A 72,089-nucleotide genomic window follows, 5' to 3' on the forward strand; every position below is an offset into this window, starting at 1 on the left:
TGAGTCCATAGCTTGAGTACTTGAATGCTTGAAATGGCTCATCTAGCTCATTATATAAGATATGAACTATATATAACTCAATGAAAATATTAGTACATAAACATCATTAATGGTTTGTAATCATCAAAAATAAGCTTGACCTTTAGATAAAAATCCTTAGGCCAACACCTTTGAAAAAAAAAAAAAAAAAAAAAAAAACAAATTGTTATATAATGCCATGATATAATGATTGGTACTATTATGGATATAATGATTGGTATAATGATTGGTATTATGATTAATTTATTTTGTTTTGATTAAATAGTTTTTGCGTTAAATATTTTTAATAGTAATCTATTTAATGTTAGAACATTAAATTAATATTTGTTAACTTTGATTAATGGATTTGAATTAAATATTTATTTAATTTAAATTGGTATGCATGATATAAGTTTACATGCTAAGGATGGAATTGAATTAATTTTAAAAGAATAAATTAATTAGATATTGCTGGATTAAATTATTTTAATCTATTGCTTAGATTTAAATTAATTTAATCAAAATATGGAGATGTACAATTTAGTTGAGATGCATTTTAATTTCTTGTAATGAAAAATTAAATGCATGATATTTAGAATTGATATTTTGTTCAAGTAAATGCAAAGAATGTGTATATGATTAATATAATGTTTATATATAAATATTATTTACATTATCTTTGGATTGGAAACTTCTCTTTGGTTATGATGTGGATTAATGCACCATTATGGAATGGGGGCATATTAGGGACGGATTAACTTAAAAGTTAAGTCCTACCTATTTTTGGATAAGGGAACGGATTAACCATAGTGTTAAGTCCTACTTATTCTTGTCAAGTCAACGGAATAGTTGGATGACATATTATTAAAATAATATTTGGATAATTTACTTTGATGGTTGGATAGGACGGATTTTATATATATATCTATACACCATGATATGAGCTTGAGTCTCAGGATCAGTGGTTAGGGTGCGTATATTGCCAGGGATATGTAGCTAGATATAGTGTAGTTGTATACCCTGGTAGGTTTAGGTACTCATGCTCACTATATGTGCGTTTTGCATGTTGCCTACTATTCAGGTTGAGACAATTCTATAGTCTAGTGAGGTTCCTTTAGTGTGTATATATCTACGTATGGACTATTTAGTTATTGTTGAATTAATTAAGATGTGTACGTGTATCGGGTCTCTGTTTGGGATGTAGTAGATTAGAACTTGTTTGTGGGCCTGACCCACCATTATTTTTCAGGTGTTCGTCAGTTCCAGTCTTAGAGATTGTTAGTGCCAAACAGAGACAGTCATTCACTCTTCCGACTCTACGTAGGATTCTTCTTCATGGTTTAATTATTAGTTTTATTTCAGTTCAGTTATTTCAGTTAGGATATTATTAAGGGTCCACAATATGGATTCCCGAGTTGTGGTTTTAATTAATTACTGGTATCAGAGGATTGGAGAACTTTAGTATGGGATTTTTAATCATTATTTAGTTTTCTTTTCAGCTTATCTATTTATTTTTAATTCATCTTGTATTCCAATGCTTGTTTAAATATTCATTGTTTGATATCTCTTGTATTATGTGCTTGGACTTGATCACCCGTGGCTCTAGAATCGAGGGGTATCACACATAGTGGTATGGCCAAGAACATAAAGTCGGATGAACAGTGATACAGTAGAAGTTTGGGTTGAAAAGATATTGGGCTGAAGGTATGCAGTAATGAGTTTGGGCTATGAGTTATTTTAAGTCTAATTGGACTGAACAGTGAACTTGGATGATGATTAGGATAACTATAATGCAATGATATGGCAAGAGATTGGGCTGAAAGAGATTGGGTTCGTGGGCCAAGAACATGGAAGTAGACTCCAAGAGAAGAAGCAAAGGCGTGTCAGATTTTACACAAGGGCGTTACTGATTAGATTGCACAAGGGCATTACTGATCAGATGGAATGGTTTTGAATTTAAATATGATAGATAAGGATTATACGTAGTATTTATCCTTTATTTGTATTTAGTTAAGAATTAGTATTTAATTAGGATTAGTTCAATTTGAATAATTTTTCAGTTGTATTATAGAGTTACAATACAATTGGAACGCATGTATTTAGGAAATTGTTTTATAGTTTATTCTATAAATAAACAAAGGGGCATGCTAAGGACGAGGTCTAGCACCCTTAGAATCAATTTATTATTTTTATTTGCTTTCTCAAGCTCTTTCCCAAAATAGCATCCTTGCTATTTCTCTCTATCCCTATCTTCTTAATTTTCGTTTCTCCCTCTTTCCCTCTAAATCTTTTCTCTTTATATTCTTTCTATATCTATTTTCCTCCCCTTTCAATTCTCTTGATAGTTACTATAATTTATCCATTGAAAAGTCCTTTTGCCCAAGGCAATTAGAACTCATTAAGGAGTATTTTTGTTCTCTTTCTCTTATAATCGCCTGAAAGTCAATTTCTCAAAGAGACTGCAAGTTAACTATCCACAATTGAACCATAGAATTGGTTCTGGCACGCTCGTTTTCCATCAATTTAAGATCGGCTCCAGCTCAGCAGATTTTAGCGTCAACAGAAATAATGTGGAAAGTGGGTGACATTAGCATCTAATAGCGAGAATAAATTTGAAGTATTCAATCAGCACTTAACTCTTGAAAGAAATTACCCATGCATTAAAACCATCCTTGCCAAATTTGCAACTTCTCTCATAGCTTCATTCCACCTCTTTATCTTGTCAAATCCCTCCTCTTTTCTTTCTTCCGTCTCTGCCTTAAATCGTTCTTCATGTTTAGCAAATTCTTCTGCAAAACTCCCTGTTTGGTTTCTTACAAGGGATGGATTCACATGATAGAAGACGAGCATAATCATATGACCGACAGCCTTCTTGTGCTCAAGGATATTCAAAAGCTCATCGAGACACCATATTGAAGATGCATAGTCTTTTGAGAAAACAATTATTGATATCCTCAACTCTTGGATTGCCCTATTTAGTTCTAGGGCGATATTCTGTCCTCTCTCCAGTGCGTTATCGTCCCTAAATGTCTGTATTCCTGCATAGAGTAGAGCTGTATAAAGGTGATCAATAAAGGTATTCCGGATGTCGCCTCTGAAACTCAAGAACGCATGATAAGAACATCGAGTCGACGAGGCTTCTTGGGCTCCTATAGCAGCCATTGTACAACGCTATAAGAGATCAATGAACGGGGATATAAGCAATCTGCACAGGCAAAATCATTATTTATATAAGATGTCAATAAAAAATATTATCTACTCAAATAAGCAAATTCAATTAAATCCCATATGCGAACCAAAGTACATAAAGAAAAAACTAAAGGAGATGCTTTAATGAATTATACATGAGTAAAGCGCTAAATGGAAACACACACAACCAAAAATTCAGCCAAAAAATGCTACAAAGTGGATTCCAAAGGTTTTAGCACAACTCAACTCAATAGAATTTCGTCTCAGTCATTTGGTATATGCTACATGAATCTGTTTCACCATTTGCTCTTTCTAGGGTTAATTATAACTTCAATAAAACTACTGCATACTATCATATCTTCCTTACTACATGAACTCGTGTTAGTTTTGTCTTTTTTTCTCTATCATTGCCATCAATGGAGAGCATTACTTTTCTTTACCAGTACAGTTGTTGGTTTTTGCTGCACATTACAAAAACCGTGCTAGTAGATTTTCTTGATTTTATCTTCAATTGATGTTATTTTCACCTTATCATGCATGTGTTCATTTCTTATTTTGTCCTTTGTCTTGACGTAAATCCATCTCAACATCCACATTTCAACAGTGCTCATTTTATGAACAATTAATTTCTTAATTAACAAACATTCTCTCCCATAAAGCATGACTACGTAATAATTGTTGTGTTGTGTTTGGGAGCACCAAATCGACCCTTTGGAACTGTAATTGGGGTCCAGGGCGTTGATTTGGTGCTCTCAAACATAGAAAATTTCCTTGCGACTTTATAGACTCAGTTGATCACACAATACACCATAAGCACTCTTCAACTTAACCACCATCATCGTTGATCTTCCCACCAATTAAGAATTGAGCCTAGGTTCTTTCGGTATTTCTTGACCTTCAATCTTTATTACATCTTCATATATGTTTTCAGTTTTACTAAATTTATATATTCAGTATCAATCAAACTTATTTACATTCCATATGATCTTCTATTTGGATATTAAAATTATTTACGTTCCATACTTGTTTTAAATTTATTCGAATTCCAGGCAGCTTAAATTTTAGAACAAGTTGGTTGTTTGATCTGAAAGAGGAAGACAGACACCGACATAGGTCAACATACCAAGAAGAAAGAAATCAGACCCAGTGGTTAGTTTTATTCAGGCTACACTTATATATATATATATATGTACGTAGTTTCAGCTTTTTTTCATGGACGCGTATTCTTACAACAACAAAACAGAAACAAGGCAATACATACAAAATAAAAATGATCAAAAATTATGTATTTCAATGGTATAAGAGTTACCTTAAATTAGCAAAATCCCCCAAGAACTGGATTGATCACCTCACTGAAAGATTGAATTTGTTATGTTGACTTTTGAAGGGAGAGGAAAGAGCAAAAAGGAGTGAGAAAGAGGAAGGGAAAAACTCAAAAGAAAAAAGGGGAGGAAAAAAAAGGTTAGATAATAGGGGAAGCTTCCCGCAAGTGGACAACCAAACAGTGGACATTGAATCCGTCCATTCTGGAAGGCACAATCTAATCAATATGCTTACCAGCTTGTTAATATGATATTCAGGGTGGGACAGGTTTATCAATGAGGTTGATCTGGTTACATTATTTTATTTTTACTCTTAGAAATATCTATATATATATATATATATATATATATATATATATATTGCTACAATTTATTTATTTTTTGTGTTTGTCAAATGTTTAGATTGAGGTTAAGATCGAATCCATAACGTGACATATAAAATAATTTGTCAAAGTCAATAAATAAATTTTTTTTATTAGATTTTAATATTTTTTTCCTCATAAATATTTTATGAGAATTAAACACCAAAAAATTTAAAAGTAAAATAATAATTTACAACCGAACAAACTTTTAGAATCTATTATGAATGGCTCTAAGTGTAATATAAACTCGTTTCAAACCGAGAGTTAAAAGGTACGGGCTGATAGTGAGGGAGAACTTGATGACTTAAAAGATCTTTTTAGGTCGAGGATCAAAGGTACAAGACTACGGGTCAATTAATCATACTTGATCTTTTTAGGTTAAAACAAACTGTTTAATTTTAACTTTTCATTTTTTTTTTTTTTTTCCCCATGTTTCCTTTTTATTATCTATAAAATTGTTAGACAATACTTTGGATCATGCTCTATCAAGACCAATGTATTTTTCAGCTATTCCCTTGTTCATCTAACATTGTGACATTAACCCTAACAAAATGAGTTTGATCCATATTTGCCTAAACATGATTGATGCTAGGTTAATTGTCACTTAATTCATAACTACATCACGACAGGGACGGAGCCAATGAAGGCCCCCCTGAGTTGGCCAGCAACCTATAATATATATGGTAATTTTTAAAAAAAATTTCATATATATGAAAAAATTTATGTAGTGCCTTTTATTTTCTCTTTTATTTTTCACATTCCTTAAATTTCTTTAGTAGAAAAAGTCAAATTTCTCTTCCTTTATTGAAACTTTTTAACTATTTCCTATTAAAGTTCTTTCATTTTTCTTTCCTTTTATATTTTAAAAATTTTCTTCTTCTTTGTCTTTTTAAATTTTATGGTTGTTATATATATGTGTATATATATATATATATATATATATATATATATATATATATATATGTGTACTCCGTATTGTTTTTTTTTTTTTTTGACAGTGTGCCCCTTCTCACTTGAAATCCTGGCTCCGTCACTGCATCACGAGACCCATGATGAAAGTGTCTCCAAGTTTGATTAAATGAAATACAAAATGAAGTATGACAAAACCATTTTATACTTGGATATTTTCTCTGATACTAAATTTGTTAGAATTTAGTCCATCAAAACATGAAGCAGCAAAATATTTTTCAGAAAATATATATATATTTTTTTTACTGGTATTTGGTTGCCCTAAAATATTTACTATTTTATGCACAGGGAGGGAGATGCACGCACGGTTGAAGTATTCTGCCTAGCCCATTAAAATAGGCACGGCCACCAATAAAAGTAGTCATAGAAGTCAAAAAAATTAGTCAAACAATTTTATGAAAATCTACTCTCAAACTATGGCTGAAAATCAGCTCCAGTTGCACAGTGCACAATTTCCTCCATTTTGGAATGAGTGGAGGACAAATGGCCACGTCACTTAAAAAAGTGGATTAAAAAAAAGTAACTGCACACTGTTGAAGTTGTATTAAATGTGTGTAATAATATTGTATATTTGTGTAATAATACGGTATAGGTTATATTTATACGGCATATTGTCCATTTAGCCCTTACTTATTGTATGGAATTGTCCATTTAGCCCCTAGCCCTTTCTTTACAGAATTTGTAAAGAATGCAAAGAAGAGAAAGAAGGAAGAAGGTCTGCGTGGGAATAAGGTGCTTTGTTGCGTGAAGAAGGTCTGTATGGGTCTGCGAAGAAGAAAGAAGGAAGAAGGTCCTGTGTTGGCCTTTTTTTAGTTGAAGAAAACCGTAACCTCTCTTGTGCGTCTGACGCTTGGGTCTGCGAAGAGAACCATCGCTACATTGAAGAAAACCCTAACCTCTCTTTCCAAATAGAAGCCGGAAGCAGCGATTGTTCTGTGATTGAACTCAAATTTTGGTTGCTAAATCTAAGCAGGTACGAATAATAATTTTCAGATTTGATTTTGAAAGGAATCGTCTTATTTCCATAAGAACTAAATGGCAGAAACAAAAATAATTAGTAAGAATATATAGACACATTTTTGGTAAGAAACCCTAACCTTTCTTTCCAAATAGAATTTGGAAGCTGCGATTGTTCTGTGAATGAACCAAAAATTTGGTTGCTAAACCTAAGCAGGTATGAATCAAAATTCTCAGATTTGATTTTGAAGGGAATCGTCTTATTTTCATAAGAAACAAATATAATTAGTAAGAATATATAAACACATTTTTGGTAAGAAACCCAGAGTGTTACAATATTAAGAAAATGTTTGGTCGTTGGGCTTGTATCGCAACGTTTTCCTAAGTTGACATCCCAAATTCTTCCTAATAAGTATCCTAAATTCCTCCTTATCCGCATTCCAATATTTTTGTAAAGTGAGTCACAACATTTTCCTAATGTACATCCTAAAATTTTCGTAATATAAATCCCAAAATATTTGTAAATTGTAACCTAACATTTTCCTCTGAAGAAAACCCTAACCTCTGTTCTGTGTCTGAGGCTTGGGTCTATGAGGAAAACCATCGCTACATTGAAGAAAACCCTAACCTCTCTTGCTCTTTCTTTGATTGAAGAAAACCGAAGCCTCTGTCTTGCCTTTTCTCTATCATTCCTTTTCGATGATTAAAGAGAACCCCATAACCGATCGCCCTAAAAATCTACAAAGTGCAGAAGTTATTTATTGTTGATTTGGAGTCCTGCTTTCATCAATAGTAAGCGGATGTTCCAAAAGTCTGAAGTTCTGTAGTTGGGTGCGTGTGAATTAGCCATTTTTAGTTTAATAATGCTGCCTAATATGTTGAGCACAGTAGATGAGGTGCCTGATGTTTGCATTCACATGTGTGCAATAACATACATACGACATTGTAAGTCATAAATGTATTTGATTTCATAATGTTTTAGTGATTAAATTGCTTATCTTCACTGCAATTGAGTTTTGAGCATAATTTGCTTTGGTCTTCCTTAGTGATGATCTTGTTTATATTTAAAATTTGTCACATGTATATGATTATAATGTTAGTGTCTATAAATTTGGTTTATGGTGATATAATTTCTATCCACTTAACTTATATTGCATAAACAATTTCGTTTTTGCGTATTTTCTGGTTGACAAATTGGGCAGAAGAGCCAGTATTCCTTGATTTGTTGATATTACCTATGTAATATGCCTTCCTAGAGAAAAAGACTATGTTTATATCATATACTCCGGATAGTTTGCTGTGTAGTAGGAGTATTAGTTTTGAAGTGGTTTGTTTTAGGGAGTAAGAAAATACAGGTTTGTCAAATAATCCACTATTTATGTTTGGCTAATATCTTTCACAATAATTGTCTTCATATTAGTGAATCAGCCTCCAAATACACAACACTTGTCTAAAATCTTGTTATTTGTACACATGTAGGTTGATGAAACTTCATGGTTTGACAGATTGTGTAATAGTGATATTAGTATTTTTTAATTTTGGATTGAAAGGAAATGTTTATGTTGGGCATGTTTCAGCAGTTTAATTTCAAAATACTAATGCATTGTGTTATATACTTGGCAGTTAACATATTGTTGGTATGTAGCTTGCAATGTACATTAATAGTCTCTGTCTGTCATATCTAATTGTGGCTTGAATTGAATTTAGGTTTGCAAATGGGTAGGTTGAAGATTGTAGCGCGTAAGAAAGGGAAAGGGAAAAGGAATATTATACCAGTTCCAAAGAAGATAAGTAACCCGAAGAGTGGTGAGGTTGGTGAGAGTTCAAGAATGTCGTCTGAGAACATTTTTGATTATGTGCCATGTGAAGAGGAGGTACATGAAGAGGAATATGAAGATAATGATGAAGAATTTGAGCCGGAGGCAAAAACTGCTACATCCTCCAAGACCAAAGAAACTATGCCGCGTCGTCCTGCTGGAGTGTTTGTTATATTCAAGTATGTATGTATTAATGTTAATTTTGCAATTGAAATTTGGTTTGAAGTCTAAAGTCATGGAAAAATAGGAACAAATTGGGAAGTTATATGAAATTTTTGGTTTTCCGTAAATAAAAGATATATGAATTTGAGAGAGTAGAACATAAAAAGTAACTTGTAATGTATATGTATTTAAATCCTTATGCTTGGTTTATTAATGGTTGATCAGAGCGGCATATATGAGGAAATACCGAGAAGATCATGGATTGACTAAAAAAATCAAGATGTCTCTAAAAAGAGAAATAGAAACTGAAGCTACGCATGCATGGAAAATAGTGAGCAGTGATGAGAAGGCCTCATATTTTGAGGAAAAAAGTAAACTTGAAATGGAGTTCCGAAGGTCTGGATGTAAAGCGGCAAATAAAAGAAGGAAAAAGGTAATGTGTTAAATCGAATTGTTTGTATTTATTTCATTTAACATAGACTTGAAAATTGAAATATAATGTTATTAGTTTTTCAATGGTATAGAAAAAGGCAGAATACAAGATTAAGGCCGATTTCCATAGAAGCTCTATTCCGAAATTTATAGAAATAGTTGCGAAACTGAACTCTGAAAAAAGGAAGGATATGGAGGATATCGGTTTTGGATTTCTGTTGGACCTCAAGTGTTCCCATTTGTCGACTCCACTCTTCAACTACTTGATAGAACAATTTGACGTTGACAAATGTGGCATAAAACTGAAGGGCAATCAGTTGTTGCCCATAAATGCGTTTGAGGTGCAAAACATTTTGGGCTTACCTGCCGGTATAGTGCCAGTGCCTACATCCCGTCAGTTTTCTATGGACTGGATAGGCGAGGGTGGATATCGAGAGTCATTGTCTGTAGGCGAATTGATGAAAAGGGTTGTAGAATGTGAAGCTGGAGATGACTTCAAAAGGGCCTTTGTATTATTCACATGTGCAACTGTACTAATCCCAAACGGTCGTTATCATGCGCATGTACAAGAATTATTGGCCCTTGATAATGTCAAAGCAATAAGTTCTTATAACTGGTGCCTGTATGTGGTGGACTATATGGTTGGTAGTTTGGGTGACGGAAAGCTGAAAAGAGAGTATGTTGGTTGCTTGTTTTTCTTGCAGGTATACAACTTTTAATTTAACTCCATTTGCAAATTGAAAGTTACGAATTTAAATTGTTTTGTATATAATATGTATTATGCCTAATCTGCTGCATTTTGTTTCATACAATATAGCTGCTTTATTTGATGAGATGTCAAGTGAAGTACCCATGCTATCCTAGTGGAGATAGAAACAGCCTAGGTTATTGGGATGATGGCCTCGTACTTGATCGATTGAAATGGGAGGAACAGATGGGAGGGTTTGGAAATGGTCAGGTAATGTAGTATTTGTTAGCTACGTTACAAATTTAAGTACTTGTATATCTTTATTTTATCATTCCAGCATCAGGTAGAATAACAATTTCACACTGTGTGTAATTTGAATTTGGAACAGTTGATCACAGCTTGAGGCACAGTAGATCTGAGCAATGTCAACATTGGCCTAACAACATGTGGTCCGTCCCAATCTCAGCCAGGCTCGTCCAACGCTACATTGGAGGTAAATAAATATTTTAATGCTGTAGATGATGATGTATGTATGAATAGACTGCCTCATAATTGTATTTGAATTAGTGTTCACTAATTACTGCATTTGTATGTAGCGTTGCATTAAAGATATGGAAAAGGAAATAAGAAAAGATGCAGAATATACAAAGACGTTGAAGAGAAAGGTTAAGGAAATAGAGACTTTAATGAAAAAGAAGTCAAGAATGGATTGTAGAGGTGATGAGCAAGAGTCTGCTGATGAGCCAAGAGATGAAGAGTATAGGGAGGACAGGAAAATAGGTGGTGAAGGGGAATCAAATGATGGGGATGTATTCGAAAGAGATGTAAGTCACGTTACTTTTACCACCAACCCTAAAATGAATGACCAACAAAGGGAAGAGGGTGATACAGTTGTCGCCATAGGTATGGAGCAGAACTTAAGTGCAGCAGCAGTTGCAGCTTCCAGTAGTTAGGCAGACATAAATGTTACAGTGCCTCAAAATCCCATGAATATTACGGACATAGGAGAGGATAAAGTCCTGGCAAAACTGAGACGAAGTAAGAAAACAGGTGGTGAGGGGGAATCAATTGATGGGGATGTATTTGAGAAAGATGCAGGCCACCTTACTCCTACCACCAACCCTAAAATGAATAACCAACAAAGGGAAGAGGGCGATACGGTTGTCGCCATGGGTATGGAGCAGGACTTAAGTGCAACAGCAGTTGCAGCTTCCAGTAGTCAGGCAGACATAAATGTTGCAGGGCCTCAAACTCCCATGAATGTTACGGACATAGGAGAGGATGAAATCCTGGCAAAACTGAGACGAAGTAAGAGGACAAAAAAGTTACCAAAATGTTACTTCTCTCCGTTTGTGTATAAGGGAGGTAAGAAGATTAAATTGGGCATGAAGCAAAAGAAATTGTTGAGTTATGCGGTATCGTGTAAGCATGATGAAGAGTAATTGCAACACAGACTTGTTAAAATCCTTTGCACTTGTATATGTGTCGTGATATATCCATCTTCATTTATTTTTAATTAATATAATGTTGCATTGGAATGAATATTTTATTTTTAATTAATCTGTGCATGGAGATAATGGTAGAAATGTATGGTGGGTCGCTTTCAAGGAAGGAGATAGCTCAATTGTTTGACCCGAATTGGGTATCTAACTTCGTGAGTGATTGTAATCGCATGCTATTTGTAATTAATATTTATTGTTATGAATATACGTAGTAAATATAAGTGTTGACTTATTCCAGGTCATACTATTCTGGGCAAATGTTTTGAACAAACAACAAGGAGATCGTATGACGAAGTACTACTTCCTAACTACAGCCATGCAGTTCCTTGTGGCAAAACAGTTGGTGAATTTGAAAAAGGTTGAAGAGCGGCGGCCAGCCTTAGAAGAAGTGTGGGAAAATTACAGAAAGTATGCGAAAATTAATGTAGACGTGCTAAAGAAGTGTGATTTGGTTTGTTTCATTTTTTCTCATTAATTTTATTTCAGTCAGTTGTATGTGCTGTCTTTTTATGTCCTTACTTCATCTTGATTCACTGTGACATAGTATTTTTTTCCTGCACTTGTCGAGAGTCACTGGTTCTTGCTCGTTGTCAATCGGTTAAATAAGTCAGTTGATTACCTATGTTCGTTGGGCCGACCATATAGACACACTATATATACCGACTACGTGGTACAACTCTATGCTTACGCATTCTATTTTTTTAATCTATGTCTTCTACTGGCATTAGTGATCAACATATGCTTTTTGAAACATCATATTGAATAGAATCGTAAATGGGATCATGTTATGTATGACAGAAAGAGTTCGTTGAGATTGCATTAGGGAAAAATTGGCCATCATACAAAACAAAGGTTTCAAAGAAAATACTAGTTCAGAATGATGGGTATGTATAGTTTAAATTTAAATATAATTATTGAATGAAAATTGTAATAAAAAGTTTCATATTTTACTATTCTATAAGTCACTGAATATATATGTAATTTATTCATTGGATGTTAGAAATGTTTGTGGATTATTTGTGATGAGGTACATTGAGTTGTGGAATGGCAATGAATTATCAACTACCTTTTATGTAAGTTGGGTTATTTATTCAAACTTTATTCCATACGTCGTAATGTGTAAACTACATAACATACTGTTGTATATTTTTGATATGATACAGGAAGAGCCTAAGCCCCTACGTTCGCAGTTCATCTTGGATCTACTCGACGATCCCAGGAATGCAAAATGAGATGACTTGTACAAGCTCGCGAACATTGAACAAATTTAAAAATGCATCTTAATGAGAGTTGGTCGGACAAGCTACCTTGTGTTAAGGCTTTGTATAATACTGCTTCATGTCTGATGACTATGGAATTGCTATTCACATCTCCAAAGATTTTGCAGCGGGTCCCAAACCTTTAAAAATGGTGTAGTTGTGGTGTATGCTGGTAAAGTCGAATTGATTAGGTGTATTGTCACTCCTATTTTGCTTTACTGGTGTAATATTTACAACATTCCTATGGCTGTGATTAATCAATTGGAAAGACTCTGTATCATTCAGGTTTCGAAATTGGAAGGACACCGTTAACATTTGTATGCTGTTGTCTGATCACCTTCACCCTGATGAAGTGCGTAAGACTTGCAGGTACTTTGTGTATCTTTAGCAATTCTTCAATCTTAATTGTCCATGTTGTTGACTTAATTCATAATCCATCACCAGTAGGGATAGAAGTGAAAGTGTCAGTAATGCAATTTTGGTCTTTCATCCATAATGGAAGTACTCGTATGTAGATGGTAGAGTAGAGAATGTGACTTTACCCTTTGTTTATTTTGACAATCCAAAATGGGTTGGTCTAATTTTGTTATGATTTGCTGATTTAATATTTGACAAAAAATGCACCAATAGTTTTTTTTTTTTTTTTTTTACGACAATTAAATTGAACTACAAATTACGCATAAGCAACCAGAGAACCGAACAGATAAATGATGAAAAAGGAAAAAATGTAGTAGCAAGTATATTCTGTATTCGTACTGTTTGACGCATGAAAGGGGTGCGGAAAATCATTATGCTAAATAAGCATAGAAATAGATGATTTGTTTTACATAAATTGGTGGTGCCTCTATACCTTTTAGTTACATGATTGATGCATGATTATAATAATGTTCGCATGTTTGGAAAATATTGATCCAAATCACATTGCAATTGTTGTCTCAGGTTTTGTAACGGGGGAATCAAACTTATTCACTTCCATATGTTATATATGATTATAATGATGTCCCTGTGGAATGGCGGTGAAGTATGAAGTACCTTACCCCTAACTTTATTTTCCAATCTAAATTAGGTTGTTGAAATTATGATACTAGTTCATGATTTGTACAAGTTAAGGTTGATAGAGAAATGGATAAAATGTTTTTACAGGTACTGTCGATGAAGGATCAACGGCTGAGGTGAGGGTTTTATACATGTTGAGAAATGAGACTGGCGAGGAAAAACAGGTGCAGCAAAGAGAGGGAATTGGGAAGGCAATGTGTACCTAAAACAAGGAAGAAAGTAGAGTATTGAGGGTTTTAGACATTCGGGATAGAATGATGTATTAGTAAAAGCAACAGTTGTTAAAAAATTCAGGAAGCAATGTTGATGTATTTGACGTTATCCATGTCCAGTTCCTCTAATTTGTGCTACTGTTTCGAATAGATAATTCCCAAAAGAATGATACGATTTTTTTGGGTTGTATGCATGAACGAACTCTGTATCTGGTTCCTAGTTTGGTAGGTTAGCATAGGTAATGAATGGATTAGATTATTTAAAATGTCTGTTAATTGCCAAATGTTGCAAATATTTGCAGTTGCCAATTATGGTAAACGATTGGATTATTTGATTTCACTTTTCAACGTGGACAACTAAGTAGGAACAGCTAAAAATGAGATACTGGACTACTAATATTGGATAAATGCACGATGTGAGGGTACAGTTATACTGATATATGTGAATTATGTGAAGTTTCAGAAATAACTCACTTATTTTCTGGAAAGGTGGAATTTGTTAGTTTCATAGTGAGAGAGAAAATATGGTAGTTTCTGACTGTGTTAAAGGGCTCTATAAAATAAACAACCACCTTACACATTGGTTAAATGTGGCGTCTTACACATTGGTTAAATGTGGCCGTGTATCTTAAGAGATATGCGTTAAATCCCAACATTTTATTGGAGATAACTCACTTATTTGCTGGAGATGAAAATAAATGACAAATCATATGTGGGTGTATATTTTACATAAAAGGATTATTGAACATACTGTTGGAGATGCGTTAAATCCCAACATTTTCGTAATTTAAAACCCAACATTTTACTACTTTAAATCCCATATTTTGCTACTTTAAATCCCAACATTTTGCTATTGTAAATTTCAATATCTTGCTATTTTAAATTCCAACAATTTGGTAATTCAAATCCCAATATTTTTCTACTTTAAATCCCAACATTTTGATAATTTAAATCCCAATATTTTGGTGCAAGAAATCCTAACACTTTGGTATTTCAAATCGCAATATTTTTCTGGGTTAAATCCCAAATTTTGCTATTTTAAATACCAACAATTTCCAACTTTAAATCCCAAATCAGTAAGCAATGTTGATGTATTTGACTTAATCCATGTCCAGTTCTTCTAATTTTGTGGTACTATTTCGAAAAGATAATTTCCAAAACAAGGATACGATTTTGGGTTGGATGCATGAACTCTGTATATGGTTCCTAGTTTGGTAGGTTAGCCTAGGTAATGAATGGATTGGATTATTTGAAATTTCTGTCATTTGGCAATTGTTGTGAAGTATTATATTATGTATTTGTGGAAATATACATGTGCCAATTATGGTAAATGATTGGAATATTTGGTTTCAGTTATCAAGGTGGATAACTAATTAGGAAAAAAGTAAACATGAGATACTGGACTACTAATATGGGATAGATGCACGATATGTTTGTACAGTTATATTGACATATGTGAGTTATTTGATGTTTCAGAAATAAGTCACTTATTTGCTGGAATGGTGGAAATTATTAGTTTAACAGTGACCTACAGTTTTGGTCCATCACATTTATATGTTAGGAATTTTTTGGAATATATACAATATGCATGTCGTATAATAACTGTAATAGTATCATTCAAAAAACAAAGTTCAGTTGGTGTAAAAATTTCAAACAAATTTCATGTCATGACTTTATATCATTCTTACTTCGCCTTTAATAGACACGTGAATGGAATGTATGCCGCTAAACATGCATTTAATATCACTCTGATAGAGTGCTGGAGATGAAAATAAATTACAAAACATATGTGCCGGTGTATATGTGGTGGTGTATATTTTAGTGTTGGAGATGCTCTAAATCCCATCATTTTCCTAGTTTAAATCCAACATTTTTCGATATTCAAATTCGAATATTTTGGTATTTAAAATCCCAACATTTTTCTACCTTTAATCCAACAATTTCCTTCTTAAATTCTAAAATTTTCCTACTTAAAATCCCAACTTTTTCCTATTTTATATCCCAACATTTTATTGTGTAAATTTACAATAATTTTTTATTTTGTATCCCAAAATTTTGGTTTGAACATCATAACAGTTTCCTAAATGAATCCCAAATTTTCTTAAAATTATTCCCAATATTTTCCTAATTAATATATCAACATTTTCCTAGTGTAAATCGTAACATGTTCCTATAATAAATCGCAACAATTTTCTATTATAAATCCCAATATTTTCCTAATTTATATCTCAATAATTTTGTGCTAGAAGTCCAAAAATTTGCTACAGTCAATCCTAACTTTCTCATCACTACAAAAACACCTTACCATTGTAATGCGGATATGAAATTTGCAGTGTTTAAAGAAACATTTGGTCCATAACCACAAAGAGGGATCAGACATTACAACTGAAACTTACGTACGAAGTAAAACAGATATAGTTAACACAAAGCATAAGATAGTCATAAGTAGGGTTGACATTGCCAGCCGTCCTTCCTTACGTTCCGTCGTCGCTTGTGGCGTCAGAGGAGTTCAGAACTTTCATGATCTGGTCGTCAGACTCTTCATTCCACAGCGCTTTAACACTCTTAATGCGCCGATCCACCTTCCTCACCATACTCCACAGGCGACTCAGGTCACTCCCGAAATTATCCATGCGCATAATAAGGTATTGCAGGATAAAGGGAGGATCTGCAACAGAGGGTGCTTGTCACAGAGAAATGGGACTAAAGGTTAGGTAATTGGAGCTGGCTGTGCATCTTCTATGGTTTGGTAACATACCATTGGTTGGCCTAGAGGAAGACATTTTCTTGTGGATGCTTCTATCCAAGCCTCATGACATATATTTATAGCAGAAGTGGTGGCGTTGTGGGTGGGAGTGGTTGTTGAAGGCATTTGTGATTCTAATCCATAGTTCAATTAATATTCAACTACCCTACACATTTATTATTCTATTGGGATTCTATTTACATATTATATTCATTTTATGTACATATGTGTTGTGATTGTATGTACTATTGTATTGGGATTTTCTGTACGTATTTATTACGATTTAATGTACGAATTTCTTGAGGTATTATGTACGTACGTGTGTGGATGTTTGATTGGTTCATTTTTTTTTCTTCAAGTAACATAATGAAACTTGTGCAACGGTGAGTGTTAAAATTGGAGTGAATTTTTATACAATAATATGCTATTGTCCACTTACAATTGCTGACATAAATGATTCAACATGTCTTTCATCCATGTAGGTAAAACAATGTAGGAACGTTTTCTGCATATTACTTTATTTTTGTCCTATCTTGTAATGTTTTGTAGTAAAAAATAATTTTTTTTAAAAAAGACGAAAAATAAGGTATTTTAGAATATCTCTTATTGTACAAAACTCAAACCCAGGACAAAAGGTAAACATTTGCCAACACCTAAGCCAAGAGCCCATTATTAGTCTTAGTGTTTGATTGGTACATTTTTTAAGCTTTCAGTAGCTTGAGTTACATTAATATTTCTGATCCATGAATTAATATTCAACTACCCCCACTACACATTTATTATTGTGTTGGGATTATATTTACATATTATATTGATTGATGTCTTTGATTCATGTAGGTAAAACAATGTAGGAATGTTTTGTATATATTACTTTATTGTTGTCCAACAGTCCCTCAAAAAAAACTTATTACATGTATTTTAAAATACCTCTTTTCCGACATTGCCACTCATTCATACTGATACTCGAACCCAGGACAAAGGGTCAACATTTGCCAACGCTTAAGCCAAGAGTCCATTGTTGGTCTCAGTGTTCCATTGGTACATGTTTTTTTTCTACTTTAAGTAGCTTGGGTTACATTAATATTTCTGAACAAATAGTCTATCCAATTTGACAGTGATTCTCTTATGTCTTTCTTGCTTCCAAAACATGGTCATACCCAAAATAAGACATACATTTTGTAATGTTCGAACAGTGGATTTACAAAATATGGTGATACTCAATATGTGGAACATGTTACAAGCATGCACACAATGAATACAAGGTCAATTATATGACAGCTAAAGGTAACAAGGGCAGCCAAAGTAGGCCATAAACTTTGTACAAGATGTCCAAAAGATTACAAGGATACACACAATCAATGATAAGTCAATTGCATCACAAGTTTCTTCTCAATATGAAAGAGTCGATGCTGAATTGGATGATTCATCCCCAACGTCATTGTCATTCCAGATGTTGGCATCACATGTGCTTGCCTAGGTGTCTGCAATTAACCACAATGACAACAAATGTAATCCAAATAATTTTTGTAAACTGTTTTCTATCAGCACATTTATAATGAGAACAATGACAAAAACATTAGTGGAGAAGAAATAAATGATTACCTCATCACCTCCCAAACGATGAGCACTTGATTCATCGTATGAAGAGGGCGTACTGAACAGTTGAGATGACAACATGGCTGGATCGCCAATATCAGCCTGAAACATTTATGTTGTTGACAATACATATTAAGGTGGGATGAACAGAGGCCTTAGGCAACCCCCATAATTCACTGCTACATGATTTTAACCATACCATTGATCAGCTTTGTTTATCTGATATTCCAGTGGATAATGGATAATTTACTTGGGGTACTAAAAGGTTTAGTCAGACGAGAGTTTATGCAACACTGGATCAAGGTCTTAAGAACCAGGATTGGGATAATGTATTTCCAAGTTCACATATTATTCTTATTCCACAACATTCATTTCAGATCATAGGGGACTTAAACTGAACATTCCTTTGCACATTGGTGAAGGTCCAAAGCCTTTCGGATTTTTGTTGGTTTGGAATACACAGGCAATGGTTCGCAACATTATCTCTGATTTATAGTCATGGGTGGGAATCCAATCCAGAAGCTACTGTAGTATTTTACATTGGTTAAAAGGGCTGTAAAAATTTGGAATTTTTGTAAAGTTTGAGTCTGTTTTATTTTAGGTTATTGGTATTAGGAAGTTTCTTGAGTAAGTGCAATTGAGGTTAACCGAGAATCTTATAAATGATGTTTTCATTGATGAGTAGGATATTAGACAACAATTTGAATGTGCTAGCTCTAATGAAGCAATTCTTCTGTCTCACAAGACAAGAATTACATGGATGAAGGACCAGGACAGGTGTAGAAGGTTTTTGCATTAGCAAATTAAAGAGTACACGGCTAGAACTAATATTACTGTCATTCAGGATGCGGCAGAGACTTTTATACATGATATGGGCATATGAAAGATAATGAGGAACTTTATTTTGGGGCATGATGAAGATATTATGCAGATACGAGAAATTTAAAACGGACAAAGCTTGCTACTCCTACAGAAGAAGGTGGTTTGGGGGTGACAACAGTTTTGGATATTGATTTACCTGAAAACTGTGTATTAGCTTCAGATTATTTGCTGTTCAAAGATAGGATTTCGGTGGTTGGGTATAAACATTGTTCATGTTACCTAAGAAATGCATCCTTTTGGCAAGTCATGCCAAAGGTTTCAGATTCTTCTATATGGAAGAGTATAGTTGCCATTTGGGGGACTTCATGAAGATCAACTGTAAGTATGTTATTGGAAAAAGGAACTGACATCAACATTTTTCTTCATCCTTGGTGTGATAGTAAAATTATGTCAATTTTTTTTTTTCCACATACAGTTTTCGATCAAAAGTTTTGGGGATTTTATTGTTGCAAGTCAATGGAAAATGGATAATATTCCAATTGATCTACATCAGTGTTTTGCATTAGGTTTCAGTGTGACTTTTTCTGATGTTGCCTAGTCTGGGCAGAGTTTGGTGTGGGATATGTCCCATGTGACCTTTGTAATATATTGTTTAGATGTAAAAAAAATTGGTCCATTTTGAAAAAACAAAGAAAATAATGCATCTTAATTTGTCAAAGTACTTACATGGTTAGTTGATGAAGTACATGGTTCACAAATATTAAGCTGTCTGTTGTGGAATACAGCTGGTGGTGTTACATAAGATTCTTCATTGAGAAATTCGATGGGAATTTCTGCACCCTAAAATATTTCATATAAACACTGTCAATGCACTTTTCAACATCATCAACATGTTAACCAACAATCATGAATGAATAGTAAATGCTTATATATAATATAGTTGCAATAATACTCACATTCACTAACACGTATGACGGGGTTGACGGACTATCGCTACCACCGGTGTCCCCCAAAACAACGGTTTCATTTGATATCTCAAACAAAAAAAAAAAAAAATGTTAGTTTCTTCCACTCACGAGTGTTTTATGACGAAGGATATAGTGTTATGCACTTGAATTTATTTTGTTCGCATGTTCAAATAGTTAAACAATGAAATATCAGTACGTGCGATAGTAACATATACCTGGCTTGTTGCTTTCGTTGACTTCCTCCTTTTCTCACTATTTAACTCTATAGCTGGTTTCATCCTCTTAAATCGTCATTTAGAGGTATCTTTAACTTTCAGGGACATGGGAATTGTTCACTGTTGCTTTTCACCCTTTTTTTTCCATTACTCTTTGCAATTTTCTCTGCAAACCTACAACCACAGGTTATTTGTACTGTTCTTTTCTAGTCCAGTGCTTTTTCTAATAGATCATTATATCCTTCGGGGTCATGCGATGCAATGGAAGATATTTCAGTCAGTATACGGCAAAGCGTCCTATGCCGTCGCCTAATCTCAAGTTGAGGATCCGGAGTCACGTCAGTGGAAACAATTTCCTCCAACCTGCCATCTCTAATATTTTTAGTCCACCTATTTATTATATATCGCGAAGGCAACTCATTCACAAACATGCAGTCTTTAAGGATTTTTAGACTGTGCCTGCACAAATACCCCTCTCTTTGAAATTTACAACCCGAGCACGACAATTCATCTTCAAATGTCCTGCTCATACGATGTTGCACCCCATCCTCACCAGTAACTTTATAAACACAGTGTCCATTGTTATCCAAGTCAGTGCAACTAATAACAGCCTGACTCGCAAGAGCAGCTAAAAACTCCTCCTAGAAAAGCTGATATCTTGCCTTGGTGTACACCTTCCCCGCTTGACGTAATATGTGGCACTTTGTTTTTAGTTCCGGTTACCTCTCCACCAAGCCATACTCGGCTTCATACTCCTTGTACCGCTTGTCGGACAACAATCTGTCAAAGTGTGTAAAGAATTCTGGTAGAATAAGTTGTCTGGAAAGGTAATACTTCAATTGACCATTGAAGCTTTCACTCAATTGCGTGCTACTCATTCCTGCAGACCAGTCGTGTTTGACAAATGCTAGTGCCCATTTATGTCTTAAATCTAACAAAGTGGAAAGCCACTTATTACCAGCAACACCATACTCTGCAATCATTAAATTCCATTCCCTGATAAAATCATCCTCCTCCTCAATTTGGAACATTAATTTTGAGATAACCTTCTTTACTCCTTCAACGCGTTTAAACAGAAACAGTAGGTTCTTCTGCGCATTATTCATTAAGTGCCAAACACATAAATGATGCTTCGTCACCGGCATGACCTACACGATTAATTAACTTAATACCCGTGTTGCAAACATACAAATCCAAAAAAATACAACCGATTGAAATAATGCAATTGTTTCAGCATGAAACAATACAAGAATGGAGATGCATGAAAGTTATTCACCTGCTTTAATGCCTTTGCCATTACAGCATCTTGATCCGTAATAATCGTCTTTGGCGCTTTTCTGCTCATCACTTTCAAGAACGTTTCAAATAACCAGACAAACGAATCCGCTATCTCATCATACATTAAGGCTGCTCCAAACACAGCTATCTCCCGGTAATGATTCATACCCAAGAAAATTGCAAATGGTCTGTTGCCGTGTACCACTTTGTACGTTGTGTCGAAACTGATAACATCTCCAAACTGCCATAATCAATGATCATTTTACAATCTGACCAGAATATGTTTGTAATCATTTGCTCAGTATCCAGTTGCAAGGAATAAAAAAACGAAGGATCTTCACAACCATGCGTCTCAAAATAATCCACTAGCCATGCCGCCTCTCCATAAAGAAGCTCCTTTTGTCTTCGCGTCCTTAGATAATTTTTAAGATCCACTTTCAAGTACCCAACTGATTCTTTGCCATCAAACTGCCTTCCCATCAACTCATATGCATTACAAGCTGAAACTTTTGAATCCGAAGCCAACTCAACATCAATGGCCTGGACTGAGGAAATTCGTCGCTGTGACGGCATCATGTGGCTCCATTCAGCAATTATGAATGGATGGTTATGACTTTCTACAAATTTAGAAACTACGTACTCTGCCTTTGTCTTGTCATATGTAATAACCATTCGTGCACCGCAACTGGTTCGTGTTTCAGCCCGGGGAGTCTTTCTAAATACATCTCGTTTGTTAGTCCCCTTCACACCTTCCTTACTACAAACAAACGCCCTTGATGTAATTCTTCTATTAACTTTATTGCCATACTACTTCCGGATGCTAAAACCAATTCGACCACCATATGCATTGTAAAAATCATATGCCTCTTCCTCACTATCAAACTCCATTTTATACCTTAGTTTTCATTTCATCACTTCCGGTTCTACAACAGCAACGTTTTCTCCGTTTGTTGTGTCTTGAATATTATTTAATTCACCTTCCATCTGAACGGCTCAAATACAAAACCTTTTCTCACAAATGCACAAAATATTGAATTAACAAAAAATAATTTTACTTCTACATCCCAAGTATGTTTCATCTCAACGGCTCAAATACAAAATCTTTTCACATGTATGACCAATTAAATTTGACATATATCTCATTCATTTCTTTGCATGTATCAATCAAGTATATCCCAGACAAACGAGGATAAAAATCCTCTATGCCACAACAGAACATATATATCCAACGAATTGATAATTTCACATACACTTTATGAAAATGTTAGAATAAATATTATGCAAAATTTGGGGATTTATATTAGCAAACAGTTGGGATTCATATTACGAAATAGTTGGGACTCAACTTAGGCAAAGTTTGGGATTCACCTTTTGAAAAAGTTGGGATATATATTACGAAAACTTTGGGATTGACATTACGAAAATGTTGGGATACAATTTACAAATATTTTGGGATTTATGTAACGAAAATATTACGATGTACCTAGGAAATTGTAGTAGGAAATTGTAGTAACTTACTTTACAAAAATATTAGAATGTAGATAAGGAAGAATTTGGGATGCTTATTAGGACAAAGTTGTGATGCAAATTAGGAAAACGTTGCGATGCAAGCCCAACGACCAAACATTTCCTTAACATTGTAACACTCTGAAACACTCTTTTTCGGCCTGTACCCTACAAATCGTCTCATTTGTTTTTCCTCACAAACAAACATTAAAACCCCTAATACAAAACATAGAGTATTGATTGTTGAACATGGAAATTCTTCAACATTCCAAGTAAGATAAATAATATCAAATAATAAAGACAGCAACAGATCAAAAATGAAAAATAGAAAGCATAGAAGAAAACCCACAATAAAAAAGCGGATCAATTCAAATTCACCAATAATTTTCTATTTCCGGGTTTCTTACCAAAAATGTGCCTATATATTCTTCCTAATTATATTTCTTTCTGCCATTAAGTTCTTATGGAAATAAGACGATTTCCTTCAAAATCAAATCTCAAAATTATTAATCGTACCTACTTAGGGTTGGAAATAACCCGATCTCCTGCTTTGATTTCGAAATACACTCCTGTTTAGCTATGCTTCGTTTTTGGAAGGAAATCAAACTCTGCAATTTTATTGGGACTGACAGAAGCGCTACTTCTATTTCGAAACAATTTCTACCATCCAAATTTTGGATTGATTCACACAACAATCACGGCTTCCGGCTTTTATTTGGAAAGAAATAAATTTCTAAAATGGCTTCATTCATATTCATGGACAGAAGAAGGCTGCTAGTGGCAGGATTTTATTTCTATTTCAAAACAATTGCTGAAATGAGGGAGGGAAGACGAAGATGAAATAAGGGTTGGTATAGATGAACAGTATATACACACATATATATACACGAAAATTTTGTATTAGGAAAATATATATTTTTACCAAACATGGTCAACACTGTTCATTGACCCAAAATGGAGAAAATGGGACACTGTGGGACCGGAGGTGATCTTGGTCCCTCAAACTATGACACAAAGCTGAACAACAACTACTATTAGGTTTTTACAAAAATATATGTTCATCCATATAAATCGTGAGTAACAATTCAGCCAAAGTCCAAGAACCATTGAATTACAACAAGAACATATCAATTCCACAAAGTACATCAAAATTCCTCAAAATTAATTCATATAAGCACTTCCTCAAACACTTTATACACAAAACTAAATGGTCTCCCAATTATATAATTTTCAGCCACTCCCAATTGTTCTCCAATGATCATAGAAACCTGCAAAAATGGTAGAGTGAGACACAACGTCCCAGTATAAATAGTTCTAACAAGTGTTCCTACGGGATTTCATACACGAGAGGGACATGCTTTACAAGAATGAAAAACATATGGAATTTCAAGTACACATGTAGGAGCAATTTTCCAACAAACAAATCGGAGGCTTACAACAATTATATAGATGGATGACAATATGAGTCAAGAATTAGATAATTTTTTCCAACACAAAATCAAGAATCAAGATTCAGCGCATGAACAACAAGAAGAACAAGAACAATTTTAGGGCAATTTATGTACAAAGTAAAGCATGGAGATTTACGTTGTGTTTGGAATCCCAGGATTTCATAGGAATTGGATTTCAAAAAGAATTTGATTTGTTCGGAACCATGGGATTTTAAAAAGAAAAGGGAATTGATGGGATTTCAAAGGAAATATCGTAAAGAAATCCAGGGAAAATTGAAGGAATTTGAAGAGATTTGGTAACTAACTATTAACTTACCAAAATTATCCTCCCTACAAACTGCTTTAACGTCTCCTGTTATACAAATTACTTCTCTTTCACATATTTGAGTGTCTTATCCAAAATGGTACAAAATTTATTTATTTTTAAATTCTCTTTTACAAATTCCAATTTATTCCAAAATAGCAAATATAATCTTATTTTAATTATAATCCAATTCTTTTTCCAATTCTGATTTCAACTCCTCCTCCCATTTACAAACTCCGCTTCTCCTCACTCTCCCCATCTGGTCTCTCTATATCTCTCAAAACATAGGACAAACAAAGACTAAAGTGGTGTGTATGTGCCCCTTATATATATAAGGTGCAAGTGGATACATGCAATAGTGGAACACGAGTCCCTGGTAAGGAATGCCAATTAGCTTAAGTCTTCTGTGAATGTGAGGATTCAGAAGCTTGAGAAATCACCTATGCTTTGACTTGAATTGAATGAAATAATCGAACGAAGAGAGAAAATGAGCTGAAAGAGATGAATGGGAAATAGAGAGCAAAAATGAAGCAGAGTGAAGTAGGGACTTCTTGATGTGTCCTCCCATGCGTGACCCTTGCGGGTATTTATAAGGCTCATGGTTCAGGGATGTGACAGCTGTCATCCACCACTTGCAACAATTCCAGGCAAATTACAAATATACCTTTGAAGGGTCGCATATTACTTGTATCTGCGAGGGGCGTCTATGGCACGCGGGTGCTGGATCCATGCGACCATTAGTCGCGTTCCTATACTGTGCAATCTAACGAACAACTCTCTCAATCCTCTATTCCACAATCAACCCATTTTCCCGTTTGGGACTATAACGCTACATGTCTCGATGCGACACCATAGTCACCTAAGCCATATCACTGCGCCCAAGTAGATATAGCTTCCGGAACTAGATAGTGTTCTTTAACCAGTTCTATCTGCTAACCCTTGGTGATAGCGTCGCAAGTAGCTTTCTCATGTTTTAGCAGCATAACTTAGTCCAACACCCTCTAGGTCTATGCTACAGTAAAGGACAGAGTTTTGGTTTAAGTGACATTTCGGATTACTCCTTGTCTTTCAATCTATGTGATTGTTTGGTCAAAGTATTCTTCAAAACGCCCTTTTGCTGTAACCGCATAATCGCTGCCTCAATGTGTCGTTACCTAAGATACACCCAAAGTTTCTTTATAAGTTTTTCAATGTGTCGTTACCGTCATAAGATGCACCCAAAGTTCCTTTATAAGTTTATTCCTTCCTTAGAAATAACTTGACTAAAAATTTCCAAGATACATCCGCAAGGAGAGTGCCCCATTTCCTCATCCCATAATATAAAAAATATCTCCAAAATATCCTACAACAGTCGTGTGGTCCCACTTTTAATTTGGTGTATTTTTGAAGTTCGTAGATCTATAGAATCCGCACAGGTGAGGTCCTCCTGCTCATCTTCGCGGATGACTCTCATCCACAATCTTTCTTTATATACAAATTCATCTTCATTTGATTCCTATAACATTAAATAAATACCAAAAAAGTTCGTCTTACCAAGTCTTATCTATTTACCTTTTTCAAGTAAGTCATCATCCATTTACCCTTACTTATACACAAATATCATTTATTCACCCTTACTTATACACATATATTATCTATTCACCCTTACTTATACACATATATCATCTACTGATATGAGTCCTATTTGATGGCACTAATGTAATGACCAAAAAGTCAAAATCTCTAAGTACAGTTAAAATCATGCCATTAATCAAGATTAAAGCTTATTCTAAGAATCCGGGATATGACACCAAACTCTTACAAATTCTCCATTTCTTTTCCTTTCATGTTTTTTTTTCTATCTAACCAAACTAAAAGCCTTGAGTGATTGGAGGCTTGTGTAATGCTATGCACCACTAAGTTGTTGTTTCGTAACCTAATTCAGTACTTTGTTTTGAATGAATTAAGTCCAATTAGGTGTGTTTGATAATGCAATTTAACACTTTAAAAAGATAAGCATCATTTAAAATAGAATAAAATTTTAAGTGATAGTGACTTCACTTATTGCTAAAATGTTAAATACATATAATTCAAAAAGATATATAAAAATAATAATAAATAGAATTCTTAATTTTTAATTACCACCTAAAAATTTCAGCACTTCAAAATCCAACTCTTAAAATTTAGTACCAAATTTTAGTTTTATCGAACACCACCTTAAAAGTGATTACAGAACAAAGATAGTGATTTTAGACAACTTATTGAGCTTTAGAAAAGAGTGAGTTGTTCAAGAAATTTAGCTGACCGAAACTTGTAGGAAGCTCTGCAACCTTTTAGATTGGACAAAATCTATAAAGGAGCGGCATGGTTTAAGTTTTCTTTAATATTTTTTGTGATTATGACATGTGCAAGGACTTTTACAACAAATGACACAAAGATTCGAGGTGTATAATTTTTTTTTTTGGAGTATATATGCGTATAAAATAGGACATCAACATAAACATAAAAGCAAAAACAAATTTGATAGAGAGTTGTTACTGTTAGTTCATCCTCTGTAAATTGTAATGCGTGTAATAATAAGTACCTGTCACACCTGTAGACGCAGCGGAGCCACACCTTCAGAGTCACCGAATAATAAGTCATACCACCAACTTGATGATAAGTCATTACATCGTCCACCAAAGCCACGCATAATGATGCCAAGCCTATGATGGCAGAGGAAGTAGGCACCTGCGCTTACCTGATACACTAACAAATCTCTGTTATTAATATTTTCACAAGAAGGGTAGGTGTGGTATGGGGGGTTACCCTTCTCTTCTTCCTCAAACACAACATGGATCCCAAACTGCTTTAGCTTATGACACTTCTTCAAAGACACTGAAATATTCACTTCATCAGCAGCTTCCAATTGATTCCCAAAACTCCAATTACTTAACCATACCATCTCATTGCCGTCATCTGGAACGCCCATCAATGTTGGGCTATATATCCACTTCAGATCCCTTGTCCTATTACTCACTTCAATCATGCATAACTCATCCCAATAGCCAGTTTGTGCATAGACAACACATACATTCAAGCCTTGGATCTTGAAATTAGGAAATGAAGGTACCTTAAAACATATTACATTTTCCATGCTCTTTATGCTGAACCAGCCTGGAACTTCACTACCAGGGAGAAAAGTGCTAAATATACCGAATTCATACAGTCCCTACAGCATCAAAATCATAATATTTAACTCTTACCAATATGAGTGTGTGTGTGTGTGTGTGTGAGAGAGAGAGAGAGAGAGAGAGATAGAACTCACCGGAAGGGGAACTTTTCTTTTTGTTGACGTAATGCTATCGCACAGGTACACTTCAATATTTCTCATGATTTCCAAGTTGGACAAGCCCAAATTGTTGATCAATACTTCATCAAAGTTTTCAATGGGTTCAAACTTGAACAATCTATAAATCTCAGTTAGTTTGTCAGAGTCATTTAAATACAACTCCAGTAAATTGAACAGGTTTGGTAGATTTGTTATCATTTCCAATGACCTGCATCCGCTTAAATACAACCACCTTACACTCATTGGAAGCTCTGGAAGTAACTGAAGTATTGTGCAGTTTTCTAGATAGAGTCCCTCGAGCATACTGAGACACTTGATGCTCTCCGAAAGTAACTTCAGTGCTTTGCAGTTATGTATTCTGAGTTCCTGTAGCTTAGTTGACACTTAACGCTCTCTGGAAGGCTACAGATTGGATTTTCACTTAGATCCAACTTCTGCAACAGGTTTAGGCTGCCGAGATTGTTTGCAATAGCATCATCTGATAGGTTCCAACCAGAAAGACTCAAGATTGATAATGAGTGTGGTAAAGAACATAATGAAAAGCTGATCGATTGTGGACTTCTTCTTGGTCCCAATAGCAAATCCCAGAAGTGTGAAGGCCATGACCTTACCCCAAAATTCATGGATGGTGATTGATTTATGGCAATCCAGTCTGCATAGAGCAGTTTCAAAGAGTTCATATTGCCCAGCTCTGGATCCAACTTCCCGAGCTTTAAACATTGAGATAGAATGAGAATTTCAAGAGATTTTAGCTGGCCAATTGTGGACGGCAGCTTCTGAAGATTTTTGCAACCTTTTAGATTCAACAGAACTAGTCTCCCCAATTCGCTAATTGATTCATGAATCTCAATCAAATTTATGCAATTTTTAAGAATCAATCTTTCAAGATTGGGGACTTGTGAGAAGTCAGGCGTATTGGTAAGACCATGAGAATGACTGAGATTGAGGATTTTCAACGATCTGAGCAACTGTTTACAAAAATAGAAAGTATTAGTTTATATGAATATTCACAACAATCACCAATGAAAAGACAATATTAAAAAATTTAGTATGAGACCTTGTTTCCCTTCCAAACTTGTTTCAAGCTACTATTGCGCATGTCAAGGGCAACAAGACTCTCTAGAGGAAAGCCACTGGGTATAGATTCTAAAGGGAACCCACGCCAACACAACCATCTCAACTCCCTAGGGAATTCTTCATATTCTCCTGTGAGCCTTGTATTATTCAGTTGAAGTAGTCTTAATCTGCGCATCCTTGAAAATGCATCAGTTCGCAAATGTACTTCATCTGATGTGGAATGCGATCTTGTTGAGGCAGAATTTTTAGGGAGCCAATAGAAGAAGCCTCGCCAATGCTGCTTCAATGCACTGCTTTCAGCAAGTAATGTTGATTTGTTAAGAAAATCTTCTGAACCAAAGAATTCCCTAGTGGACCTTTCTTCCTTCGACACATTCAAGTTGAGGATGAGGCCTTCAATGGAATCTGTTCCCTGATAAGAGGACTTGAAAAGTAAGCACACCAAGTAAAAAATATATAAATACACATCACGAGAAACATATTTCTTACAGTTTTTTCATTTAATACACTGAAGACGTCCTTATGATGCCATAATCTGCTACGTTTCCCACGGTCCTTGGGTGATTCTTGGCATATTATTTCTCTCCCCATGTCCCGAAGCAACCGATGCATTGTCAGCTTGTTATTTTCATCGATAGTTATGAGACATCTATCAATGAGATTGTGAATCCCAACTTTTGTGTAGAAACCACACCCATCTAGTATTGTAATTGTGAATTCTTTATCCTTTCTAAAAAAGAAACAAGCAGTGTCAAGGAATAAATTTATGTCATGGTCATCTTGAAAAGAATCAAAACTTATTGTAAGTTTTTTTAGGATCTGACTGTCAGGAATAGCTTCCAATTTCTTTAATGCACTTTCCCACACATCTGCAGGTCTGCCACATAGAGAAGATCCCAACACTTGAAGAGCTAAAGGAAGCCCTCCACAGTAGTGTACAACCCGTTTTGAGTGCTCCAAATAACTTTCAAATGGGGTGGTCTTGTCCAAAGGTATGCCAACAGAAGAGCTGAAGCGATTCACCATCGTTTAATTCCATAACTTTGTACATCTTAAACAGTTCGTGTGCTTTCAGCAATTTCTCATGTCTAGTTGTTATAATAATTTTACTTCCCGGATAAAACCAATCTCGCATAATGAGTATTGCATTTAACTGGTCTGATTGATCGACATCATCAAGAACAACTAAAACTTTTTTACAGCAAATAGCATTTCTGATCTTGATTATTCCTTCATCAACACTGCTAATTTTTTCTTTTCTCCCCTTTAGAATATCTGAAAGAAGTCGTTTTTGTATACTAACCAAACCATTGGGTTGTTCTGATATTTCTCTAATATTTGCAAGGAAGCTACTAGCTTCAAACCTGTCGAAGTTTAGATTATACACGGTTTTGACGATGGTTGTCTTCCCAATTCCACCCATTCCACATATTGTCACTATGCCAACATTCGTCGACCCATCTTGAATCCATGTATTAATGTCTTTTACACGAGAATCTATTCCAATTGGGTATGGACCAACATTCAAAACCGTGCGATTCAACTTGTTCCCAATCTCTTTAACAATTTTTTGAATAAAACTTGCCTCTTGCCTACAAATTGCAATGCAAATGGATAAAGTACATTTAAAAGGTCATCAATTAAAATGAAAAACATGGTGTCAATTTTGGCCATTACGACTCCTATACAAGCATATAGACTGCTGAATATTATGATAATCACAAATTGACATAATTATATAGGTTATGCTATGTTAAAGATATATGAAAGAAAGAATATAGAAAAAAAAAAAAAAAGAAAAAAAAAAAGAACATTCACAAAATTCAGACTCCAAATCAAATAAGCAAGTTCATGAAAAGGAATTCATGTTGTTCACAATCCTAATGATATTCCATTCTTTAAAATTCATCTACTTATTTTCAGAATTTTTGCAACTACTGACTTTATTGTTTTGAAGTGCTTTTATATGATTTTATACACCTTAAATTTTGAGTTAATGAAGCACTTTTAACTCGTACCTAGTTATGCTTCTTTGTATCTTAATTCCAGATATATTTGGAGAAAAAAATAATTTTCCAGGTATTTATAATTCATTTTAGCCTTTCATATTCGATCCATCCTTTCTTTTTCCTCCTTTTTCATGCCGCCTTCCAAATAGTAATCTTCTTATGATCAAATCTCTATATCAGTGGTATAATACATTCGATAAACTGAGATTCTTATTATTGTAGGCAGTCTCATACAATAAGTTTTTATACTCAACATCCAGTATTTGGAAACCACTATACCGCAAATTCTAAAATAGGACAGTGATATAACATCGCATTCATAAATTTATATATCATATACATATTGGATGGCATGTCTTTTGCATTTACTTGAACTCTTAAACTATTCTAACAATTTTTGTATGGTGTCAAACTTTCATATTTTATCAATTCTTTGGCTAAAGTTATATATATATATATTTATATAAAAAAAAATTTGATAAATAAAATATAGATAGTATTAGTAGTATTCCAATAAATTTCAATCCATTTAAAACATTAGCATTAAGAAATAATGTGGTGAGTGGTTAACATTAGCATCTAATGTCATCGATAATTTGAAAATATTCAATCAACAGTACCAACACTTCAAGAAAATTACCCATCTATTAAAACCATCCCTGCCATATCTGCAATTTCACTCAGAGCTGCCTTCCACCTCTTTATCTTGTCCAACCCCTGCTCTTTTCTTTCTTCGGTCTCTGCCTTAAATTGCTCTTCGTGTCTAGCAAATGCTTCAGCAAAACTCCCAGTCTGTTTTCGTACATGGGAGGGATCCACATGATAGAAGACAGGCAGAATCATATGACCAAAGCTCAAGAATATTCAAGAGTTCATCAAGACACCATCTTGAAGATGCATAGTCTTTTGAGAAGACAATTATTGATATCCTTGACTCTTGGATTGCCTTATCAAGTTCTATGGCGATATTCTGTCCTCTCTCCAGTTCATCATCACCCCTAAATGTACGTATTCCTGCATATAGTAGAGCTGTATAAAGGTGGTCGGTAAAGGTAATCCGGGTGTCTTCACCTCTAAAACTCAAGAACAGCTGATAAGAACATTGACTTGAGGAGGCTTCTTGGGCTCCTATAGCAGCCATTGAACAACGTTCCAAGAGATATGAACAAGGGATATATGTAATCAGTAGAGGCGCAACCAGTATTTGTGTGCGGTGTCAAAAAAAAAATAAATATTATGTATTCAAATAAGCAAAGTCAATTAAATCCCATATGCCAACCAAAGTACATTAGGAAAATTCTAAAGGATATTCTTTAATGAATTATACATGAGGCAATGGTTAAATGGAACCACAAAATGCTTCAAAGTGGCTTCACAAAGGTTTTAGCACAACTCAACTCAACAAAATTTCATCTCAAATTAATTGGCGTATGCTACATGAATCTTATTGCACCATTTGCTCTTTCTAGGGTTAATTATAACTTCAATGAAACTACACACTATCATAACTTCTTTACTACATAAACTGATGTTAGTTTTGTCTTCTATTCTCTATCATTGCCATCACGAGGAACATTACTTTTCCTCACTAGCACAGCTGTTGGTTTTGCTGCACGTTACCAATTGATTTTTTTTTTTTTTCTTTCTAATTTTGTCCTTTTTCTTGACATACATCCATCTCAATATACACATTTCAATAGTGCTCATTCTATGAACATTTTATTTCTTAAAACTGACAAGCATTCTGTCCTATAAAGCATTAGTTAGGCAATAACTGTTATGTTGTGTTGGTGAAACTGTGAACTAAATTACCTCATATTCCAATTCCATTGAGCCAATTCGGTGCTCCCAAACATAGCTTTAATTTTTTTTTATTTCATTGTTATAGACAATACACCATAAGCAGTGATGGACCCAGAAAATTTGGTGAGGGGGGGCGAATTTTTAATTTGTGAGTACAAAATTATATGATGGGTTTATTTTTGTAATTTTAGTAGGGTTTTTTTCATAAATTTTAAAAAAAATTAAGTATAAAATGAAAAAAAAAAAAATCAGTGGGGCAAATTATAATTATAGTGAGGCATCTTCATAAATTATCAAAATTTGAAGTATAAAATGCTAAAAAAAAAAAAGAATCCAGTGGGGGCGAATTGTAATTTTAGGGGGGGCATTTTCATAAATTTTAAAAACATTAGGGTATAAAATGAAAATATTAAAAATTCAGGGGGGGGCATCTGCCCCCCCTAGTCCCCTGCTGGGTCCGCCCCTGACCATAAGCACTCTTCAACTTAACCAACATACTCTTTGATATTCCTACTAGGTAAAAAAAATTCTTTTGGTATTTCTTGACCTTCGATCTCGATTACATCTCCATATATATTTTCAGTTTTACTATATTTATATATTCAGTTTTAATCATACTTAGTTTAAATTTGTGCATGGCTAATTCCTACTAGCTAAAACTTTTAGAACAAATTCAGTGCTTGATCTGACCGAGAAAGATAGATATTCCAAGACGTCAACATGGGTCAATACATCAAGAACAAAAAAACCAAATCTAGTGGCTAATTTTATTCAGGCTACATGCAACAACAAATTAAACAGAAAGAGAAAATACAAAATAAAAATTGATTAACGATGCATGTAATAAACTTGAAATATTGAGCAATAGGTGTTCAATCGTAAAAGGGTTACCTGTAATTAGCAAAATCCCCCAAGATATGGATTCGATCACTCCACGAAAAGATTGAAGAGGGGGGAGAGAATCAAAAAATGGGGAGCGAGAAAGAAGGGAAAATGTCAAATGATACAGGGGGTGGAGAGGAAAGGAAAGGAAAGGAAAGGAAAGAAGCATTGGTGGGATTCACAGAGGAAGTGGGCAACCAAACATTGATTTTTCAACTCAACCTCAGGGTTGTCTTTTGACCCAACCACAGAGGCCCGGCAAGTAGGACATTTTTCTTTGTCCCCGGACAAAATGAAGAATTGTAATGAGCGTGTGAATTAAATGGGCGTGGATCCTCTGCAGTAATATATCCTGCCGTAATCACGCGGTAGTAAAAAGGGCGTTTTTACGGCGGCGTTTTGGATAAGGTAACAGTAGTATATTCACTTTCCTTATTTTAATACGGTAACGGTAAATTTTGGGGCAAATAGTTAATTAACAGAATTAAATTACTAATCTAATAAATAGTATTGATTTACAAATTGATGTGATGTTCGAGACTTTCTATTCACATTGCGGTGCAAATTTGAGTCTCTCTCTGTGCAAATTCTTTACGAAACAGAGCAATAGTTATATTCCTATATATATATATATATATTTTCTGGCGAGGTCGACTATTGCCGGACGTTATTTGGAAATTCTAGATTCAGGTAGTTAGTTGTTGAATTTTGATTTATATACTCATTTTTAATTCAAGAAATTGTGTTATGAATGTGATTCTTCGAACTTTCAAAATCTCAGTTTACTTTTTAATTCGATTTCACTATATTTGAACATGGTTTTAAAATATAGTTTATTTATAAGATCTGCTACAAAATTGATGATTAATATTGTCATCTTAATAGATTATTACACCTAAATATTTATGGTTTAGTGTAAAATCGGTTTGTAATCTATTTGATACTTTAAATTTGCAAAATTTCCAAATTACTCTTCAATTGGACTAATCAAGAGTTGATACCTAATATTAAGGTTTGAAAATATTGTTTCCTTATGTAATGTGTCATGAAACACAACCTTCTATTCTCGTATAAAAAGTATTCTAGATTCGAGTTTAGGTTTTAATCTTATTTTTGTAATCAAAATTGTAATAAATTCTATTTTTTCCTCATATTCAATACTGTTATACATCATTACAATAGGATAATTAACATAATAAAAGTGATTCACGTTTATTTCACCTTCGCATAGTAATAATGAATTTTCTGATACGCCAACACGATTCCGTCATTCGTCAGCGCACAAATATTCAAGTGGCATTGCCAGATCTTCATAGACCAACAATTTTTAAACTTAGAAATAATTAACACTTTCTTTCAAAAAAAATTTCCTAAATTTATGAATTGTGTAGTTTGTTAATTTAAAATACAAAAGAATAAATTCATTGATAACTCTGGTTAAATACATATTTTCAAATTATTTTGTATAAATAAATCACAAATGAAGACATAAATTATAAAAAATAAAAACATATTTTTATTTTATAGTCCATTAGCACACTTTCATCAATGTTTGTCACTTATATTTCAATTAATAATAATAAAACAATACAATACAGAGTGCTTGATATGCTAACCATAGTTTCTTATACTAGGGCTTTTTCATTTAATACACATGTTTGTAATTGTATGTTAGAATTATTTTTTAATGGAGTGATTTTGAATACAATCCTCTATTGTCTCTAATTAATCTATAAAATACAAATAATATTTTTTTAAAAATAATAATATTATACAATTTCGGACATGCACGCCAACTTGATTCCATCATTCCAAACGGCATCGCGAGATATTCATTGAAGCAATAATTTTTAAACATAGAAATAATTAGCTATTCCTTCTAGTTTTTTCTAAAATTATGAAATGTATATTTTCTGAACTTTAAGTACAAAAGAATAAATTTATTGATAACTTCTTTTAAATACAATTTTAGAAATTATTTTTAATAAATAAATCACAAATGAAGGCATAAATTGAAATAAATAAAAACAATTTTTTCTTTTTTTTAATCCACCAGCACACTTCCTTCATTGAACATCGTCCGATTTTTCAATGTCATCGCACTATCTTCATTCATTAGAATTTTTCTAATTACAAGAAAATTATTTATTTCTAATATTTACAAGTGATATGGAAAAATAAACCTAACCTATCTTGACCTAACGATAGAGGCAACTAAGTGTTGACCAGCCGCCAGACCTCGTCGATCGAACGATGATATTTCCATTGGATAAGAATGATAATATCTAGTTATCAAGGATAATGGAAGATAAGATGACGTGGTTCAATAGGGTAAGGATAACCTTGGCACAATTTGAAAGTCAAAGGGGTAAATTATATCCCCAACAAATCTGTCAACAAATGGATCTCCTCTGATCTCGCAAACGAACTGAGAGAGAGCGGCTATAAGAATGAGATCCTACCAGTCAATCAAGTATGATAAAAGAAAGATTATTAAATCCTTGCCTTTTTTTTAGACCTCCGGTGATTGACTTGATCGTTGGAGAGCTCTTGGTAGGCACCACACCGGTGCCGTCAAGATTCATTGATCTTCCACTATTTTTTTTACAAGAAAACGGTGTCGTACCAAATCGCGTGGATTTCTTCCCCAACAGTTGGCGCCGTCTGTGGGGAACGACGATTACCTTAAATTAATAAATTACTAGGTTGGGTATATGCACTTGCGGTTCGGTATGGTAACTGGAAAAGAAACATCGTTGCAGGGATCCAGTCAAAGAGAAAGGACCAGGAACGGCTTGTAGCGTTAGAACTACAGGTTCAAACTCTGAATCAGGGTATGGACCAGTTGATCCAGTAAAATGTAGTGATCCTGTGACATCTTATCCCAACAAACCACCACCTCGACAAGAATTGTCCAACCCATATCCTCCCAATCTGAATGATGGGGGAGAAAACGAGGAGGACCGAGAAAACAATCCTCGTCATAAGTTCGAGGCAGAACAAAGCCAAGTCGGGAACCAACACAGAGAACCTCCTCCTCCACCCTCGCGAAATCCCCAGCCTCAAACAAGCATAACCTTCTGTGTTGAGGAAAAGACAGAGAAAGTTACATATTTTGACTTGCAGATTGAGGATCTCAAGGAGAAAATGGAAGATGTAATGCAGGCTATGAAAGGGAAAGGTCATGCCGCCATAGATAATATAGTGCAAATGACTAACTTGTTGTTCAGCCCTGCCGTTATAAAATGCCCCCTGCCTAGAAAATTCAGGATGCCCTTGTTTGAAAGCTTCGATGGTACCAAATATTCATTTGATCACCTAGAGACCTTTCAAGCTCTTATGCATTTACACGCCATGCTAGATGTAGTCATGTGCCTAGCTTTTCCCACAACACTTAAGGGATCGGCAAGAGTTTGGTTCAACAAGCTGAACTGAGTAAGCAGTTTGTGAGCCACTTCATTTTAGGTCAGAGGCATAAGAGGCCGGCCACCTACCTGCTTACTGTGAAACAACAGAAATGAGAGTCGATTTGGGAATACATCACCCGATTCAACACAGAAATGTTGCAGGTAGAAGAGGTGGATGATAAGGTGGCTTTGACCGCTTTCATATGAGGACTCCAAACCTCCATATTCTTGTTTTCCTTATCAAAAGAACCTCCCACCAGCATGGCAGAGTTGTTGATCAGAGCGTAGAAACACATGAACGCTGAAAATGCCATAAATGCACGGAAGGGAAAGGAAAAAGAGGATAAGAAGAGGTCAGTCCCTCTCGCCAGGGATGAAAAAGATACCAAATATAAGAGATTATTCTTTAGCCAAAGCGATAGAACATATCGTGAGAAGGACTCAGATAAGTATACCGACTACACTCCGCTGAATATGTCAATTGTCCATATTTTCTTACAGATCCAAGACGATGCGTCATTGAAATGGCCACAGAGGATGAAGTCTGATCCAGCGAAAAGATCTCGAGATAAGTATTGCAGGTTCCATCGGGATCATGGGCACACTACGGATGATTGTTTTGACCTTAAGAATCAAATTGAGAATCTGATTCAAATGAGTTACTTACAAAAGTTCGTTGCCAATGAAGGGACAAACCCTAATAAGCGCATTCTGGGGCAGCAATCAATTGGGGAAATCAGTATCATCTCTAGATAAGTAGACCTGGGAGAATCCAACTCGACTCAGAAGGCTAGCGTGATAAAAATTGTCTCATAGCTGGAATTAGCCTTATCAAGTCATTCAAAATAAAGACTGGGGGCATCTCAGTTAATCATTTTAAATAGAGGATAGCTCTTTTATGTGTTATTTTGTTTTCCAATAAAGTCACCATCACCAATGAGATAGATGACCCTCATTTTTTAGGCAATAAAATATTGTGTTTTCAGTTACCTACTTATGTGATAATTAATGCTTTACAGAAAGCTAACAAAAAACCAAGCTCCTTTACTTAATGGATTAAGCGAGTAAAGCTCATGAAAAAGAACGAGCTGAGTGAAACTCGTAAAAAATAATTCCTTTACTAAAGGGACGAGTTGAGTGAATCTCGTAAAACCAAATTCTCTTACTAAAGGGACGAGCTAAGTGAAGCTCGTAAAACCTAATTTCCTTACTAAATGGATGAGTTGAGTGAAACTCTTAAAAATTAATTCTCTTACTAAAGGAACGAGCTGAGTGAAGCTCGTAAAAACAAATTCCTTTATTAAAGGGACGACGAGCTGAGTGAAGCTCGTAAAATTTGTTCCCTTGCAAAAGGGATGGGCTAATTAAAATCAATAAAGTTTACAAATAGTATTTTGGATTTTCAAAAGAAAAATCCAGTTTTACGTCACTAAGAGTCATTGACCATGGGTTTGAACACATGCCCTTCTAAAACAGAATCTTGATTTGGTATCTGTATTAATTCCACCATTGGGAATAGTACTTAAGGGAAGATCGCCCAATGCAAGAGTACCCAAGGGAAAATTACCCAAGGAAGAGTGCCCAAGGGTACCAAAAAAAAAAAAAAACGTACCCGCGGGAATAGTACCCAAGGGAAGATTACGCAATGGAAGAGTACCCAAGGGAAGAGTACCCAAGGAAACATTATCCAAGGGAAGAGTGCCTAAAGGTACCCAAAAAAACAAAAAAACCGCGGGAACAGTACCCGAAGGTGAATAAATAAATTTTACATTCCCAAATCTAGACGAACAAGCTTGGGAATGGGGAACAACTGATAGGAAAAATAAACATAACCTATCTTAACCTAACAATAGAGGCAACTAGGTGTTGACCAGCCGCCAGATCTCTTCGACTTTCAAATGATGATATTTCTATTACATAAGAATGATAATATCTCGTTATCAAGGATAAGGGAAGATAAGATAACGTGGTTCAACAGGGTAAGGATAACCTTGTCACAATTTGAAAGTCAAAGGGGTAAATCATATCACCAACAAATCATATTCCTAACAAATCTGGCAACAAACGGATCTCCTCTGATCTCGCAAACAAACTGAGGGAGAACGGCTATAACAATGAGATCCTACCAGTCAATCAAGTATGACAAAAAATGATTATTAAATTCATGCATTTCTTTTATATCTCCGGTGATTGACTTGATCGTCGAAGAGCTCTTGACAGGCACCACACCGGTGTTGTCAAGATTCATCGATCTTCTACTCTCTTCTTTGCAGGAAAACAGTGCCCGTACCAGACCGCGTGAATTTATTCCCCAACAAAAAGAAATTAAGATTATCTATTCTCTTTATTTAAAGAAAAATATTAGAGGACCCATATTTATACACCACATTATAATATTTCACTTATATTTTAATTATTAATAATTAAACAACACAATGAAACTTTATGAGATAGTACTTGCATAAGCTAACCCAATTTTCTTATACAAGGATTTCTTCATTTAATACACATGTTTGTAATTGTATGTTATATGAATTTTTTTTTTTTATTTTTATTTTTTTTAACGGGGTGGTTTTTGAATACCAACCTCTACGGCCTCTAATGAATCTATAAAGTACAAATAGTAATTTTTTAAAAATAATAATATTGAAATTTCGAACATGCCAACGCTATTCCATCATTTGTCATCGCTCATATATTCAATTGGCATCGCGAGATGTTCATGGAGCAACAATTTTTAAACATAGAAATATTCTTTCTTTCTAGTTTTTCCTAAAATTACGAAATGTGTATTTTATTAATTTAAAGTACAAAAAAATAAATTGATTGATAACTTCGTTAGTCAGGATTTCTTCTAATTACACAAAATATTATTTATTTCAAATTCTTACAAGAAATTAAGATTATATATTATCTTTATTTAAATAAAATTCTTAGATGACCCATATTTAGACACCACGTTATGATTTGTCACTTATATTTTAATTATTAATAATAAAACAACACAATGTAGCTTTTGAAATAATGTTTGTATATGCTAACCCTAGTTTTTTATACTAGAGTTTCTTCATTTAATCACATGTTTGTAATTGTAAGTTATTTGAATTATTTTTTAGTGGTGATCATGATATGATGAAGTTTAATTACCTTGGTGGAGTTGGAAGAGACAGTGTCCGGTGTCCCTGAGGTTGAAGTTAAATGTTGAAATTTATAAAATCAAATATACAAATGGTGATCGAGTTTTAATAACCTGTGACAAGGACTTGCAAGATTGTACGAGTCCATCCAATTCATTAATACGATCAAAATTGATATAGTTGTTTGATCCTAACTATGTGTTGATATCAATTTATGATATAGTTGTTTGGCCTTGACTTCTCATTGGAATTGAATCCACTGAACCTCAAATGATTCATTTATTTCTCTTGATGTTTTAGTAAAGCACTATTTTCAACTTCGTTTTTTAAAATGTTGTTTGGAGCTGAATTGTATAGAGTTAAATTCTTCTGAGTTTTTAGGTGGTGCCCAAATGAATTAAGAAATCTAATAATAATAAAAATTAAAATAAAAAATTATAACAACAAATTATATGATGGATTTTTTTTTGTTTGGAAGCTACAATGATGACTACGTAAGTTCTGTTGGAATCCTAGATTAGATTAATAAATGAATGAATTAATGTAATAAAGTTTTGACACCAAGTTCAACTTGATGTTAAATTGTTAATTTGTGACGAATTAATAATTTCAGTTTCTCTTTCTATTTTAATTGAAATTCGTTCCTGTTTTTAAGAACACTTTCACACACTGGCTGATTTATACTCTCTCTAAAAGAGACTCAAATTGACAAGATCTGAACCAAGTCAAATGGTTATGGCACGCCCGCACCTAGCCAAATTTGGATCGGAAGATTTTGCCGATTTAAAGGGTCAAGAGTGTGTATAAATAATGCAAATGATTACTTTAAAAGATAAAAGTCATTTAAAATAAGATAAAATTTTAAGTAACGGGAATACTTAAAATAAAAAAAGATATAACAAAATCTTAATTTTTAATTACATTGGAAAAATTCTATTCAAATAAAGTTTAGAGTGACCTATTGCCGTGAATTGGAGATAGCGCAGACACGTACCGAGGTAATCTTCTGCTCGTGCCCAGAAAAAATGATGATGGCAGAGGAAGTAGGCACGCGCCCTCACCTGACACACTGACAAATCAACAGTTTGATAGGAAGGAAAGGTGTGGCATGGGGTACCCTTCTCTTCTTCCTCAAACACAACATGGATTCCAAACTCCTTTAGCTTAAAACGCCGACAGCTTCCATATTTTAGCGCACCGAAAAACACTTGAACATTCAATTCATCACCAGCTTCCACTAATTGATTCACAAAACTCCAATGGCTTAACCATACTATCTCGTTCCCTTCATCTGGAACGCCCATGAATGTTGGGCAATATATACACTTCAGATCCTTTGTCCTATTACTCAATTCAATCATGCACAACTTAGTCCAAACATTATCCTCCGGATTACCAGAATGTCCATCAGTTTGTGCATAAACAACACATACATTCAAGCCTTGGATCTTGAAATTAGCATTTGAAGGTACCTTAAAACATATTGAAGATTCCTTGCTCTTAATGCTGAACCAGCCAGGAACTTCATTACCAGGCAGAAAAGTGCTAAATATACCCAATTCATACAGTCCCTACAGCATGTAAACCACAATTTTTAACTCATTTGATGAGTGTGTGTGTGTGTGAGAGAGAGGGAGAGAGACAACTCACCTGGAGGGGAACTTTTCTTTCAGTTACCGTCATAATGTTGAACAAAGAAACTTCAATATTTCTCAGGAATTCCAAGTTGGTCAAACCCAAATTGCTGATCATCACTACATCAAAGTTTCCAATGGGTTCTAACTTGAACAACCCCTGAACCTCACTTAGTTTGTCACAAAACCATGTCAACAAATGCAGTGAATTCAACAGGTTTGGTAGATTTGTTATCACTTCCAATGACCTGCACTTGAGTAACTCCAACGACCTTAAACTCATTGGAAGCTCCGGAAGCAACTGGAGTTTTGGGCAGTCGTTTAGCTTGAGCCTGTGGAGCATAGTGAGACACTTGATGCTCTCTGGTATGCTACAGATTAGATTTCTACTTAGATCCAAGTTCTGCAACAGGGATAGGCAGCCAAGATCCTTTGGAATAGCATCATCTGATAGGTTGCAGCCAGCAAGACTCAAGACTGATAATGAGTGTGGTAAAGAACACAATGAAAAGCTGATCGATTCTGGTCTTCTTCTTGGTCCCAATAGACAATCCCTGAAGTGTGACGGCCATGATCTTACCCCAGTAGTCATGGAGGGTGATTGATTTGTGCCAACTCTGTCTGCAAGGAGCATTTTCAAACACTCCATCTTGCCCAGCTCTTCTGGCAACTTCTCGAGCTTTAAACAACGAGATAGAATGAGTACTTCAAGACATTTTAGCCCGCCAATTTTCGATGGAAGCTTCCGAAGATTTTTGCAACCTTTTAGATTCAACAGAACTAGTCTCCCTAAATCCCCAATTGATCCATGAATCTCAATCAAATTTATGCAATTTTTAAGAATCAACCTTTCAAGATTGGGGGCTTGTGAGAAGTCAGGCGTATTGGTAAGACCATGGGAATGACTGAGATTGAGGATTTTCAACAATCTGAGCAACTGTTTAAAAAGGTAGAAAATATTAGTATAACACACTTGACAAACCAAGCATTTTATCAATGCACCACGCAACAGCCCATTTGAAAATTAATTTATATGAATATTTATATTAATCACCAATGAAAATAAGAGGAGGAAAAAAGTTAGTATGAGACCTTGTTTCCATTCCAAACATGTCTCAAGCTACTATTGCGCATGTCAAGGGCAACAAGACTCTCCAGAGGAAAGCCACTGGGTATAGATTCTAAAGGGAACCCACGCCAACACAACCATCTTAACTTCCTAGGGAATTCTTCATAGTCTCCAGTGAGCCTCGTATTATTCAGCTGGAGTATTCTTAATCTGTGCATCCTTGAAAATGCATCAGTTTGCAAATCTACTTCATCTGATGTGGAATGCGATCTTGTTGAGGCAGAATTTATGGGGAGCCAAGAGAAGAACCCTAGACGACGCCGCTTCAATGAATTGTTCTCCAATAATAATGCTGATTTGTCAAGAAAGTCTTCTGAATAGTGTCTTTTTGCATTATCTAAACCAACGAATTCCTCGGTGGACCTATCTTCCCCAGACACATTCAAGTTAAGGATGAGACCTTCAATGGAATCTGTTCCCTGGTAAGATACTTAAAAAAGTAAGCATAACAACTAAAAAGTATTCAAGTAGACATCATGAGAAGCATATTTCTTACAGTTTTTTCATTTAATACACTAAATGCGTCCTTGTGATGCCACAATCTGCTGCGTTTCCCAGGTTCCTTCGGTGATTCTTGGCGTATGATTTCTCTCCCCATGTCCCGAAGCAACTGATGCATTGCCAGCTTCTTGTTGTCATCGATAGTTATGAGACATCTATCGATGAGATTCTGTATCCCAGCTTTTGTGTAGAAATCACACTCATCTAGTATTGTAATTGTGAAATCTTTATCCTTTCTAACAAAGAAACAAGCAATGTCAAGAAATAAATTTCTGTCATGATCATCTTGTAGAGAATCAAAGCTTATTTTAAGTTTCTTTAGGATCTGAGTGTTAGGAATAGCTTCCAATTTCTTTAATGTACTTTCCCACACATCTACAGGTCTACCAGACAGAGAAGAACCCAACGTTTGAAGAGCTAAAGGAAGCCCTCCACAGTACTTTACGACCATTTTTGACTTCTCAGAGTAAGCTTCAATGGGATGATCTGGTCCAAAGGCATGCCAACAGAAGAGTTGAAACGATTCATCATCGTTTAATTCCTTAACTTTGAAAATCTTATCAAGTTCATGTGCCTTCAGCAATTGCTCATGTCTGGTTGTTATGATAATTTTACTTCCTGGACAAAACCAATCTCGCATAATGAGTATTGCATTTAATTGGTTCAATTGATCCACATCATCAAGAACAACCAGAACTCTTTTACAGCATATAGCTTCTCTAATCTTAATGATTCCTTCATCAGCACTACTAATTTTTACTTTTCTCCCCTTTACAATATCTGAAAGAAGTCGTTTTTGTAAGCAAACCAATCCATTGGGTTGTTCTGATATTTCTCTAATATCTATAACGAAGCTGCTACCTTCAAATTTGTCAAAGTTAAGGTTATACGCAGTTTTGGCGATGGTTGTCTTCCCGATTCCCCCCATACCATAGATTGCCGCTATGCCAACATCCTTCGATTCATATTGTATCCACAAATTAATGTCTTTTACACGAGAATCTATTCCAATTGGGGATGGACCAACACTCAAGATCGTGCGCTTCAATTTTTTCCCAATCTCCTTAACAATTTTTTGAATAAAACTTGACTCTTGCCTACAAAGTGCAATGGAAATGGAAAAAGTACATTTAAAATGTCAACTGTTAAAATGAAACAACAAATGATGCTTATGAAAATAAAATACAACAAATTACATGGTGTTCAATTTTGGCCATTATGTTGACTCATACAAGCATTCACACTAGATAGAATAACACGCATTATACTATGTTAAAGATATGACAAAAAGCGAACAATAGAAAATACAAGAACATTCACAAAATTCAGATTCCAAGTCATATAAGCAAGTTCACGAAAAGGGATTCATGTTGTTCACAATTTTAATGATATTTCCATTCTTTAGGCTTCATCTACTTATTTCCAAAATTTTTGTAACTACTGACTATTCTTTAGGAGTGTTATTATGTGATTTTAAACACCTTAAAGTTGATTTACTTTAACCTTCAAACGCCTTGAGTTGTAAATAAAAATGATTAAAAATGTTCGTTTTAGTCCTTTCATGTTCGATGCATCTTTTCTTTTTCCTTCTTTTTTCAAGCCTTTTGAATTGATATCTTCTTATCATCAAATCTCTATATAAGTGGTATACCACATTCGATAAACTCAGATTCTTAGTAAAATTTAAACATCCAGTATTTGGAAACCACTATACCACAAATTCTGAAATAGGACAGTAATATAACATTGCATTTATATATCATGGAATTCTAACAAGTCTTTTGCATCTACTTGAAGTCTTGAACTATTCTATCAATTTTTGTGTGGGGTCAAACTTTCATATTTTATCAATACTTTGGCTAAAAGTATGTACGTAAAAAATAAAAAATAAAAATAAAAAAATAAAATAAAAAATAAAAAATAAAAAATTTTGATAAATAATATATAGATAGTATTAATAGTGTTTCAATACATTTCAACTAGTTTAAAACATTAGCATTTAGAAATAATGTGGAGAGTGGATAACATTAGCATCTAATGGCATGAATAATTTGAAAGTATAAATCAACATTATTAACACTTTAAGGAAATTACCCTTCTCTTAAAACCATCCCTGCCATATCCGCAACTTCTTTTAGAGCTGTTTTCCACCTCTTTATCTTGTCCAACCCCACCTCTTCTCTTTCTTCTATCTCTGCCTTAAATCGCTCTTCGTGTATAGCAAATGCCTCTGCAAAACTCCCTGTTTGGTTTCTTACATGGGATGGATCCACATGGTAGAATACGGGCAGAATTACATGGCCAACAGTCTTCTTGAGCTCAAGGATATTCAAAAGCTCATCAAGACACCATCTTGAAGATGCATAGTCTTTTGAGAAGACTATTATTGAAATCCTCGACTCTTGGATTGCCTTATTTAGTTCTACGGCAATATTCTTTCCTCTCTCCAATCCATCATCATCCCTAAATGTGCGTATTCCTGCATGTAGTAGAGCTGTATAAAGGTGATCAGTAAAGGTATTCCGGGTGTCGTCACCCCTAAAACTCAAGAATACGTGATAAGAATATCGGCTTGAGGAGGCTTCTTGGGCTCCCATAGCACCCGATGAACAACACTCTAGGAGATCAATGGACAAGGGATATATGTTATCTGTACAGGCACAACCAGCATTTGTGTACTGTGTCAATAAAAAAAATAAACCAGCAATATTAAGTCAAATAAGTGAAGTCAATTAAATCCCATATGCGAACCAAAATACATAAGCAAAATGGTAAAGGACATCCTTTAATGAACTATACATCAGGCAAGGGTTAAATGGAATACACACAACCAAAAATCCAGACACAAAATGCTTCAAAGTAGCTTCACAAAGGTTTTAGAACAACTCAACTCAACAAAATTTCATCTCAATTATTTACCATATGCTGCTACATGTAAAATATTTCACCACTTGCTCTTTCTAGGGTTAATTATAACTTCAATGAAACTACTCACTCTTATAACTTCCTTACTACATGAACTCGTGTTAGTTTTGTCTTCTTTTCTCTATCATTGCCATTGACAAAAAAGAAATTATTCCTCACAAGCATAACTGTAGGTTTTTGCTGCACATTACCAAAGCCATGTTAGTAGACTCTAATTTTATCTCCTATTGATGTGATTTTTATTTCTACTTTTGTCCTTCTTTGTCTTGACATACTTTCATCTCCGCAGAAACATTTTAATAGTGCTCGTATTTGGACAATTTATTTCTTAAAACTGACTAACATTCTCTTCCAAAAGCATGGCTTGGCAATAACTGTTATGTTGTGTTTGTGAAGCTTTGAACTAAACTTCCTATAATTCCAATTTGATACTCCCAAATATAGCTTTAAAAATTTTCCATTCATTGTTTTAGACTCAGTTGATTCCACAATACACCATAAGCACTCTTCAACTTAACCAACATCATCTTCGATCTTCCCACCAATTAAAGGATCGACCTCAAGTCAAAAAAATATTTATTTTGTTATTTCTTGACCTTCGATCTTTATTACATCTCTATATATGTTTTCAGTTTTACTAAATTAAAAAATTCAAATTTAATCATACTTATTTACATTCCATACTAATTTTAAATTTATGCATGGCTAATTCCAACTAGCTTAAACTTTTACAACAAATTGGATCCTTGAACTGTCAGAGAAAGACAGAAATACCAGACCCAGTGGCTAGTTTTAATCAGGCTACAGATCTATTTGCAGTTTCAGCTTTTTTCATAGATGCATACACTTATTAACAACAAATTAAGCAGAAACAGAACAAAGGGTGTTCAATTGTAAAAGGGTTACCTGTAATAAGCAAAATCCCCCAAGAACTGGAAGATTGAACTTGTTATGCTCAATGATGAAGACGGAGGAGAGAAGCAAAAAGGAGAAGCGAGAAAGAGAGAAGGGAAAGTGGTCAAATGATAAAAGGGGTGGAAAGAACCATTGGTGGGATCCACAGAGGAAGCTTCCCAGCAAGTGTGAAACTAAACATTCATAATATGATATTCCAATATGATATTCCCGGTGGGACACTTCTTGACCGAGTTAATTACGTTGGTCTTATCGCATAATGAGCTGTGGTTGAAAACTGTATAATCTAAATTTTGTTTTAAATTTTTCATTATTTATGACACGTCAAATGTTCTATGGAAAAACTATTTAATTTTACCAATTTTTTATTTTATTTTTAAATCTGGACTAGTGAGAGTTATTCGTTTATTTATGGTAAATCACAAATTCATTTACTGACCTATTATTTCTTTTCTCTTTATTTTGTTTAAACTAAAGTGTCAGTTTCATGTTGATTTTGTTTATTCATCAATTTTTATTTTTATTTTTATTTTATATATATATATATATATATGGACCATTAAGGTTTTTTTTTTTTTTTTTTTTTCCTTGGTAAGACCAATAAGTTAAGAAAGGTAACATCACTAATGTGATGTAATATCTTTAACTAAAGTGTAAGACCCTATTACTCTTATATTTTTATGAAATAATAAAAAATAAATTTTAATAGACAAAAATACCCTTATTTCCTTCCCTTTCTCTTTCCACCCACCTCTCATTGCCGCCATTTCATGTACCCAAGGAAATAACTTATACAAGAGGAAAAAACAAAAGTGAGAGAATTACAAATGTGTCTTACCACAACAAATTCATGTACAAGAACATTTTGCACATACTATGAATTGTCTTTTGTTTTTACCTTTTTAATTGTGCTTATCAGTTTCTTCTTTGGTTTATTATTTCTCTAATAGTAAGTCAGTAAAAGGAATTTGTTGCTAAAATATATATATACATAAAGCGAATGCAAACTTATGCAAATGCAACAAATTCATTAAGAATTTTATAACTTGTTGTTTCATTAATGTGAAAGAGACTACACTTTAATCTGATAGTTAAATTAGACAGAATGAAGAACATATGCAGAATATATGCCGAATATACCGCATTCATACATTTTTTGTGATATATAAATCATATGTATGACAATGACTAGTAAAGCCTTTCCATATACCCCTATTTCTTTTTGGTACTAATAAGCTACGATTGTAATACACTTTTTTTTTTTTAATCAATTGTATATATTTCTTTCAGGGCAATCAACCCAACCATAAAATGTGAAACCAGTACATTGGGGCCCTCTCAAATTTTTTATTTGAAAAATCTTGTTTGTAAGTCTCTTAATAATTATTAATGTTGAGTTTACGTGACTCCTCATAAATTCATTATTAAAAGAGGTATGAGATAAAATATACCTCTGTTATATATATATATATATATATTAGCAGTGAAACTATTGCTTTAAAGCTAGAGTACCATTTTCATATTTTTTTTTTCTGAGAGAAACCGACACTGGGTCGAAGACACACGTAGTCTCTCTTTCGCTTCTTTTATCTTTTTATTATTTTTTTTATTTTTTTTCTTGAATGTGGATTTTTATTGGTATAAACAAAATGAGTACAATGGGAATAATCCTAAGGCTCAGTTTGGTAGAGTAGAAATAGGAGGAAAAGAAAAGAAACGTTATGGAGAGTGATAAAAAAATGTGTTTGGTATTGAAAGTTGGAAGGAAAGGAAAGATAAATGGAGGGTTTTGGAGGGATAGAAATAGACTTAAGAGTAACTTTTGTAATCCTCCCAAAAAATGGGAGGAAATAGAAGGAAATGGGAGGAGAGAGCAGGAGAGACTAATGTAATACCAAATTTACCCTTGATTTAGGGCGCTAAAATTCACTGCAACCTTTGCGTTGAGAAGAGGAACGATGGCCGGATCAGTTCCGGGTCTGGTGCTAGAGGGGCAAAAGTTGATGTTGAGGGCAGAATTGCAGTCGCCAAAGAAGAAGGGGCACGTGTGCGCATGAAAGACGTGTTAAATTTACTCGCATGTGCTCGTGAAGGCGAGTGGGCGGCGAAGTTCAGTCTGGCGATGAATCAAACATGGCAGATAGGTACATGGATGGAGCTAATTTCAATTTTGTGGTTGACCAGACCTCCTCACCACTCATAGAAGTCGTCAGACCTAACTACTTCACTGTTGGTTCTGAAATATATAAGTTTTGAACTTCTGATTCTTGTAGATTTTGTAGTTTGCAGTTGCAGAGAGAGAGAGAGAAAAAGAGAGAGGGCAAGTTCAGAGTTGAGAACGAGAATAGAAATGGAGGCGAAGGCTGAAATTATTTGCCCTAAAAATATATTTGTTTTTCTGGTGGCCTATCATCCATGGGCCTATAAATTTTGAGGCCCATAAATTTATTTTTTTAAATATAAAAGGGTAAAATAGTAAATTTACGAAAATACTTTCCTTCCCTTTCTTTTCCCAAACATAATTATTATCCTTCCCTTTCTTTTCCTTCATTAATCAATCAAACAAGATAAGAGGTTAAAATTATCTTTCCCTTCCCTTTCATTCCCTTCCCTCATAACTAATGTTATCATTTCTTTTCATTGTCGCCGTATCAAACATAGCCTAAGGCTTAAAAGACAGAATGTCACAGAAACAAAAGGAACAGCCTTAAGTTTTAAAAGACATAAAATGGACAAAAGATAGCTCAACCAACTAAAATGATCTATAAAAAAGAGTGTAGGTCTGCAATACATACTCCCATAGAATCACAACTCTAAAAACAAACATCAGTGGTAATCTGATGACCTAACTTCCTCTGCCCTTCATTGTGATACCCCTCGATTCTAGAGTCACGGGAGATCAAGTCCGAGCACAGAACCAAGGAGTACCAAACAATTAAAGTATTTTAAACGAACACAGATTACAAAAATGATTTAAGAAATAAAAGAATAAGCGAAAAGAAACTATAAAAGAAATCCTCAATATAAAAACCTTAAAATATTAATAACTTAAAATCCTACAATCCAAAATCTCCAATCTTTTAACAACTCGGGAATCCATCTCTAGTGGACCCCTAATATAAAAATCCCAAACTGAATTAAAGTAAAACTGAAGATAAAATCCAAGTCGAACATCTAGAAAGAGATCCTACATCGTCGGAAGAATGAGTGACCGTCTCTGCTCAGCATGAACAAGCTCAAGCATGGAACTGACGTACACCTGAAAAATAGGAGTGGGTCAGGCCCACGAACAAGTTCTATCCTACTGCAATCCAAGCAGAGACCCGATATGCATGTACATACTAAATAGTTCAACAATAGCTAATAGTCCATACATAAATATATATCCACACTACTGGACTCTCGCTAGACTATGAAGAGGGTCTCAACCTGAATAGAATGCATCACACAAATCGCACCTGAGTGGGTATGAGTACTGATCGGTTGGTCAATTAAACATCAACCTTCGCAATAGCACGAATCATTGTAAAATAGGGCTATTGGTCGGGTAAGTCGAACCACTGGGACTGCGCTAGTCTAAGGCAACCTAAATGTCTAGAATCATTCTTAGAATGATAAGGGGTAATAAGGGTTTGTTTGTTTGTCACTAAACTAGAAATGTAAATATACATAAACTAGTAGATTGCAAGGAATGTAAAGAGGTGAAATGCAAGTAGAGAATACTAGGGAGATGAATCCACACTACACCCTAAGTACATGCTAGATTAGGTCTAAATTTGGGGATAAATAGCATACATGCAATGGTCAAGAAATATGAAGCAACTCCGTTGCTTAATAATCATCAAGAAGTTCACTTAATCAAAACAAGAATGATCCATCAAAAGCTACCATAGTTGAACTACTTAAACTAAGGTGGAGAATCAAATACACTATCTCAAGCAAAAGACCATCAAGCTTTCAATCAAATGGTGAAGCACATGAAGGTAGGAATCAAGTATAACCCATCAAAGGAGGTACCTAAGCAATGGAATATCAAGTTTCAAAATCAACATGCCTTGAAAAACATTCATAGTCTATATTTTCATTGTCACTATGAAAATAAAAGCAATAAGATTGATCCAAGAATCATCAAAGATATGACAATGAACTTACATCAACCATTTACACATTAAAATTCATTACAAGAAGGAATATACTCTAAGACTATAAAACTACCATACATTATACATTATAGTCCCCAAAAGTATAGCCTAATCTAGAACATGATCAAAAGAGGAGGCTTCATCACCTCCCTAGAGAAGATTTAGTTACCCATAGGAGCAATGGAAGAAGGAAGAAGCTTGAAGACCTCCTCCATTTTCGTGCTCCCTTCTTCAAGCTTGAAGAACTCTATCCCCTTGCTCTCTTCTCTCTCCTTTAATCTTGTAGAATGAAGCTTAATGTATTGTGTGGCTTCCCTCTCTTATCTTCTAGAGATAAGGCTCTAGAAACCCCCACCAACCAACATCTCCAACCAACCATTAAAGAGGGAAATTAGAATTGAGGAAGCCAAGATGCAAGTGGCTGAAAATGGGCCATTTCCGGATGCAATTCTGCCCTAATTTCGAGCACTCGAAATAAGGGCTCGAGCACTCGAAATTGGAGCAGAATGCTCCATTCTTGCCTTGCTCCGCCCAGACCTACTTCGGTTAAACAGCCATAACTTTGCGCTCCGAACTCCGAATGATGAACCGTTTGAATATTTGGAGAGCTAATTCAGAGCTTTAAATACTTCATGTTTTGGTGGAGATCCAATTCTCAAGTATGGTTGGTCGAAAATGAAGATCAAGGCAGAATTTCATTGTTGCCAGGCAGTTCTGCGCACCTCTGGTAACAAGGCCATAACTCTCTGCTCCGAGCTCCGAATGACAAACCATTTGAAGATTTAGAAAGCTAACTCAGAGCTCTAAATATGCCATTTTATAATGGAAATCCAGATCTCGAGCTTTCTGGGTCAAAAGTGGCAATCAAAATCGAGCTTCACTGCTGCCAGAATTTCAGAATTGGCTCTCCTCTTTTGTAGACATGTTATTCCACCCAAAAAGCCCTCTCTCTCCTCCAAGAAACATCCCCAACCAACTCATAAAGAGAGCATACAAAGTTAGCAAACTTCTGAGCACAAGTGGCTGATCTCATGAAGCAATCTGCCCTAATTTCGAGCACTCGAAATAAGGCCTCGAGCACTCGAAAATTGGCCAGAATGCGCTATGCTTGGTTTGCTCCGCCCGGACCTACTTTGGTAAAACAGCCATAACTTTGTGCTCTAAACTCCGAATGATAAAATGTTTAAAGATTTGGAGAGCTGATTCAGAGCTTTAAAAACTTCATGTTTTGATGAAGACCCAAATCTCAAGTCTGGTTGGTCGAAAATGGGGAGAAAGGCAGTACTTCAGTGCTGCCAGGCAATTCTGCGTACCTTTGATAAGAAGATCATAACTCTCTGCTCCAAACTCCGAATGACAAACCGCTTGAAGATTTGGAAAGCTGATTCAGAGCTCTAAATCTTTTATGTTATGATGGAAGTCCAGTTCTTGAGTTTGCTAGGTCAAAAATGGCGACAAGGTTCAGGATCCACTGCTGCCAGAAATTCAGCCTTGTGCCTTTTGATGGCCAAAACTCCACAAAGCCTTGATTTTGCTCCTTTTTTGGCAAATGGACCTGAAAATATATACATACACACAAATGAAGATAATCTACTTAAATAATCAAACGATGGACTTAACTAATGCAATTTAGGGCGCTTGAATATACAATATTCGGCGCTTATCAAGTACCTAAGCGTAAACAGGGTATACCTCAATCCCCACAGTCAGCTACACATCCAACTGCATATACACATCCTAACCGTTGACTTTGGGACTCAAGCTCATGTCACGGTACCATAAAAATATATTTAAACTCCAATTCCATCCATCCACAAGAAATCCATTAAGTCGTTCGGCGTAGTCCACCGCACCGACTTACATACATATAAGGAGGATTTATTTAATAACCCGTACCCTCATTCCAAATAGGTAGGACTTAGCAACTGGTGCTGTCCAAACCTAGTATGTCACCGTCCTTTACCAGTACATACAATCCATTCCATCCAACAGTTGATACCAAACATAAATAATGCACATAGCAATTGAGCCGTAATAAGCATAAATAGAGATATAGACTAACATGTTTGCTCCAGTAATTGATAACCCAAAATCATAAGACATATCAATTAATACCATGATGAATATAAAATAAATATATAGGTTATCATATTCATCCCATATCTCCATTATAAATTATCATATTTCTGAATATGCTGATAATTCATCATTCTCGTCCACGAGTCCATGACAAGTACAATAAACTTAACTATATTAATTATCATGCTTGTCACTATTAATAGCATCATAATAATCCATTTTCCATCCACAAAGAATATAAATTAAGTTCAGTAAAATTATAATTTCTTGCATTATAATGAATAACTTCCGTCGATGCTTACTAATGTTTAAGCTATAAACACATATTGGTTTATTAAACTTTAATCCACTCTCACAAGTGTTAATTAGACTTAGAACATCTCAAAACACCCAAGTATAGCTTCCTACAGCTTCTGAAAAATCCAAAATCCGAGTTCCGTAGCCAAATTGGTCGCAGAATACGCAAAACTGGAAGCCCGTGAAAGAGCCTGCTCTTTCAAATGAAAGAGCCTGTTCTTTTAACCGAAAGAGCCTACTCTTTCTTTGCTTAGAGCCTGCTCTTTGGTTGCAAAGAGCCTGCTCTTTGCTTCTATGAGCCGTCTCTTTGCAAACTTAAAGCGTTTCTTCTCTGTTCTTCATACTTAGAGTTCTTAAGTGTCTAAATTAGATTCCAATGTGCTTCAAGAAATATTTTAATTCCCTATTCAATCAACACTATCCCTTAAACAGGAAGTACACAGAGAATTCACCAAATTCATACATCTCTGTAAAACACACAGAAATACTTCCACAGACTTTTAACATTTAATGCTCTGAGTTCAATTCTGTATTATTTTGTTCTTGGAGACTTTAATCCTACTCTAAACCATTGCTAAACCATCCATTACAGTCATAGTTCTACTTAGAAAAACTTAGAAAATCAACCCCCAAGAAGCCACTTCACTGAAAACTGAAGACACCACAAACAGACGTAGTAAAAACTGGAAAATAAAAGTAGAGCCGGCTCCCCAAATATTGGAGCCGCCTCCAATAACCTTGGAGCCGGCTCCTAGACCATTGGAGCAGCCTCCCATGCAAGGAGAGCCGGCTCCAATCCAATAGGAGCCGGCTCTCTCCCTCCTCTTTTTCGTGTTCTTTTCTTCGGCGTCGTCTACACCTCCGGCCTTTCACTGCTTAGGTTCCCAGAACTGGTAACTGAGTACCAGTATACTACCAACCCTTGTTTAAGTCCTTAATACAATACTAAGATGGATTTAAACCAAGAACAATGCAAGCAACAAGTTTATACGATATAACAGATATAAACCACATATTGTCACAGTTAAAAGTTGAACCATAAAACAGAATACGTTTTCCTTTTAAAAACATGTAATTTATCCTGGAACTATCGAGTATGCAAAGAACACAAAGCCTAAGGGAGAGAGTAAGGACAAAAATTGCCTTTGAGACCTTTGTTTAAAAATCTCTACGTCATCTTCTAAGCTTTCCGGCGATTCCTACTGCAAAAGTTCCTCTGTTCCTCCTCTACCTCCACAGACGTATACTTGGTTTTGTTATTTTTTTCCTAAAACCCTAACCAAACATCTCACATATATTTATAGGATTTTACTAAACCCTAGCTTAATGCAAGACCCAACTGTAATCCTAACCGGCCCATCCAACTTACTTAGATTCCTACGACGGCTATAACATGACTTTTTTTACAACACAACCCTAATTAAAACAACAATTAAATGAAAATAATTAACACTTAAATTCAAATAATTAACCATTATATTAAATTAGATTAAATCACCTAAATAGTTAAGTTAAAACAATTAAAGCATTTAATCCTTATTAAAATGACTAATTTAACCCACTTAAAGGAAAACTACAATTAAATCTATTAAATAACTAAATGCAATTAAACCACATCAATGAACAATTAAATTAAAATAAGACATACACATAAAACAAAATAAACTCACATTGAAATATAAACAAATTTTCAATTAAAACAAATCAATTCATAGTTAAATAAATAAAAATATAATGTAAACAATAAAATAAATTCCAAACCTATCCTTTTAAATTAGGGCTATTACATTCATATAATCTTGAATTTTACTCTTGAGAGGTTACAATGGAAGAAATCTGTAATTCAAGCCCAAAACTGATCTAGCCAATGAGCAAGATAAGGATAGATAGATGGTCCCTATTATCCTCTACTGTGAAACAGTCCAGGCATACCGAAGCCAAAGAAATGAACTGCAGTAGTTCCAAAGAGAGATCCAAACAATATTCTAGAAGGAAGACTACGAGACCAGACGATTGTGAAGAGGTCTAGAATGAACACCTCTGAGTTCTTTTTGCCTTTGATAAAGGACTTCGGGATGGTTAACTGGCTAAGAAGAACTGTAAAATTACTTATGAAAGTAAAGGAATTATCTAATCATATTGAAAGTGCATTGCAATGAAAAGTAAAATTGTATTGAAATACATGTTTGATTTGTCATTGAGCAGACCTCTTAAGTTACAATATTATGTCCTATTTATAGAATTTAGTAATGGTAGCTTGCATGTAGCCACTTGCTTCCTAAGCTGCCATGTGTCCCATGACTTTGCATGTAACTGCTTGCTTCCTTGGTCGCTATGTGTCCTAAGACTTTTCGCTAGAATGTCGTAGTATCTTTCCATTGGAACCGCTCACTTTTTAGGCTGCCATGTATCCCATGACATTGCATGTAACCGCTTGTAACCGCTCACTTCCTAGGATGTGTCATATGACTTTGTATGTAACCACTTGTAACCGCTCGCTTCCTTGGCTGCCATGTGTCCTAAGACTTTCCACTGGAACATTGTAGTACCTTTCCATTGGAATCTACCAGTTTCCTAGGTTGCCATGTGTCCCATGACTCTAAAGATGCAAGCTGAAACCGGCTAACAGCTAGCCCCATTCACCACCACAAAAGAGAGTAGGGTTTTGGCAGCAGAAAAATTTCAGATAACATAGTAGATGAGAATGGGGCTGCGATTTATATTGTCCATTAACTTGAAAAAAAAAAAAAAAAGTTTGTCTTATGAATAGAGAAGGTTGTTTCACCAGAGAATTTTCCTGTCATCAACATAGTTTCTGCCAACTACTCTAAAATTAAGTTTAAGTTGCTAAAGCGGGTGTAACTTTAATATTTAGATCCCCTAACACTACTCTAGTTATAGCCTTTCAAGCAAGTTTTGGCTATAACTAGAAGAAAAAAAAAATTGCTATAACATTTTGACTCACTCCCCTCTCCCTAATTTAACTTCATTTTTCCCTCTTTCTATATTCTCCCTTCTATCTCTTCTCTTTCTAACTCCACCTAAAATCTTAAATGCACATTTAGACTACAACAATGTTGGACAAATAACTGACAAAGCTTTTGGAAACAAAAAACTACTTTTCCATTGAGCTCACATATATATATATATATATATATATATATATATATATATATATATATATATTCTCTTATCTTTTTTGGATAACCTAGCTTTGAATTGGACAGGAAAGAAAGATATACAATATACATGGTGTATGGGCAACCCCAGATTGACATTAGATGCATCATTGTATATGTTGCAACTCCGAAATAAAATAATTAACCTTTGGCTTGGGGAATGCAGACCCCACACACATCAACCACCAAAAACAAAGTCACATAGCCTTCTATATCAGCTATGTTCTCTGTGGCTTCCCTGGAAAAGTGACCGATCAAAAATTCTAGAACGTCTCTCATTCCAGATACAGTAAACCATGGTTGCAAGATCCCATGCTCTTCATGCTAAACCAGCCTGGAACTTCACTACCAGGGAGTATTGTGATGTGCTAAATATATCCAGTTCATACAGTCCCTACATCATTAAAATCATAATTTTTTTTCTCTTACCAATATGAGAGAAAGAGAGAGCTCACCTGAAGGGGAACTTTCCTTTCAGTTAACGCCATGTTATTTAACAGAGACACTTCAATATTTCTCAAGAATTCCAAGTTGGACAAGCCCAAATTGCTGATCATTACTTTATCAAAGTTTCCAATGGGTTCTAACTCAAACATTTTCTGAACCTCAGTTAGTTTGTCATAGAAACCTAGCAACAAAAACAGTGAATTCAACAGGTTTGGTAGACTTGTTATCATTTCCATTGACCTGCACTCAAGTAATTCCAATGACCTTAAACTCATTGGAAGCTCTGGAAGTAACTGGAGTTTTGGGCAGTCGTTTAGATCGAGTCCGTGGAGCATAGTTAGACACTTGATGCATAGTTAGGAAACTTCAGTAAAGAATTGTACAAGAGTGTGTGAACTGAGTTTCGATTCATTTATTACCACTGAGTAATATGCACTGAATTGAGTTAACGAGTCTTATTACAGAATGAGATCAGGTTGATTGTTGAAACTGTAGGCCCATTTGACATGTTTTTGCTTTGTACTTTTACGTAGTGTTTCTTTTTTAATACTATTTTAAAAAAAAATTTGTAACATAAATTTACAGCAAGATTTTTTAAAGCAAAAATACAAAAGTTTGTTTAGTTAAAAATGTTTCAAGTTCAAAAATTTAAATGGCTAGTTAAAAATATCATTTTTAAAAAAAAAAATAAATAAATTGAATAGTGTTTTTGTTACAGTGTGAAAGCAATCAAAAGTATCATTTTTATGCTTTCAGTTTAGGCCTCTGTTTTTTGAAAGCGCTTCAATACTATTCAAGTAATAGCAAACCTTTTTAAACATGTTTAGTACTTTTGCTTCATTACAATACAAACAAAAGCAAAACAAATATATAGCAAAAGCATTAACTGACATGTAATGTTTCCGATTTTTATCATTTTTCGTTTTCTGGGATTTTCTTGATTTTTTGGGATTAATCCCGTTTTGTCTCGTTTTACGTGCTGAACACCGTGGGGTGTGTCGGGTGTGTTTGAGTGTTGACTGGGACATTTCCTTGAGTTCAAGATTATTGGAAATGCATTGAGTGTCATTTTGGCATTTTTTCCTTTTTTTTTTTTTTTTTTTTTTTTTTTTTTTGCTGGGAGGTCCCAGGTGGGACCCGCTACCAAGGTTATTGTGCACGGGAAATGTGTCACGTGTCCATTGCATTTCATGCATTATAAATTTGTGCATATTTCTTAGTTATATGTTTATTAGTGGTTATTATTTGGTTGGTATATTTACATTTATTTTATAAAAAAAATAAGGTGAGAAATTTTTTATGTGGTGGGACCAACATGTTATTCATTTTAATGGTCAAGAGGCCATTTTGGCTGATCATTCTCTTTCCTTTCTCTCTTACGTGGCCTGCCTCTCTCATTCGCCTTTCTTTTTTCTTTTTCTTTTTTTTTTATTCTTTTTTTTTAATTTTCTCCATAAGTTTAAACTTTGATCTAGAGTTTTCCTTGAGAATTTGATCTTCCCACTTAATGCAAAGTTGAAGAGTGCATTGTGTAACGACCCACTTCATCACATAGTATGATATTATCCGCTTTGGGCCTGAACCCGCACGGTTTTGTTCTTGGGCTTCACCCCAAAAGGCCTCATACCAATTGGAGGTGACACACTTACATATAAGCACTTCACCTTTCCTCTACCCAGGCGATGTGGGATTGTGCACCCGTAGCTCGCCAGTGTGGTAGCCTGACAGTGTCTCTCGCACCCGCCCACGGCACACCCGAAGCCCAAGAACAAAACCGTGCGGGTTCAGGCCCAAAGCGGACAATATCATACTATGTGATGGAGTAGGTCGTTACAAATGGTATCAGAGCCAGACCCAGCCGGAAGTGTGCCGACGGGGACGTCGGGCCTCTAAGGGGGGTGGATTGTGATGACCTTATGGGCGGGTGTACCGTGGGCGGGTGCAAGAGACACTGTCAGGCTACCACACTGGCGAGTTACGGGTGCACAAGTCCCACATCGCCTGGGTAGAGGAAAAGTGAAGTGCTTATATGTAAGTGCATCATCTCCAATTGGTATGAGGCCTTTTGGGGTGAAGCCCAAGAACAAAATCGTGCGGGTTCAGGCCCAAAGCGGACAATATCATACTACGTGATGGAGTGGGTCGGTACACGTTGAGACCTTCGTTTAGATCGGAGCAAACCTTTGTTTGGCCACCAATTGATATTTCGAATTTTGGGTGAATTTGGGATTTTTTTTTTCCAATTTGAGGTAGGGATGCTCTAATCTACAATTTCTTAGATTTCTTATGACTTTTTCTCTCTAATTTGGCTCTAAGCATGCTTAATTTTAGTTGTCTTATCTTTAGTTGTTGAGACTATATGAGTTCAAGATGATGAATGTGTTCTATGTGTTAATTGAGACCATGTACACGACTATTTTCATTGTGGTGAAGAAGCATGCTTAGTATTGATATGTTATATGTCTTATGATTTTCAATTGCTATGGACATTGATACTGTAGTTGTAAAAATACATGTTTAGAAATCCTTATCAAAATGTGATGATGATGCAGATGGAATGTGTGGAACTTTATTGTTGAGTTGGTATTAGAAGCATAAAGCATTCATGCATTCATTGGGGAAAGAAAAAGGGAAAATGTTTTGAAAAATAAATGAAATTGCCTTGGGGAAAAAGCTTTTCGAAAAATGTTTGCGAAAACTGGACGCGTAGGAGTTACCTAGTGGTTCGTAGCATTAGTGTGGTCTAGAGGGAACTAGGGAGAGCCCCTTGTGTGGTTGAGCTACCTAGGCTGGGTACAACGCCTTGGAGTTGCCATGTGGTCGTGGATAGTTAGTCAATCTTTCTCTCGTGACGTCATGGAGTCGTTATAGGTCGGATTGCACTAACAATTTGGAAAGGTGAAACGGTATTGATTCGGAAATAGGGAACGATATTGCATGGCATGGCATGGCATTTCATTGGCATATATTGCATACTTGGTAGTCAGATGACTTGTATACGTACTTGTTGAAGCTATTCTTGGTTTACTTATTTCCCGAGTTATGATCCAATTCACTTATACTGTAATGTTTTCGATTTTTTCGATTTTTCATTTTTTGAAATTTTTCTGAATTTTGAGGGTATCTTCGTCTTACCTCGTTTTAAGTGCTGGACACCATGGGGTGTGCTGGGTGTGTCAAAGTGTTGATTGGGACATTTCTTTGAGTTCAGGACTCTTGAAAATGCATCGGTTGCTATTTCAGTATTTTTTTATTTTCGAGTCGGAAGGTCCCGGGTGGGACCCGCTACTAGAGTTGTAGTACACGAGGGTTGTGTCATGGGTCCATTGCATTTCATGCATTGTTATTTTGGACAATTTCATTGTGGTGTATTAAATTATGTGGTTAGAATTTAAATTATATATATATACACATACTTTTTTAATAAAGGAAAGGTTAGATTTTTTTTGTTTTAGTGGTGGGACCCACCACTAAATCTTTTTGTGGCCAAGAGGTCATTTGTGGCCTCATTCTCCCCCTCATTCCCGGCATTTTTTTTCTCTCTCTCTCTCTATTTCTCTTATTCCACTTTCCTTTTTTCTTTTCACACAAGTTCAAGGCTTGATTAAGCCTAGCCCTTTGGAAATTTGATAGTACTCCCTTAGGTAAAGTTGGAGAGCTCATCAAGGCCGTCATTTTTATTAGAGCCAAGCACCATTTAGCCAACCCTTGGATTTTCGAATTTTGGGCATAATTTGGCGCTTTTTGCATTCTTTGAGATAGGGGTTTCTAATATACAACTTCTTTGATTTTTGTGAGTTATTTCATCATAAATTGTTGTATAATATGCTTAAATTGTGTACATTCCTTGCAATTTGGCGTATATGTTGTATACGAGGTGTGTGACTATGTGGTAGTTGATATATATTATGGAAAAGCATGCTTAAATGATGATATTACTTGCCTATGATGTTTAAAGTGCTAGATGTTGTGATATGGAAGCATGATGTTTATTTTCTAGAAATTGCTACAAGATATGTTATGTTGTTAATGTTTGACTTGTGAAGCATGAAATCCTCAATTGGCATGGCCTTCAAATGTGTGAGACATTCATGTATAGCATTGGGCAAGGAAATGGGGAAAGTGTTGTTTTTAAAAACAAATGAAATTGTTTTTGGAAAAAGTTTTCTAAAAGTGTTTGTGAAAATCGGACGCCTAAGAGGCGCCTAGTAATCCGTGGTGTTAGCGTGGTCTAAAGGGAACTAGGGAGAAACTATAGCTTGGTTGAGCTAACTAGGCTGGATACGACGCCTTGGAGTTGTCTTGTGGTCATGGAAAGTTAGCCAATCCTCCTATCGTGACGCATTGAAATTGCCTTGAGTCTGATTACACTAACGGTTTGGAAGATGAAATGGTATTGTTTCAAAAATGGGGAGCGACATTACATGGCGCATTTCATTGACATACATTGCACACTTGGTGGTTGGCCGACTTATGTATGTATTTGTTGATATTATTATTGCTTTTACTTGTTTTCTCCGAGATATGATCTCGTTCTCTTGTATCCTATTTATTGTATGGATTCACGAGATCACAAGAGGTGTATCTTAGACTCCTCCTACTGAGTTTATGATCACCCCTTTATTATTAACATTTTTCAGGAAATAGAGGTTGCCTTAAAATTTCTGATGGATGTTTGATGACTTCTATAGGAGCTTTGGGATATTCTATGTGTATCATTTTTACTTGTCTTGATTTATGTAAAATTTTGTATATTTGTCCATGTAAGATTTATGTTATAAATTGTAATTGATGTATAAGGAAGCCATGAGGCCATTTTGAATTAAATTGAATATTGTTCGTACCTTTTCTTTACAAGCATTATTGGGAATTTTCATGTTCAAGCCTTATATCAGGTTTATATGAAGTTTTGAGATGAGTTTAAAGCTTAATTTTTGGCTATGGTAGATGCCAATGAGGTCTCCAAGGTCTTATGCACTTGCAGTGACCAAATTTCAGACCTCCCTGGTGGAGAGCCGGCTCTCCCGAGAGTTGACTCCTTTTGTTCTAATAGCCAAATTTCATCAAAAACATAGTGTGGAGCCTGCTCCTTTGGAGTGAGTGGAGCCGGCTCCATCCAAAATGGGATCCAGCTCCCTTTTTTTTTTTTTTTTTTTTTTTTTTTAATTCTAACTTTGGATGGCTATAACTTTCTCGTTTTAAACCTAAATAGGTTCATTCTTGAGTCAAATTTCAAGTATTTTCAGTCAGCTTTCCAATGAAATTAATTTCACTAAAAAATGAAATCGTAGAAAGAGTTATGACCTTTTTAGTGTGGACTACTCTGGGATTCTTTGAAAACGAAGGGCGCAATTATGTGGAATCCTCATTCTTAGGTCCAGGACTTACGTCATGGGTTCAAATGACCCTTATGACTTATGTTAACCTATTTAGACTCATTTAGAATTATAAAATTAATTTTCATACCCTAGTTGACCGTTTTACCCTCGGGTGTTTTCGGGTTCGAGTAAGGACCCGGATAGCGATTCAGACACACGGGTTCGGGTTGTTACATGTACTTTATTCCTAATGTGGATTCACAGGGTCGTAAGAGGTGTGTCTCAGACACTTCCTATTGAGCGGTTGGCTCACCCCATTTTTTTATTAACATTTTTCAAGACATGGAAAGGAAGTGGCGGATGATGATCCTCCACAAGTTTGACGAGACTTGAAGTCGTTTTGTTGTCTTTTGTATATTGAACCCATTCTTTAGTAAAGCTTCATCTTGAGCATATATTCATTTTGTAAAGTATGATTTTGTAATGTAATTAAGAAATCTCGACAGTGCTTTGATGTTTATGAACTTGTTGTAATGATCATTTGTAACCTTGGGAAGAATGGGTTAATGAATAATTATATTGAGATATTATTGGTGTACATGATTGTGGGATGTAGTGTATGATTGTCGTGAATTCGGGATAGGTTGTATAGCAAGGTTGGCTCACAACGAGCCTAGTTTTTTATGTTCCAGCTGCAGCTAGCAGCACTTTAGGGCCTCTCGATCGGTTGACAAAGAGTATCAGCCGACCGACAGTGTATTTTTGGGCTAGATAGAGAGTTGGGGTTGTGAGTTGGGTTGTTTCGGTCGGCCAAAAAACCTTGTCAGCCTACCAAACCCCTCCCTCCAGCCGGCCGACAATGGATGTTCGATCGGCCGAGAGACCATTTCTCAAGAGTCTCGAGAGGTTGCAGTTTTGAACACCGTTTCAGCTAACTGACCCTATAGGTCAGCCGGCCGATCCTGTGGCGTCAGCCGGCCGACATAAGGCTGCCAGCTGGCTGAAGCCACCCCTTTTCACTTACAATTTGTGTTTCTCCTGTGACTTTGAATGTTGGGGTATTATGGACCCTTGGGGTGAGGCATAAGGATAGTATTGACATAAGAAATGATGGCGATGCCCTTAGTTAACCTCGGATTCGGGTAAGGACCCGATTAGCGATTTGAACCTTCTGGTTCGGGTCGCTACATGACATACCATAATCCAAATTTTTGTTTTTTAAAATCTGAACAACTTAGAGTTATTTGTCTATTAATGATAAATTACAAAATATAGTGATTTTCTCTTTATTTTGATTAAATTTGACAAAATTGAAGTATCAATTTTATTCCTTTTTTCCCTTCTCGTAAGGCATTAAGTTAAGAGGCCAATGTGATGACGTGATATCTCTCCTTTTTTTTTTTTCTTTTTTTCTTTCTCCTTTTTTTCATTGTCATTGTTTTTATTTTTTGTCTTTTTTCTTTACTTTTTTTTTTTTGGCAGGACAACGAAAAATCAACAATAAATGAATTGCACGAACCCTAATTGGCGAGTTCTCTTCATGAGCTCTGTTACTAAGTCTTTATTCTTATCTTCTTACATCATGTTTGAATTATTATTTCTCTACTTTTCAGTATCTTGTTTGAATTATTATTTCTCAAATAGTAATTTTTTTATTATTATTATTTTTTTTATAGTAAATCAGTAAAAGAATTTGTTGCCCAAAAAAAAATTTACTATACAAAGCAAATGCAAAACTTATCTAACGATAAGTATTTTATTTATTTATTATTATTATTATATATATTTTTTTTGCAAATGTATCAAATTCATTAAGGATTTTGTGGGTTGTTGATTAACTAACAGTGAAAGAGAGATAGAAGGTGACACATTTATAAATTAATCTCATAGTTGAATTAGCATGGAGAGAATAAAGAATATATGCCAAATATACTACATTCATTCATTTTCGGTATAAGCCAATTTAACAAGTCAGATCTAAACCTTTCGCATCCATCCCAACTCAACAGTGTGAAGCTCACAAAGTTATTAATCTCAAAAAGTTTGGTGTACTTGCTACCACTAAGCACAAGTATAAATCAAAGTACCCTACATTAAACTATTTTAAGATCTCACTAGGGACAACTAAAACATACGAAACTATACAAATAAACAAGACATAATTTACATGATTTAACACACCGGTAAAAAATAATTGTATTGTTTATGTTTTATTTATTTATATATATGTAATTATGGTGTGTATATAATTATGTGTGTGAGTGGTGTAAAATGTATGCAAAAGAAAAAGGTGGGACCCACCACATCACCTTAAGGCCTTAAGACCACATTTGGTCTCTATCCTCTCTTCTCCCGCTGGTTCTCTCTCTCACGCCCTTTTCTGCTTTTTTCTTTTCTTTTCCAATCAAAATTTTAGAGCTTAATTGCTCTCTTAATACTTAGTAATTTTGGATGCCATTTGTGGCAAATTGAAGTCCACGACGAGATCTTCAAATCTATACTAGCAATTTCAGCTTTTGGTCATTCTAGGAAGTCCGAAAATTGAGACCCATTTTGAGGGTTTGAGGTGAAAATTAGGGGTTTTGCATAAAAGTGAGGTAGGGGTTCCTAATCCACGAGATTCTTGCTCCCTTGTGAATTATTCTCTGTTAATTATAGTTAAACATGCTTAATTTGAGATGAATGCCTCTAAAATGATTTGGTTTTGTATATGGAATTCATGATTATGTGTATATGTGGATTTGTGTTAAAAGCATACTTAAATATTGATTTTCCATGTTTATCGTGAAGTTCATGAATTATATATATATATATATATATATATATATATATATATATATATATATGCTGACTTGTGTTACAAGCATACTTAAATGATGATTTTTATATGCCTATCATGCTAGATCTCAATTGTATGAAAGCATGTTGTAGTTTTACTTGAAAATTTTGTGAATCATGTTATATTAATTAAGTTGAGTTAGTTATGGAATGATGAACTTGGACATGGCATGATGCATCCATGCACTACCATTGGGCATGAAATGGGATTAATGTGATTTGAAATGAAAAAAGGGAAATTTTGGGAAGAAGTTTTGATTAAAAGGGTTTTGAGAAAACCCGGTCGCCGCGGGGTTACCATAGGGACGGTGTGTTAATATAGCCAGAGGGAATTAGGGAGATTGCCCTAGCGTGGTTGAGCTAGCTGGGCCCAAAATGACGCCGCAGGGGTACCAAGGGTCAGGGACACTAGCCAATCCTTCTCTCGTGTCGCTGCGGGGTCACCAAAGGGCGGGTTATATTAACAGTTTGAAAGTGACGGATTTGAATGTTGAAAATGGGGAGTGACATCGGCATGCATTGCATTTCATATCATCATATTGTGTATGCTGAGATTGGATTTAATGTTGTACTTTCCCAACATAGTATGACCCCGATTCCTATTATCTTGTTCCTTATTTAGATTCACGGGGACACAAGAGTTGTGTCTTAGGCACTACCTACTGAACAATTTTGCTCACCCCTTTTTATTTAACATTTTTTTTCAGGAAACGGGAAAGAAGTGGCGGATGACGTTCCACCACAGGCCTAAATTGGATTAGAAGATTGTTTTTGCTATTTTTGTATTTAAGTCCCATATTTTTTTGTAAAATCTTAGTTTGTTATATTTGGTATAGAGATTTGTGAACTTTTGTTATTGTAATGATATTTATGGGCTGTAATTTTATTATAAATGGTTTAAATGTTGTAAGACATGGACTTTAGATCTTAACTATGTATTGTTAGGACTGTAATCACGATATTTAGATTAAAGGGTATATGAATGCTCCACCGTGAGATGAACTATGTTGAGGCCTGATGAATGGATGAAAGGGATGCTGGAATGTATTATTTGCATTTTTTTGCAGTTAAGCAGGTTGTCGTAGGACCCTTTTTAGCGGAGGTCATGCCGAATTTTTTATTTATTTATTAATGGTATCAGTTTAGGGTCGTTACAAATTTGGTATCAGAGCCTTGGTTTGAAAACCATTAGGACGACGGGTAGAGGTCAACCTAGGGTTGTCTGGGAAGTCATTTGCATTGTTAATTCCTTATTTGCAAAAGTGTTTCGCTACGTGAAAAGGCATGCTTAACTGTTTACTTGTTTACGTGCTTATATGCTTATATGCTTATATTAATGTGTTCATTGCATAGTATTGTACGCTAAGTGTTAGTATAACATTCTTTTATGTTGAGTTGTTCACGGTTGGACCTTAGTGTTATCGTTATTGAACTATTTTCTATGTTTTATAGAATGATGTCACGATGTGAGGAACCCAGAGAAGTTGGCCCTAGGCCAACAAGGGGTGATGTTGGCAAGAGCTCTAGCTCCAGTCCGGTGGAACCAGCTGATGAGGACACATTTCTCAGGGATTTGATTACCCCAAGAGTTGTTCCTACAAGGAGGGATAATGTGGAAGCACCCGTTGAAGAGGGTGAAAGTGCGGTGGAACTAGCATTGAATCACTTGTTGCAGAAGGCCTTGAGGGCCACCACTGCTACTCATCCGCAGCTGGTACCTCAACCAGTACCACATCCTATAGCCCAAGTTGAGGAGACGCCGGCACAAGCGTCTCAAGTTGATTTCTGGATTTTCTAAGTTGATGCCAATGATGTTCGAGGGCGGTGCAGATCCCATGGTAGCGGATGACTATATGGATCAAGTGAAAACTCAATTGACCTCTATGGATGTGGCGGATGGTCACTTGAAAATCATCCTAGCCACTTACAAGTTTACAAAGGATGCCAAGTTTTGGTGGAAATCGGTCACCAATCAGTATAAGATTGAAGAGATGAGTTGGGATATGTTCAAGGAGCTATTTTATGAGAAGTATTTCCCTGCTCCCAAGAGGTGGGAGTTAAAGGTTCAGTTTATTGGCCTTATCCAAGGCAATATGTCAGTGACAGAGTACGAGAATAAGTTCACTTCTCTTTCCTGCTTTGCTCCAGAAATGGTGAGAGATGATGTTGATAAGATTCGAAAGTTTATTTCTGGTCTTGATTACAAAATGAGGCCGTTGTTAACGGCACAGGGCATCAGGGTTTATTCTGAGGCAGTGGAAAGAGCATTGATGCTAGAGGCGGAGGCCAAAGATAAAGATGCAAAAAAGGAACAGTGGAAGCAAAAGAGGAATGCAGGGTCATTTTCAGAGGGACCTTCAGGGAAGAGGAATATGGGTGGTTCATCTCAGTTTCAGGGGCAGCCATCTGCACGATCTGCTCCTACCACTCCTATGCCAGCTGGGTCAGATAAAAGTGCAGTTGTTTATTATCAGTGTCAGCAGTTTAGACATTACAAGTCCAGATGTCCTATGAACTCGACCACAGTTTCAGCGCCATCGAGAGCTTGTTATGGGTGTGGCTAGCAAGGCCATTTGATTTGAGACTGTCCGAGTCAGGGAGCAGGCACTTCTAGTGGCAGAGGGTCACGACAGAGACCGTCACAGTCGGCTACAGTTCAGTCAGGTTTCAGACCACCGTCACCACCATAGTCTGCCATGTCTTTTTAGGGTTCACGACCAGCTATGAGGGATACTCCTACTATGTCAGTGCAGTAGTCAGGTATTCAGATTAGTAGTTCTTAGGCACAGGCACCGCAGGGACGTGCCTTTACACTTGCACCGACTCATGAATCTTCTGGTCCATCAGTTCTCCGAGGTATATTTCCAGTATTTGGTTCTTGGCCCGTATTTTGTTTGACTCTGGTGCATCTCATTCCTTCATTTCATCATCATTTGCACTTGCATCGGGGTTAGAGGTCAGTTTCATAGATAGGGCGTTGTGTCTTGATATGCCAGTTAGGATTTCAGTGTCCTTGAGCCGCGTTGTGCAAGATTGTTCCATCATGATAGCTGGGTGGACCTTTGTGTTTGACCTTATCCTCCTGGAGATGACTAATTTTAATGTCATTCTTGTGATGGATTGGTTAGCTTCATTTCATGCTACAATCGATTGTTACAGAGGAAGGGTTACAGTTTGCACTCCCAAGGGAGACTATTTCTTTTTCATGGGAGATCGGAGTGATTCCCACATTCATCGTTTTATGGAATTCGTGGACGGAGTCGTGGTGATTACTTCTTGGCCAGCCTTATAGTCGAATAAGATGATGTTGTGAAAGAGGATTATCCTACAGTTGGTCGTGATTTTCTGGATATGTTTCCGGAGGATTTGACAGAGTTGCCTCCACACCGAGAAGTGGAGTTCATTATTGATTTGATGCCCAGTACCGCGCCGATTTCTATGGCACCGTATCGAATGACACCAGTTGAATTGGAAGAATTGAAGAGGCAGCTTGATAATTTGAGGAAGAAAGGTTTTATCTGACTGAGTGTGTCACCATGGGGCGCACCGGTCTTGTTTGCGAAGAAGAAAGATGGTTCTTTGAGATTGTGTATGGATTACCGAAAGTTGAATCGTGCCACCATCAAGAATAAGTATCATTTGCCAAGGATAGATGATTTGTTTGATCAGTTGAGAGGAGCCAGTTGTTTTTCGAAGATTGACTTGAGGTCAGGCTACTATTAGTTACGGGTTAGGGATGAGGATATCCCGAAAACAGCGTTCCGTACACGGTATGGACACTATGAGTTCCTTGTTATGCCTTTTGGCTTGACTAATGCGCCAGCGGTATTCATGGACTTGATGAACCGCGTCTTTCACGATTACTTGGACCAGTTTGTGGTAGTTTTTGTGAATGACATTCTTGTGTACTCAAGGACTCGGGAGGAGCATAAGGTCCATTTAAGTGTTGTTTTACAGATTTTACGGAAGCACTGATTGTATGCCAAATATGAGAAATGTGAGTTTTGGCTACATGAGGTGAAATTTTTGGGGCATGTTATTTCAGAAGGTAGAGTGTCAGTGGATCCATCAAAGGTTGAAGTAGTTTTGAATTGGGAGCAACCCAAGAATGTTTTTGAGATTCGGAGTTTCCTTGGCCTAGTGGGTTACTATCGGAGATTTGTGAAGGATTTCTCCTGTTTGGCAGCCCCTATGACCCGTTTGACCCGGAAAGGGATCAAGTTTGTCTGGAATGAAGCCTGTGAGACATCTTTTCAGGAGTTGAAGATAAGATTAACTACAGCTCCACTGTTGGTAATACCTGAGCGTGGCTTGGGTTATGTGATTTATTGTGACACTTCACGTGATGGTTTGGGATGTGTGTTGATGCAAGATGGTAGAGTAGTGGCTTATAGGTCTCGACAGTTAAAGACTCAAGAGCTAACTACCCTACTCATGATTTAGAGTTAGCGGCAGTTGTATTTGCCTTGAAGTGTTGGAGACATTACTTGTATGGTGAAAGATTCGAGGTGTACTCGGATCATAAAAGTCTCAAGTACCTTTTCTCTCAAAAGGACTTGAACAACAGACAGAGAAAATGGATTGAGTTCTTAGAAGATTACAATTTTGACTTGCAGTATCATCCGGGCAAGGCAAATGTGGTAGCAGATGCCTTAAGCCAGAAATCTCGTGGGACTCTGGCCTGTTTGGCTATTCGGAAGTGGAAGATACTTAAGGATTTGGCAGAGATAGGATTGTATTGTTTTAATGATGATGTTGACAATGAGCCAGCATTCTTGTTTAGTCTTGTGGCTCAACCTACTCTTGTTGTACGAGTAATTGAGTCACAGAGACAAGGAGCCAGATTTAGATGCCATTTAGGTTTTGATCTCCAGTGGTGAGATAGTGAAAGATTGGGCCTTGCATGCAGATGGGGGTCTACAGTTCAAGAGTTTGTTGGTGGTTCCCACGGTGTGTCTTGAGGACGTCTTACGGGAGTTTCACACTTCCCGCTTTACAGTTCATCTAGGTGGTACCAAGATGTATCACAATTTGAGACGGCAGTATTGGTGGAACGGGATGAAGAAAGATGTTGCTCAGTTTATAGCTAAGTGCCTTACCTGTCAGCAGGTGAAGGCCGAGCATCAGAGACCAGCCGGTTTGTTGCAACCATTACCTGTAGCGCAGTGGAAATGGGAACATATTGCTATGGATTTTGTGACAGGTCTTCCAAGGTCACGGAGGGGCAATAAAGCCGTATGGGTCATCATTGACAGATTGACTTAGACGGCTCACTTTTTGCCTATTAAGGCAACAGATGATGCAGAGAAGCTTGGTGTACTTTATGTGAAGAAGATTGTAAGGTTACATAGAGTTCCAGTAACCATTGTCTCAGATAGGGATGTCAAGTTTACTTCGAAGTTCTGGGAAGGGCTTCGAGCCTCGTTTGGTTCAGCGTTGCGTCTTAGTACGGCATTCCATCCACAGACAGACGGCTAGTCAGAGCGTACTACCCAGATCTTGGAGGATATGCTTCGGGCATGTGTGCTTGACTTGGGTGGTAGTTGGGAAGAACATCTACCGCTTATTGAGTTTGCGTACAACAACAGTTATTAGGAGAGAGTATTCAGATGGCTCCATTTGAGGCGTTGTATGGTAGACCTTGTAGGTCTCCTGTTTATTGGACTGAGGTGGGCGAGACAGCCGCCTTAGGACTCGACATAGTACTCAAGACTACCGAGAAAATTAAGTTGATCAGATAGAGGTTGGTTACAGCTCAGAGTCGACAGAAGAGCAATGCAGATAAGCGGAGACGATTGTTATCTTTTGAGGTGGGAGACCATGTTTTTCTACGAGTTTCTCCACGGAAAGGATTGATGAAATTTGGGAAAAGTCGCAAGTTGTCGCCACTATTTATTAGACCACTTAAGATTTGGGATCGTGTAGGAGACGTTGCCTACAAACTTGCTTTGCCACCACAGATGGACAGAGTCCACAATGTCTTTCATGTATCGATGCTACGGAAGTACGAGCCGAATCCATCTCACATTTTGAGTTGGGTTGATGTGAACATTGATGAGGATGTTTCTTATGAGGAAGGACCAGTTCAGATCCTTGACACATAGCAGAAGTTGTTGAGGAATAAAACGATACCACTAGTGAAGGTTCTTTGGAGGCATCACGGAGTTAAGGAGGCTACTTGGGAGCTTGAACAGGAGGTTCGCTCCAAGTATCCAGAGTTATTTTTTCC

General features: G+C 35.6%; 3 protein-coding genes, 1 long non-coding RNA gene and 1 pseudogene across 8 annotated transcripts; all 5 read right to left on the bottom strand.

Annotated features, from left to right (window-relative positions):
• Window positions 1-2,667: 2,667 nt before the first annotated feature.
• LOC132301409 (disease resistance protein RPV1-like) lies at window positions 2,668-3,180 on the bottom strand. The gene has a single exon (XM_059798662.1). It carries the CDS (start codon window positions 3,178-3,180, stop codon window positions 2,668-2,670), a length of 513 nt encoding a protein of 170 aa, XP_059654645.1.
• A 14,713-nt stretch (window positions 3,181-17,893) lies between these two features.
• Window positions 17,894-20,903, bottom strand: LOC132298733 (uncharacterized). The gene is made up of 3 exons (XR_009479941.1): window positions 19,836-20,903; window positions 18,294-18,389; window positions 17,894-18,172 (listed from the first exon to the last, which is right to left on the bottom strand). It is a non-coding gene; the product is annotated as an uncharacterized LOC132298733 (long non-coding RNA).
• A 108-nt stretch (window positions 20,904-21,011) lies between these two features.
• Window positions 21,012-22,242, bottom strand: LOC132301410 (protein FAR1-RELATED SEQUENCE 5-like). Its single transcript, XM_059798663.1, has 3 exons — window positions 21,946-22,242; window positions 21,569-21,811; window positions 21,012-21,440 (listed from the first exon to the last, which is right to left on the bottom strand). The coding sequence occupies exons 1-3, from the start codon at window positions 22,240-22,242 to the stop codon at window positions 21,012-21,014; spliced, it is 969 nt and encodes a 322-aa protein (XP_059654646.1).
• A 1,784-nt stretch (window positions 22,243-24,026) lies between these two features.
• LOC132300215 (disease resistance protein RPV1-like) lies at window positions 24,027-47,711 on the bottom strand. 5 transcript variants are annotated; one of them, XM_059797212.1, is made up of 7 exons: window positions 47,552-47,711; window positions 45,815-46,398; window positions 43,716-44,817; window positions 43,183-43,638; window positions 42,107-43,027; window positions 27,404-28,021; window positions 24,027-24,344 (listed from the first exon to the last, which is right to left on the bottom strand). In XM_059797212.1, the coding sequence occupies exons 2-7, from the start codon at window positions 46,315-46,317 to the stop codon at window positions 24,243-24,245; spliced, it is 3,702 nt and encodes a 1,233-aa protein (XP_059653195.1). In that variant the 5' UTR covers window positions 46,318-46,398; window positions 47,552-47,711; the 3' UTR covers window positions 24,027-24,242. The 5 variants fall into 5 exon arrangements, with proteins under 5 accessions (XP_059653195.1, XP_059653197.1, XP_059653196.1 ...); XM_059797214.1 differs by having other exon boundaries at window positions 27,395-28,021; XM_059797215.1 differs by lacking the exons at window positions 24,027-24,344; window positions 27,404-28,021 and adding exons at window positions 41,605-41,797; window positions 41,929-42,027.
• LOC132300217 (disease resistance protein RUN1-like) lies at window positions 30,046-34,208 on the bottom strand (annotated as a pseudogene).
• Window positions 47,712-72,089: the final 24,378 nt, after the last annotated feature.

This window comes from Cornus florida, unplaced genomic scaffold, assembly GCF_030987335.1.
Source record: "Cornus florida cultivar Cherokee Brave unplaced genomic scaffold, ASM3098733v1 CherokeeBrave_3.0.0_Hap2_Chr03, whole genome shotgun sequence".
Taxonomy (NCBI): domain Eukaryota; kingdom Viridiplantae; phylum Streptophyta; class Magnoliopsida; order Cornales; family Cornaceae; genus Cornus; species Cornus florida.

Coding starts and splice junctions, on each gene's coding strand:
- LOC132301409 (XM_059798662.1), bottom strand. CDS start 3,180: ATGGCTGCTATAGGAGCCCAAGAAGCCTCGTCGACTCGATGTTCTTAT.
- LOC132301410 (XM_059798663.1), bottom strand. CDS start 22,242: ATGGTTATTACATATGACAAGACAAAGGCAGAGTACGTAGTTTCTAAA. Junction 21,812..21,945: donor AGCTTCTTTATGGAGAGGCG/GCATGGCTAGTG, acceptor TGATTATGGCAG/TTTGGAGATGTTATCAGTTT. Junction 21,441..21,568: donor TGGCAAAGGCATTAAAGCAG/GTGAATAACTTT, acceptor TTAATCGTGTAG/GTCATGCCGGTGACGAAGCA.
- LOC132300215 (XM_059797212.1), bottom strand. CDS start 46,317: ATGGGAGCCCAAGAAGCCTCCTCAAGCCGATATTCTTATCACGTATTC. Junction 28,022..42,106: donor AAAGAAAAGTTCCCCTCCAG/GTGAGTTGTCTC, acceptor TTGATGCTGTAG/GGACTGTATGAATTCGGTAT. Junction 24,345..27,403: donor TGGCTCCGCTGCGTCTACAG/GTGTGACAGGTA, acceptor CCATTTTTGCAG/GTTTCTATGATCATTGGAGA.